General features: G+C 44.7%; 1 protein-coding gene and 1 pseudogene across 9 annotated transcripts; one reads left to right on the forward strand and one right to left on the reverse strand.

Moving 5' to 3' along the window:
• The first annotated feature begins 11,190 nt into the window (after nucleotides 1-11,190).
• Slc43a3 (solute carrier family 43, member 3) lies at nucleotides 11,191-47,023 on the forward strand. 9 transcript variants are annotated; one of them, XM_006234468.5, is made up of 13 exons: nucleotides 11,191-11,310; nucleotides 13,155-13,499; nucleotides 13,832-13,961; nucleotides 16,084-16,130; nucleotides 18,787-18,863; nucleotides 19,051-19,143; nucleotides 22,593-22,732; nucleotides 23,966-24,063; nucleotides 25,915-26,127; nucleotides 26,347-26,466; nucleotides 30,172-30,358; nucleotides 30,920-31,034; nucleotides 32,479-33,347. In XM_006234468.5, the coding sequence occupies exons 2-13, from the start codon at nucleotides 13,319-13,321 to the stop codon at nucleotides 32,575-32,577; spliced, it is 1,500 nt and encodes a 499-aa protein (XP_006234530.2). In that variant the 5' UTR covers nucleotides 11,191-11,310; nucleotides 13,155-13,318; the 3' UTR covers nucleotides 32,578-33,347.
• A 1,956-nt stretch (nucleotides 47,024-48,979) lies between these two features.
• Nucleotides 48,980-50,671, reverse strand: Slc25a39-ps1 (solute carrier family 25 member 39, pseudogene 1; annotated as a pseudogene).
• Nucleotides 50,672-60,948: the final 10,277 nt, after the last annotated feature.

Consider the following 60,948-nt stretch of genomic DNA (forward strand, 5'->3'; position numbering starts at 1 on the left):
GTATGCTGATAAAAAAAATTGGGGCTTGTCTGAGGAAAGACTTCGGTAGCTGAAGGGAGCTATGTGATACGGAATTACACCTTCACCCCTCATTGGCTGCATGATCTTGGTTGACTATCTCTCTGGGCTTCAGCTTTCTCATCTATGAAATGAATTATTCATCATCGCTAACAAGTATCGATTGCTTCCCAGATGCCAGACACAGCTCTAAGCAGTCCACGTGTACTCAGTCATTGAATTCTCTTGCTTCATACTGGAGTGGGTGCTACCATGACTCTCAACTCCCCGGGCATATACACTGCAGACCCATGGTTCAAACATCGACAGTTTGACTTCTGGCACCATCGTCCATCTTCAAGTCTCCGTCATAGGAAATGTGGGGCTAGGAGGGTAATGTGGATTCACAGGCTCCTGACAAAGCAGCAAGACTAATATGGAGGGCAGTCATTTCCTTCTCCTCCTCCTCTCCATCCTCCTCCCTCTCCTCCTCTTCTGTAGGTTGCAATTGGAACTTGCTGTTAGTTTTGCTAAAGTGCAGAAATGAACCCAAACAAACAAGCACTCGAGAAATTCAGCTGGCATCATGACAAAGACATCCAAAAAGTAGGTGCTCCCTAGGATCCAGAAAAATCCAGAGCTGTCCAGAGATGACACCCAGGACGCTCTGACTTAGATATTTTGGTCCTTGGCAGGCAGAGTGCTTTGGAGGCGTGTCAGGCTTCACCCACGTGTCAATCCATCAACTTCCTTTACTGCCTTTGTACTGAATAAAGAACCTCCTGGTATTGATTTTCTTTCCCAAAAGTCTGTCCTTCCTGAAAGAGATTGTGCTGACCAGCCAGCCTCAGAATTCCCAGCTGCTGGGGGCTTTCGTTCCTCAGTATAAATTAATAAATTGCGTTTAGGGTTCATCCATCAGTCTCTTGTGAGTTTGTTTAGAGTGAACTATCTTCTCTATAACTAGTCATAGCAACTCACCATGCAGGGGAGGGGGTAGAAAAGAAATACCTTCGTTGGAGTAAGAGGAATGTTCAAGGAATGCTATGAAAAGTGTAGAGTGGGACTGGAGAGATGGCTCAGCGGTTAAGAGCACTGACTGCTCTTCCAGAGGTCCTGAGTTCAAATCCCAGCAATCACATGGTGGCTCACAACCATCTGTAATGAAGACAGCTACAGTGTACGTCTATATAATAAATAAATAAATCTTTAGAAAAGAAAAGGGTGGGGACAGGGACATTAGAGATGGCTTCCAGAGGGGCTGGAGGGGGATCAACACTGGCAAAGGTGGGTATGAACTTCTGCACAACACTTGAGCACTGTCCCTGAGGCCTGCCTGAGTTAGAGGTACTCAGAATCATTAAAGTTCTTATAATGATTGTGTCCAACATGGGGTGGTGTGGGCATCAGATAATTCCAGATATCTAGAACTGATTTCAGGACTTCTCCTACTCAGGATCTCCAAATCCACAGATGCCTAAGACCTTTCTATACAATTTCATTGTATACATATATGAAATACTCAAAAATAAAGAAAAAAAGAAATGACTAGTAAATTAAAAAAATAGTATAGTATTGACATTTTAACTTTAGCACATTTTCTCTTATACTTGGAATTACTCAATTATTCATGATAGGTGTGTGTGTGTGTGTGTGTGTGTGTGTTTCATGCATGTGATATGAGTGCAATTAATAAATTGCATTTAGGGTTCATCAACACAGGTGTTTGTGGCTGTGCAAATGTAGTGGCCAGTGGAGGGTGTTGGAGTCTCTTCCTCTGACACACTTTATCTCACTGTCTTGAGACTGTGTCTCTCACTGAACTGGTAGGTTACTCTTTTGACAAGGCTGCCTTGCCAGTGAGCTCCCAGGATCCACTGGACTCTGCCCCACCAATGCTAGGTTACAGGCATGTGGCTTTGTACTGGGAATTTGAATCTAGGTTGTTATGATTGAATATCAAACCTTCTTATCCACAGCTCCACCTACCCAGCTCCTAAGCAAGGCACTGGATACAATGGAGATGTTATGCAAATAGTTGCTAATAGTAGCTGGGCACCACAGTGCACACTTGCAATCCCAGAACTCTGGAGCCAGAGGCAGAAGGATTAGCCCATGCTCAGCTTCACAGTGATTTAGGGCCAGCCTGGGCAACATGAGATTCTGACTTAAGACAAAACAAAACACGTAGCACTGATCTATTTGGGGACACAACAATAAAGAAAACAATCCCTACATATTTAGTATAGATGAACTCTCTCATCCCTTACGTCCAGAATATTTGACCCGCAGTTGGTTGGATCTTTGGTTGCTGAATCTCCAGATAGGGTGGACTGTGTCATACAAAGCTCTTAGCCTGAGGCCTGGCTCACAAAGGACACTTAGCAAATGGATGTCATTACTGTTGCCATTATGAATGTTACAAGGGCATTTCCGCAGAGGGCATCTCTGGAAGGAGTTCATTTGGCACTGGGTACATCCTCAGGCCCTAAAGACTGTTCTGTGAGTGGTGACCCTTAGGTTTCAGATGTGCAGTGCAGAATGTTCTTTGTAGTAGAGGGATCCTTCCTTGAGAGCAATCACAGCCCATTCTGTGGTTTAGAAGCTAAGAAGAGCTCCATGCACAATTTGCAAGCGTTCATCAGTTTGTGGTTTTTCTGAGTCACTGTTGGGTCATTTCAGCTTCCAAACAGAGCCGGAAGGGCAGTGCTTAGAGACGATTGTACCTTACCAGAGATCCTTGTTCAGGATGAGCCTTTACACAGAAGAGTAGCATTTCAGCAAGTAGGGCTGAGAGATGCTTGGTTTTTGTTTCTAGGGAAAGAAATGGGGCTCCTCAGGGAGGATGGTCCGTAAGGTCCAGCTGCAGAACTGAGCAGCTCCTGCGTCCCCTGCTTTCTTGTTCCAGGCTTGTCCACAGATTCTTGAGGGTCCTCCCTTGATTTTGCCACAAGCTTGCTTCTAGATTGGGACAAGACAAGGGGAGAGGTAGAAAAGGATGGACAAGCATGCTTAGAGGGTATTTGGAGTCCCACCCTCCAAGTATCCCCAGAAAAGGTAAATATTTAAGCAAGAGTATCCAGGCTTGGTGGGGGCAGAAATAAAGGCAGACCACAGGCTTAAGGCAAAGGAGGTCCAGTAGCAGAAAACAGAAAGAATGTCCTATTTCAGTTAGGTGAAGCAGGTTTGGAGACCCAATAGAAATACTAGGCATTAGGACCTAAGAAAGCTTTGAGCTCTAGTTTCCCTCAGAGCCACACTGAATTAAGGGCCTTGTCTCCTGTGGCCACTCTGAGGTGGCAGCTCTACTCACTGGCTGGCAAGAATGCTAGGTGTCTGGGGTCTCAGAGGGGGTAAAAAAGTGTGTGTGTGTGTGTGTGTGTGTGTGTGTGTGTGTGTGTGTTCCATTCCTGCCCACGTCATAGTTCCTGTAGCCATAATTAGCCTGGTGCCACATGCTTTCCTGTCTCATCTGGGGCCTTATCTTGCAGGGCTTAGCCAGCAAGACTATGGCTTGGTCCCAGTGGGCTCACAGACCCTTTGGGAGAAGGGGGATTGGATGTGACTAAGTCCCAGCTCTGGTCGAGACCCTAAGCAGTAGGTGAGCAGTGGGAATGAGAGGGGTTGAGTGAGAGGTGGAGAGCTAGAGATAAGCAGAGAAAAAAATGGTTGGGAAGGAAGAACCATGTCGGGAGAGAGCCACACATGGAGTCTGAGTAGGAAGGGGAGAGGCAGCCAGGGAGCTCATGGATGAAAGACAAAGGATAGGCAGAATCAGAGGACAGTGTTTACTGGAGCAGTTAATATAATCCCAGAAAGGAATAAGCAGCACTCACCTAACAGACAAGGGCTGCAGAGCTCTGTTGTAGAAAATATTTAATCTCAGTCCAGAGCTTATTCCGCCTTTGGCCATTTAGTTCCTGGATAAAAGACATGCATGACCTTTATATTTATGATAAAACTTTGTTAGCATTAATGCTGGGCAGATATCTACCCTCTATAGAACTAAAATTTATTTCCTATCAATAACCCCTAGTTTCAACTTATTATGTTTCATCTGGGCTACTCTTAACTTCAATTGTCCAACCATCATGGCCATGCTTTCTTGACTCCTAAGCCATGATGTCTTCCTCCTCTCTCCACCTTTTTCTCTCTCTCCTCATGGACTTCTCTCATCCCGAGCCCAGGAACACTAAGCCTCACCTATCTCACCTTGAAAACATTTTATTGTAATGAACTAAATTAATATCTAATATGACCATGAGTTTGACTATCTGACTATTAACTTGTATTGTTTAGTTATCCCAAACAGCTTGTAATGGCGGCTATCAAAGTTTAAAAGAGTTGTATAGGCACAGTGCCTATTTAAGAGTTGAAACATACCTAAATTATGTTGCAACAAAATTATCTTAAATTTTGTATCAATATACAAAGATTTATATAAATGAAGACATTTAATCTGTATCAACATACAACATTCTGTATCAATGTAACAAAATATAACCAAAATATTACATCAAAATATAAAGATCTTTATCAATGTAAGATTGTGGGTATACAATGCTTTAAAGAGTAGACTCAATAGCCCATTCTTATTTGTCTTTATTTCCTATAATATTGTTATATCCCCTCTTTTTTCTTTTCAAGCTCTAAAGGGGAGATGCATTCTCCAGGTCAGCTTCCAGTCACTACTAAGACAAAGTGAGCTTGGTGTACGGACCAGCTCTCCTGCTCTTCTCAGAAATGATAACAGGGAGGGGACTGAACAAGACAGAGGCACAAGTAACAAAGCAACAAAATAACCCTATATGTAAATTTCACACAATCAGCTGGCCATTCATCCTGACTAAAACCAAAACCAGATCTCCTGAGGGGCAGAATCACGAAACAAGGCCCTCTGCTTTTGGCCTCCCTGCTTAGCTCAGGAGGACATGGGAAGTCTCCCTGTCATGTGCTTTCTCTTAGACCTTAAGAAGTCTCCACAAAGAGCTTCTGCTTCCTAACTTTAATGGGACTTTCCAAGAGGTGTGTTCTCTGAAGCAGAACTGAATTTAGTTGCAGACTTACCTCCTAGGAGTGTCTGAAGGCCTCTATCCATTTTGGTATTGGGCATAAAGCAGTCATCATATATGTTCCTAGGCTCAGTGGGAGGCACAGAGCCCAGGAACATCTCCAGGGAGCAACTCCCCTGAAACCTTTCCACTGTCTAAGGCAGTGGAGAGGGAGGCTGGGTCCTGTGTATGTGTGGGTAATCTTTCTGGGATCTCCGAAAATGAAACAACCCATGTAGAACAGAGACCACAACTCTAACTACTATGTTCCATGTTTAGCAGATGTCTCAAAGCTATTCTGACCTAACGCTCATCGAACATTGATGTAATTGTGGTTTCTATGGATTTTGCCTTTTAAAACACTTTACCCCTGAGCTTCAACATGAAGAAACTCTGAGGCATTCGCCTACTCTAGGTCATTCTGGCTAATTTAGTTTATGTTTAGTTTGTATAAACATTACTTATTTTGGTTAATACAACTGGACATGGTCAGGGTTCATCCAGGGTCGGGGGTGGAAATCCCAAATGTGTTGCTAAAGGTGGAAGTGACTCTGGGGGGCAGATAGAGGACTGACACAAATGGAGTCAGGACAAGAAGTCCCCATGGCCCTTTGGCAGACAGTCAATGTATAAATTCTAGCACTTGGTCAGTGGTCAATGACTCAAGTATCACTGATGCCACCCTGTGTCTTCTCAGGGATGGAGAACACCTTGGAGTTCACACAGTGTGCTACAGCCTGGTTCTTAGAGTTACGGGTGTAGATATTGTTCTTTTGTTTGTTTGTTTGTTTGTTTTTGATTGTTTCAAAGATAACCTGTTTTGTTTAACTCTTTTTAAACTCTTTTTTAAAAAATAATTTTATTTATTTACATTCCAAATGTTGCCCCCATTCCCATTGCCTCCTCCCAGAGCTCTTCACCCCATTCCCCTTCCCTTTTGGCTATGAGAGGGTGCTCCCCCATCCATCTACCTTCATCTCACTACCCCCAGCATCCCCCTTCCCTGGGGCATCAAGTCTCTACAGGATTAAGCACATCCTTTCCCACCGAGGCCAGACAAGCCTGTTACATATGTATTGAAGAGTTGAGGTGGGATAGGGGTGGGATGAGGGCAGGGACCAGCCCATGTATGGTCTTTGGTTGGTGGCTTAGCCTCTGGGAGCTCTGAGGGGTCCAGGTTAGTTGACACTATTGTTCTTTCTATGGGGTTGCAATCCCCTTTAGCTCTTTTGTTAATATATATATATATATATATTATATATATATATATTTATATATTTACAGAGAAAGGAGCTTCCCTTGAGTGCCTCTATGAAATCCAGCTGTAAGTCATTTTCTTAATTGATGATCAAGGAGGAAGGGCCCCTTATTGGTTGGACCATCCCTGGGCTGGTAGTTTTGGGTTCTGTAAGAAAGCAAGTTGTGCAAGCCAGAGGAGGCAAGCCAGTAAGTATCGTCCCTGCATGGCCTCTGCATCAGCTCCTGCTTCCTGACCTGCTTGAGTTCCAGTCCTCACTTCCTTTGGTGATGAACAGCTATGTGGAAATGCAAGCTGAATAAACCCTTTCCTCCCCAATTTGTTTCTTGGTCATGATGTTTGTGCAGGAATAGAAACCCTGACTAAGACACCCCTCTAGGACGTTCTGCCTCCTGGCTCATCCCAATTTGAGGGACCTCCGTAACGTGCTCTTCCTGCTTTGAGCCCTACCACCATGAACCAAAGTCTCTCTGACAGACTTGAGCCTTGACACCTCTCCTCTTGTTTCTGTCACAGTGACATGGGAAGTACCTGATAAAGAAAATCAGAGTTGTAAGAGGGACTGGAACTCTAAGAAACCCAAATATGTGGTTCTTGGACTTTTAGAGATGGCTTTCGGGAGGACAGTGTAAGGGAGGGGATGCCACCTAAAGAAGCTCAAGGACGCCATTGGTAGAGCTTACTGTGCAGTCCCGGTGGAGTTCTGAAGGTGATAATGCTGGCAGAAATGCTCAGGAGAAGAGTTATGCTCATGAGTTTTCAGATGGGAACACAGAAGCCATTCATATCATGTTCTGGCAAAGACTCTGGCTATAGGCTGCCTATAATCTAAACTTTTGAGTAAGGATGGATTCAAATGTAAGACACTAATTTATCTGGTGGACAAAATTGCATAACTGCCCAGCATCCAGATTGGGCCATGGTTGTGACTACTTTTACCCGAGTTTACAATGAGATCCAGAGCAAACGGATGTTGAAAACATAGTTTGGTTAGTGAAGGGATGAAGGCCTGTTTACAGCTGCTAAAGAACTCAGAACCATCCAGAAGCTCTATGTTGGGCTGTTTTCTACTGCCTGGAACTCCAGCTAGCGCCTCTGGCTTCTTTGGGCACCTGTACTCTCGTGCATGTATCCACCCACACACCTATGAATGTAATTAAAAGTAAAAAATAAACCTAACGAAAGAAGCTCAGACTGCACCTGAAGAACAGGAAAGGGCCCCGAGGCCCCGCCCATCCAAGGATTGGGAAGCATAAATGCAAACTGTAAGAGAAGGACGTTCAACAAGAGCGTTCCTGGTGTTTAGGGCATCAGGGTGTCCTGCTTGCAGATAACCATCTAGGGAAGTGTTTGTCCGGGCTTAGCTGTGCAGGCATTCAGAGCTCGCTGCAGTCCTGGCCCGAAGGTGCCGGGCTACAGTGTGAGACGTGGCGATGGCCCTAGTTTTGGTCGAGCCCTTTCAGCTTCCTGATGTGCTGAGATGTGTGCCTTGGTCACATGGTCCAGCTGCTTTGAGTACAGCTGGGCCTTCCGTGCCATGAGGGACTGAAACCACAAGCTCAAATAGATATTTCCTCTGTTTAGCTGCATCTGTTGGGTAATCTGTCACAGAGAACAGAAAATGAGTAACAACATGGAAGTGAAGCCAAGGGGAAGGGGAGGGCAGCAGGAGATTCCCACGGTCAGGGGCCGTGGTCCCGGATGCTCCTGCTTCTGTGCCCAAAATCCATGTGGCCGAATGCTGTACACATGATAGCTGTCACTGATGGTAGCCACGGGGGTGGTCTGGTCATGGGACTGGTCCAAGAGCCCCTCCTTCCAGTGCCTCCTTGGGCATCCATTCTGATCCATCTTTCTTTGAAAAGAAGGTGGGAGGCCTCCTCTTTACCCACAGCCCTACTTTTATCAGAACTGCTTTCAAAGCACTACAAGATCCCAAACAGCCTAGCTCTATGGCTCCTTCCCCTTCCTGTCTACTCTGGTTTATGAACCAATTTCCTGTCAGTAGCTCACAGTATAATCAGTTGGATGGTCAACATGGTCCCTTTCCCTGGAGATGGGGCTCCTTAAAGGTGGCTGGCTCACTTATGACACAGGGATCCTTCTCCCTGCCCCCATTTATTTCTTTGTTAGGTTAGGGGCACTTTAGAATTCTTCTAACGTAGCATCTCATTTTTTTTTATTAATTTCTTTTTGATTTTTTCATAATTAAATAATATTTTGTTAACAACAAGATTAGCCAGTGTACTAATTGGGCAATTTTCATACATTATCTGCACCCACACCACAACCTGACTGATTTTATAGATGCAGGGAGTGAAGCTCAGAGAGACAGGTAATTGGCGATCAACAAGCTTCTGATTTTTCCTTTTTCTGGCATTACCTCAAGAGGATAAAATTTTTTCTTTCCATTGAAAAGGAAAAGGGAAATGTTTGCATTTATCTCTTGATTTTTTTGTTTCAAATTAGATTCCCAACTCCCCTTTTGAGACTATAGATGGGAAAGCCAAATATTTGGATTCTCACAAGCCTAGATTTTTGAAGGGCATTGTGATGGTTAATCTCAGCTGTCAACCTGACTACATTTGGAAGTAACTAAAACCCAAGCACCTGGGCAAACCTGTGAGGAATTTTGGTTGGCTTACTGTAGGTGGGAATCCATTTTAAATCGTTAATAAACCTCTTGCTGATATATAGATATGTTAGTTCATTTTATCGGTTCTGTTCCTTGAGAACACTGGCTTGTTTGTATGCTTGGTGTATCAGAAAGCAGAACCCTTTATGAGAAAGGGCTCACATCTTATCCATATGAAAGGAGGTTAAGAAAAGGTTTGTGAATCCTGCCCAGGGTGGAGCACCAGGAGATGGAGGGGGGAGAGTACTATTTGTGGAGATCATTAGAGGGGAGGTGGGGAAGCCTTGGAAGGTAGGGTGGGATGACTGAAGACATGATCTTTGTATTAGGAATAGCATCTATCTATCTATCTATCTATCTATCTATCTATCTATCTATGTATCGATCTATGTATCTATATCTGTGTATGTATGTATCTATCTATGATCCATCTAGCTATGTATCTATGTATTGATCTATGTATCTATATCTGTGTATGTATGTATGTATTATCTATCTGTCTATCTATCTATCTATCTATCTATCTATCTATCTATCTATCTATCTATCTACAGTGTCTTATGTAGCCCAGGTTGGCCTTGAACTTGTTATGTAGCAAAGAAAGATCTTGAACCTCTGGTTCTTCTGTTTCCACCTCTTGAGTGTTGGGACCACAGGTGAGTACCTTCATCCCCAGGGATGGGGTTAGAACCCAGGATTCATGCTGAACGCTAGGCAGATACTCAGCTGAACTATAGCCTTAATCTTTCTACCTCCAGGGACATGATTTGATGCAGTTCATTCAATTTGTCTTATATGACTAGCCATAACAAGTCTATGTGATGTCCATGCCTTTTATCCCTTGAATCTGGGCTAGCTCTCACCAGCTGGGTTTGGAAAACATACAAACACTTAAGCAGTGTTCTCAAATGGGAGCCCTGATGGGCTGATATACTGATGGCACAGAGGTAGGTCAAGCCTTAGTGAGAGAAGAGTATCCGGTTATGGCAGTAGCTAAGGATGGGTAGGGAATGGAATCAACAGGACATGATTGATGGATATGGGCTAAAGACCAAATACCTTCATTCAGGTCCCTGCTCTGGCCTAGGTCTGGCCACTGCTCTTGCAGTGGTTGTCTTGGCTCCAGAATGTTCTTACCATTCCTAGGCTCTGTACTGTCCCATGTTGCTGGTTGAAAGTGTTAGGCTGGGCACTGCCTGACAGAACATTCTCTCACTCTAGCAATTTGATTTATTGCCTCCTGGGCTTGAGAAAAGCATCCTGAGGGAAGGCACTGGAACTCCTGAATTCCAGCACCTGGCACAGAGCTTGGTACTTTTCGTTCATTGAGTCAAGCAATTAACAACAACAACAAACAACAACAGCGACAGCAACAACAATGGCGACAACAACAACAGCGACAACAATGTCGACAACAAAATGGGGTGAAATGAAAGGCGATGAAGAGAGAAAGGTTGGGGATGTTGGTGCTCAAGTCAGACCTTATTATAACTACTTGTTTCTCTGATGTTACAAGAAAATCCTCATTGGCTGATCAGAACAGCACCTGCCTCTGCCTCTGCTAGCTGCAGGAACTGAAGCAAATAGGACTAAGAACAGTGTGAGGTTTGCACTTAACAGTGTCTATAGGCCTGCCATGTTACTAGCGGCAGTGCCTTCTGCAGTCAAGTGGGGTATAGGGTAGGATTCTTACTTGGGAGAGAGGAACTGCTTAAGTCTAGGCTGCTTTATCCTGAGCCGTGCTTTTCTGACTGCTCCTGCTGATTTGCATTCTAAATTCTCTTTATCTTGGCTTTGACCTTTTCTCTTCTTCCTTTGCTCTTTCCGTTTTCCTTATCCACCAGGTCCTCAGGAGAGCAACGCATGAGCCCAGTGCTGAGGCTGGACTTGCATTCATAGCAGTGTCTCTGCGACTTGCAGTAAAACAGAAAATCTTGCTCTGTGCTTCCTTTTGTCTTGAGTTGTTGTATTTTTAGTCTCCCATCCTCACCCTCCTGGGTTTTTTTTTTAATTATTATTTTTTTAATTTTTAAAGAAAGGACATATTTTCTGCAGTGTCCCAATATCTGTTGTTAAGACTGGACAAGTTAAGAGCAGAGGTTTGGGAGTTAGGCAATTTTTGGGCTGTGTGGCATGACCCTGGGCAAAGTCCTTTTAGGATTCTCCACTAATCTCCCTCTCTGGCCCAGAGATATCCACAAACTGGAAATCCCATTTCTTGGCAGTTAGCTCGCAGGTGCGCTTCTCTTTGAGGACAGCTCCCATAACTTTGAACCCATTTTAGTGGGGCAGCTAGTGAGTCTGTCAGACTGAGCCTGCCATGTTTGAAGTCACTGGGGTATAGGATGACAGCACCCTCCCCCTGTGCAGTAAGTCACTTGAGTAGCCTTTTCTGATACTTGGTTTTGGGGGTGATCTGGGCACTTCCTGATGCTGGCCTTCCCACCACCTCTCTGTGAAAAGAGAGCTGAGCCAGAAAGCTGGGCGTGGTGTCGGCTTCTAGTGCATAAGAAGCTCTCTCTCAAAGGAGAGTAGAGAACTGTGGTTCAGGCAAGGAAGACAGCCGCAGCTCATTTGCTCTGGGCTGGAGTGAGCAACACAGCTGGTTAGTCCAGCTATCTCATGCTGATCACAAGCTCCGATGGGCAATTATAAATGTCTTTGATTAATAAAAAATGGGGTGATGAATGAATAGTTAATCAATGCAGTCTGGCAGGAAGCCTCTCTCAGAACCTGGGCCGGGGGTTTCAGCAGGGGTGAGGTGGGGAACAATGAAAAGGGTCCTTAGAGGTGAAAGGCAAGGCAAGATAATTTCTGCTTAGCACTTCTGCCCAGATTCTAGCTCCATGATTTTACTGGAGGTTTTCTTGGCAGCTCTGGGGATAAACTTAGGGTCGGGAGAGAGCTGATGAGAAAGTGGGAAACTGTGTACCATGCCCACTCGAGTGGACAAGGTAAAGCGTTGGAAACAATGTGCGTGCATCCACGTTCAGTTGCCTTTGATCTCTATGACTGGACCACCGCCTGGAACTGTTTTAAAACTAGCTTGGTTAGGGCCATTCAGGCAGGATTACCTAAGGCTTAAAGTCAGTCAAAAGAGAGCAAAAAAACCCTGTTCGAATCCTAGACAGCTGTTGGGATAGGAAGAAAGAAGAGGGTTTTGTTTTTGTTTTTGTTTTTGTTGTTTTAAGAAGGAAGCAATGGAAACCGGGCGGTCCCCAAGCCCTTGCGGGAAGGGGCGAGAAGGAGGCGGCAAGCGGGAGGAGGCAGAGGACTGGGAGGGGCGATGAGAGCGGTGGGTGGGGGTGGGGTGGGGGTGGGGTGGGGGGCGGGAAACCCGGTCGAGGCGCGGGAACCTGCGAGCTTAGAACACGCGGGTAGGACTGGGTAGGACACCGGGCGGGGTCTAGCCGAGTTCTGCTGGGTCGGGCCGGGCAGATCCGGACCGAGCGGCTCTGGGCTGCCGGGTCATAGTGGAAGACGGTGGCTTGGTGGCGGTGGGACTACAGAGACAGCGATCTGGGAGAGAGTGGCCGCGGGCTGGAGCGCGACCTATGGCCTGGTGGAAGTTAGTGAATGTCGGTAGAGGGAGCGGGGGATGGAATTGTGGTCCTAGACAAGGCTCTTGTTGGGATATTTTTCATAGTGACCAAGTAGCTATGCGACCCTGGGGCAAGTTCCCAAAAAAACAAACCTTCAGAATTTCTTTGTTTCACTCTGTTGCACTGAAGAGTTCCAGCTATAGACCGAGCATTCGTGTGTGGTCAGGTGCAAGGTCCCCCAAGGCCTTCAAATGGCTCAGGGTGACTGTCTTTTGGTGGACTGTATTCAGACTTTCAAGTGGGGGGGTGCGGGGGCGGTTCTCTGGGGTTCCTACCTCTGCTTGTGATGTTCCCAAACACTAGGCAGGTATGGCATGTGCTGTCATTGAGGCCTGCCTTATCTTCTTAGCCATGGGTAGTTTCGCAGATGCTGTGAATGAAAGGATGTCTGAACAGTATTTTGGTCGGTGGTGGTGGGGTGGGTGTTGTTTTTGTTTTTCCATGTTTGGGAATGAACTGTGGATAATCTATGGCTAAGCCACATTCCCTGGTCATGTATGAAAGTTTTTACTTCCCAAAGCATCACGGCCTCTCCTGAGGACCCCTTTCCCCTCAGCTGTCTTTTTTCACAAGCTTCCTGTACCAGGCTGCTTCTGCCTTGTTTTCAACAGGATCCAGACAAACCGATCCACGGCATTTCTTGCTCAACCCAGAGACAGTTGGAACAAGAGGGCTCATTGAAGTCGAGTGCTTGCCAAAGGAAATTTCCTACACACCACTACCAGTAGTCTCTGAAGTTCAGGATAGGATTTGTGGACCCACTTCACCTCAGACCATGGCGAGCCAGCTGCCCCTTTACTTGGCCACCTTCTTGACTGGGCTGCTGGAATGCATCGGTTTTGCTGGTGTCCTCTTTGGCTGGACCTCACTGTTGTTTGTGTTCAAAGCAGAAAACTACTTCTTAAAGCCCTGTGAACAGGACTGCGTGCTCGGGGGCAATACAACAGGCCTCCCTGGTAAGGACAAAGCTGCCTTTTTAAAGGAAGCTATGCCTGGTTCCTGGGAGTTGAGAAAGAAAAGGGAGGTCTCCCATCCTTACCCTGCCAGCCTTTCTATGGGGGAGGGACGGACTGTCTGCCCCCTTCCCCTCTGTGTGGAGGCTATCAAGGAAGGAAGTACCTACCAGCTTTTAAAGGACACCAATACATTCTAATACAAGTTGCTAGCTTTCTGGTCAGCAAAGTTGTTCAAGGTAGTGGGGAATCCAGTTTGGGAACTATCCTAAAGGTTGGGGTGATTCTGATTCAGCCTTACATAATCAGGGTTCCTAAGAACTTTTCTTTCCCAGACCTCAAAGCTCAGGATGAGAAGTTCTCCCTCATCTTCACCCTGGCATCCTTCATGAACAACTTTATGACCTTCCCCACTGGCTACATCTTTGACCGCTTCAAGACTGCTGTGGCCCGCCTGTTAGCCATGTAAGTCCAGAGCCCCCAGCCTGGGCAGAAGCTAGGGGAGTGTTTAGGCTGCAGTCTGGCTTGAAGGGAAACCCTGCCCTGGCAGTTGGGTCACAGTCTGTGGACCCTTGGGTAGCTCCACCCTCTTCCCTCATGCTGGGCTTCCCTTCCTTTCCACCTTCCCCTGTAGTTGGTAGTGTCTTATCCTGTTACATACTCAACTTCCTGAGAGGCCAGAGTTTCAAGATTGACAAAATGTACAGTCGGTACTGTCTGTTTTCCTTGTCCCTGGAATCCCCAGTCTCATTTCCGGCAGGGCCCCACATCTAGGTGACTGAAGCTCTGCCTTCATTCTCTCTTGCTTTCCATTTTCTGAGTAGTCCCACCCAATGGTAGAATTTCAGGTTTCTCTGATTACACTGGAGGCTCTTGCAACTTGGGTGTCTCTTGCATGAGTCAGAGACCTCCTGTTCTTTTCCAGGGTTCTGTTGCCTCCTGATTACGATAATGCCCGTGGCCAGGTTCACTGATAAGCAGGGGTCTGCTAAGGCTCGATACAGCCCATAGCGGGAGTATATATGTGGTGAGCTGACAGAAGGATAGGAAAGTAGACAGACGGTAAAGCAAGTCCCTTACATTTAAGCTTTGGGGAGAATAAGCTAGACATAAGCTTGGATGTTGATTTCCATTGTTCCTTCTTCTCCATGCCATGTCCTTTGAGTTTCTGCTTTCTAGTACCACTTTTGCTACATGAAAGCCAGGCAAGTGTCTACTTCTGTGTTGGTGACTATTCTGTTGCTGCGATTATATATATATATATATATATATATATATATATATATATACACATATATATATATATATATGTTATGTTCATATATATATATATGAACAAGGCAACTTACAAAAGGAAACATTTAATCGAGCCTGTGCTTCCCGAGCCTGTGATGGCGTAAGGCAGGTTTGGCCTTCAGGCTGCACATCTGGATCCACAAGCAGGAGCTGAGAGTACAGTAGTGATGACAACACAGCCCCAGTACACACCTCCTCAAACAAGGCCACGCCTCCGAGTCCTCCCCACCAACTGGAAAGCGGTTATAGGAATGTGTGAGCCTGTGGGTGGCATATTCATTCAAATCCCCACAACTTCGAAGCCACACCCCAAGCTGGGAACTCTACGACTTTTGAGTTTGGAATCTAGATCACTGTGATCTAGGCACGTCCAACCCTTCTCACATTGTGACACCAACCTGAACTCTCAACACACACACACACACCTTGATAACTTTTCTTTTTACTGAGTTTATGATTCTCTTAGTTGAAATTCACAGCTATTCTTGGTTGGATGTCAACTAATGCTTTCCTTTTCCAGAAAAGGCTACCAAGGCCAGAGAAAGGCAGCACCTTGTCCAAAGTCCTACGTGGAGGAGAAATTAGAATTCAAGGTTTTCATTTGCAGATTAGGCATCTGGACGAGGTGGTCTTTCCTCAGGGATTGGCCTCAGGACAAGAGGGTCTGTGCAGTTCCTACTGTATTCCTGAGTCTTTTACACACCAATTGAGCTCTTTAGCCAAGATTTCCCAGTTTAGCCTTAGACTCTGGACTCTACTTACTTTCTTGTTACTGAGATAAAATACCAAAAGAAAAGCAACTTAAGGGAGGAAGCCTTCTCAAGGCTCCTGGTTCTGGTCCATCATAGTAGGACATCCCGGCAGCAGGAGCCTGAGGGAGCTGTTCACATTGCATCTGAAGTCACACAGAAGATGGGGTGGGGGTGGGGGTGGGGGAGGTGCTGAGCTCACGTTTTATACAGTCCAGGATCCTCTGCCATCTGAATAGTTCCACTCAAGTCCAGATGAGACTTCCCGTGTCAGTTAATGTAATCAACCCATTGCCCAGGTGATTCTAGTTTCTCATCAAGTTTACCACTAACATTTGCTATCACGCGTCCTAGTTGTGGGGTCAGGACTACCTCTCAGTCTTTCAGGATTTCTTGGATGCTGACCTCTCAGAAGTGGCTGTACCCATGGAGTTCCCTGGCTCACAGTGCTGTCAAATTCTAGCTAGTGTTGGATGTCTGCTGAGCCGACTCCTACTCGGTCCTCATGTTTCTTCTTTTAATTGGATGCTTCTGTATTTCAGATTTTTCTACACCTGCGCCACACTCATCATTGCGTTCACCTCTGCAGGTGAGGGCAGACAGCTGGGAGGGAGGGACAATTGGGGAGGGGATGGATGGGCCAGGTACAGAAGGCAAAGGGCCCATGATAGTTTCATAGAGCCACATTGTCTGTGAAAAATTTATCCTACGGAAGAAAGAACTGTATCTATATAGTATTAAAATGTTCTCCTGTGGTTCTTTTTGTAACATGCATGATAATTTTGAAAATAATCTCTCAGCAGAATCAAAACCAACAGCCCTGTTGCATGCAAAAATTTGCTTCCAGTGATTCCTATAAAAGTCTGGGCATTCCTGACTCGCCTGTTTTTCTTTCTTTTGTTATGTGGGGGTGAAAGCCCAGGGGAGATAAGATGAGAGGAGAGGAGATGTGGGTGAGCAGGGGCTAGTTTAATGACTTACCTAAGGCCATGAATAAATATGAGGGAAGCAGACCTAGAAGCAGGAGGTTAAATTGACCAAGAGGTGACTTGCAACATTCCTCCCCAGGGGAATATTGGGTGGCTTAATTTTAGGGGTTGAGAAATAAGAAAATAGATCTGTTGTGTAATAGCTGTATCAGAGCCAGCTGACTTCATGAAGGAGGTTCCACTTGTGTTCAGCGAACCCAGGGACTTGGTGTTTTGGTCCAAACAAATCTCATGAAGTCATGTTTTTAAGAGTTGAGCAATAAGCCTATTTATTTATTTATTTATTTATTTATTTATTTATTTATTTATCTATCTATTTACATTTGTGAATTTTGAGCAAGAATCCCATTACTTCTTTATATTACTATTTGCTTATGTATATGTGTTGATGTGTGCTCTCTCTCGAGTGTGCCTATAGACTGTGTGGCTTACTTACATCTATGGAGAAGCCAGAAGTCTACCTTAGTCCCCTCAGGTTTCTTGTGGCTTTCAGTCAGCATCTCTTGCTTTGTGTCTAGTTTACTCGCTTTGTGCTGGTTAGGCTAGACTTGCTGGTCACAGATCTTCACGCTTGCAGGGCAAATTCTTTACTGACTAAGCCAACACAACACCCAGCTCTCTTAGTCAATGTCATATTGGTGGGAAGAGACACGTGACCAAGGCGTCTCTTATAAAAGAAAGCGTTTGGGCTGGCTTACTGTTTTAGAGGGTTAGTCCATTATCAGCATGGTGGGAAGAGTGTTGGCACAGGGAGATATCGTGCTGGAGAGATAACTGAAAGTTCTACTACTGGATCCACAGTCAGGAAAGGGTAGGGGGGAGGCCTTAGAAGCTTAGGCTTCTGAAATCTCAAAGCCCACTCCTAAGTGACACACTTCCAACACGGCCACACTACTCCAACAAGGCCATACCTCCTAGTCCCTGTCAAGTAGCACCACTCTCTAATGACCAAGCATTCAAATCTATGGGCCTATGAAGGCCATTCCGCTCCACATCACCACACCTGTTGAGCAAAAGTCCCTCTCCCTCCATAAAACAGGACTTGTTTTGGGAAAAGTATTGACGCTAGGAAGATTTTATTGCGAAGCTGATCTCCAATCTTTAGCTCATTAGGAGAGATGTACATTTGTAAATGACAGAGAGTGAATGGCAAATAGTGTGACTCATCTCTAAAATCATCTCCATAGCTTCTCTAGGCATGGAACAGTAGTTACTGAAGAGGAGATTAAGAGGTTGCCAAGATGTCTTAGTGGTAACTTGCCACCAGGTCTGATGGCCTGAGTTTGATTCCCAGAACCCACATGGTAGAAAAGACCCAACTCCCACAAGTTGTCCTTTGGCCTTCACACATATGCCTTTGCACCCAGACACACAGACATACATACATATACATACATAACACACACACACACACACCACATATCTACACATGCACACACACATATATATATACCACACATACACACGCACATATATATAACGCACATGCACACATATACATACATACCACATACACATATATGTAACATACACACAAATAAAATGCAGGAACAATAGAGGATCTAGAACTGGCCTAATACACCAATAAGCATTGAATTACCTGGTACAAAATTGCTCTTTTTAAGACTACTCTCAGTGATTTAGAGTCATTTGGAGATTATCCGGCACTTAGGAGGCCTGTTGCTTGCATGCCAGTTTTGCTTGCTTGTTTGGCCTTGTTTTGCTTAGAACCTGGAGCACGCTCACTCGTGCAGCATTTCCAATGACGTGCCACAAGGCAGTGCTCACAATCTCACAACCACAGGGAAGGGCCACAGGCATTTCTTTCTCAGTCGTTACAGTGCTCTGGTAAAGCAGGGTAGAGTTTCTCGTTTCTGTTCATCGGGTGAGGAGAGTGAGGCCGATTCAGAGGGTAGCTCATGCTCATGGCGATGCAGTGATTTTGAGGCTGGATTTGGGGACTGACTCCAGATTCCTCTTCTCCCATGGTGATGGAGCAGGCATTTGTGGGCTACTGCAGATCCACAACCACCTTTGGTAAGGAGAAGGGGGCCTCAGGACACATGAGAAGGCATCATTGGAGAGTCTCTTGACCTAAGGCCCTTCAAGGACACCAGCAGGCTGGTGAAGTGGGCTGCAAGTGCTACTGTCTTGGGGCTGATGGGAGCTGGAGCCTTCTGGAGGAGAGAGGACAGCTTCTGGGGCTTTGGGTTCCAATGCAGTCACCACTCATTCCTGTGATTTTTATGGTTCCAGACACTGCCATGTTGCTCTTCCTGGCCATGCCTATGCTTGCAGTGGGAGGAATCCTGTTCCTCATCACCAACCTACAGGTGTGAGCTCCCTTCCCTTATCCCAGGCAGCTGAGGGAGGGCCAGACATAAGGGGGCTTTCCAGAGGGGTTGACCAAGAGCAAAATAGAAGGAATTGGGGTGCAAGAGGGCACACGTGTGGGTGCAGAGAAGGGTAAAATTGTTTCATGAATAACTAAGTCAGCTAAGTTTGTCTTGTCTTCTCCAGATTGGGAATCTCTTTGGCAAACACCGTTCAACCATTATCACCTTCTACAATGGAGCATTTGACTCCTCCTCAGCAGTGTTCCTCATCATTAAAGTAGGAATGCCAGAAGCTGGAGCTGAGGGGATAACCCACTCTGTAAAGTGCCTACTGTGTGAACACAACCACCCGAGTTAGATTCCCAGAATCCGTGTGAAAAGGCTGAGTGTCCGGTGTGAGTTTGTAATCCCAGTGTGGAGTGCTGCAAACAGGCAAATCTCGAGGCCACTCTCTCCTGACAAATGATATTTAAGGCCGTTCTCTGGCCTCCGTACGCTTTCACATACACAATACTAACTTAACATTTATTGAACACTTGAGCCCTTATTAATTCCAATCGCTTGGCCTGTGAACCCTGCATGACTTCTGCCAGTCCTGGAGGTGGGCACATTCCTCAGTGTTAGGGAGATCATGGTGCCTGTCAGAGGTTCTGCCCTGGTAACTGGCATTTGAACCTGCATTAGGCCTGTTTCTCTCTAGAGATGAGCTTGTGACCACTGAGCCCTCTCTTTACACTAAGCCTATACTCTGCTCAGTGGAGGAGGAAGATGACAGCATGACATACTTGGGTCAGGGATATACAGAAATGGGGAACTCTGTAAAATTAGCATTTGCTGACGTGTGTTTCCACCTTGGGGAAGTGGGTAGGAAAGGCTAGCGAGGGCCTTAGAGACTACACAGGGCCTTTCTATCTCTCCCAAGGGCTGGTTGAGAGTATTAGGAGAACAAACTGTTGGCAAGGATATTAGAAGCCCATTAACAACCACTCTGCTAATGGTTTTGTTTTTTTATTAAGTTAATTGTTATTATCATTTAAGACAAGGCCTCTTAAGCTGGCCCAAGACTCACCATGTAGTCCAGTGTGTTCTCAAACTTATGATCGTTCTTCCTTAGCCTTCCGAGTGCTGAGATTACAGATACGTGTCTTGGCGCCTAGCTTCAGTTAAGTTGTTTTTTGAGACAGCATCTGCCTGTGTAGGGCAGGCTGGTATCTTGTAGCCCAGGCTCGCCTCAAACTCTCAATCCCTTTGTCTTAGGCTCTCCAGTGCTGAGGTTAGAGGCAGAGGTCACCATACCTGGCTTGGTTAATGATTTTAGTGTTTAAGTCAGTGCTAACAGTTTTATCTGGTTAGTGCCTTGCCTAACCCACAGGATGATTTCTGGTTGGTCTAAGCTAACAATGGCAAACCCTGTCTCTACTACTGACAGGTAGAGGCAGGCATGTCATATCCTTGCAATGAGATAAAATAGGTGTATGGTGTAGAACTTTAGGGGATGTGTCAACCCTGAAGGAGGGTTTTCAAAAGCAGAGTAGAAGAGAACCTTTAGGTTGGGGGCTAGCTCAGTTGTTAGAATGCCTGTCTCACAAGCACAAAGCCTTGGGTTCAGGTCCCAGCAGTGCACAAGCAAGCTTGGTAACACACCTTTAATCTCAGCACTGGGGAGATGACGGCAGGAAGACCAGAAAGTCAGGGTCATTTTATATTATACAGTGAGCTTGAAACCTACCTGACCTACCCAAGACCTAGTTGCAACACCAAAAGCATTCTTCCCTCCCTGTCTCTGTTCTTCCTCCTTGAAGATTGCAGTGGGAAGGAAGGTGTAATAGGTGACACTGTAGCAACCCCACTTTGATTGTGAGGCAACCAGCTGGAACCCAAGGACTGTCAACAGGAGCAAAGAATGGTTGTCCCTGAATTGTCCAACCTGGAATTCTCTCTGGGCTTTTGTTAGGCTACCCATGGGCTCATGAACCCTTAGTCCCATGAGCACCTCAGCAAGAACTTCTGAGTCTCTGAGGCTCTTCAGACCCTTTGCTGGTAGCCCAAGAGCCATTTTCCAGGTTCCCATCCCCTTACCTGGTAAAGCTTACCTGGATGCATCTCCTTCTTTTTGAAGGGGGAAGGAAGGGGCTGGAGCAGGAGTGGGATTCTTAGTTTATAGGACTTGGTTGCTTCCTGTGTGGTCATCTCGCCTCTCCAGACCTCACTGTCATCCTCTGTAAAAGGAAGAGGTTTGTCTCAACTTGTGGTTTCTAACCTGGAAGTTGAGGAATTTAGAGGTTTCTTTTGTTGTGTGAGTCGCCCTGGAGAACACAAGGGAGGATCCCTCTGTAGCTTCCCACAGATGTGTTTTGTAAGCTGACCTCTTGTCTGAAGAGTTGCCCAAAAGGACTTCTTGCTATTGGGAGGAAATAACATTAAGCAAAAAAGATTTGTGGAGGCCGCACAGGATTGTAAGGGCACGTGACAAGATGGCACCCTGCTGCTTGCTAGGCTCTGGGTGTAGGGACATGAGGATCTGGGAGGGCAGGCAGGAAGCTATGCTGAAACTTTCAGAAATGTGACTTTCAGCTTCTGCTCCTACGCTTTACACATGTGATAAAATACATATAGTCTAAAATTTACTGTCAAACTTTTACAAATTATCTATTGGTGTAGGGTGTGTGTGTGTGTGTGTGTGTGTGTGTGTGTGTGTGTTCGCACGCGCGCACACATGTGCATGTGCCACAGCTTGTCTGTGGAAGTCAGAAGACAGCTAACTCAAGGGAGTCCATCCACCATATGGGTTGTAGGTGTTGAACTTAGATCATCGGGCTTGGCAGCAAGCGACTTCACCCACTGAGCCATTTTGCCAGCCCATAACCATTTTTTTTTTTAATAACTAGTTTTTTTTTTTTAAGATTTATTCATTTATTATATATAAGTACACTGTAGCTGTCTTCAGACACACCAGAAGAGGGCATCAGATCTCTTTACAGATGGCTGTGAGCCACCATGTGGTTGCTGGGAATTGAACTCAGGACCTCTGGAAGAGTAGTCGGGTGCTCTTAACCGCTGAGCCATCTCTCCAGCCCCCCATAACCATTTTTTAAGTGTATAGATTAGGTACATTTGTGATACTGAGCAACCAGCACCATCACCCATCTGGAGAAAATTCCACATTATAACATTGGAACCCTGTATCCATTGAACACACGTTCCTCATTTCTTCTGCCCATTTGCAGCCTCTGGCAATTGCCATGATACTTATCTGAGTTTGAGCATCCTAGGAGTCTCTTGTAAGTAGAAAAAGACAAAAGTTGTCTTTCGGGGGCTGGCTATCTTCATTTGATTCCGTGTTCTCAAGGTTCATCTGTAGCGTGTGTGTGCCATGATATTCTTCCTTTTGTAAAAGCCATGTGTCACTGGAGATACCGCATTTTGCTCATTCATTCATCTGCCCACAGACGCTTTGGTTTCTCTCCACACTTTTTTTTTTTAAAGTTTTATTTATTATATTCTGTAAGCTGTCTTCAGACACACTGAAAGAGGGCACCAGATCCCATCACAGATGGCTGTGAGCCACCATGTGGTTGCTGGGATTTGAACTCAGGACCTCTGGAAGAGCAGTCAGTGCTCTTAACCACTGAGCCGTCTCTGCAGCTCTGTCTGCACTTTTGACTGTGGTCTGAAATGCTCCTGTAAGGACCGTGTTATCCTGATGTATTGTTCTTTTCTCCACAGCTTCTTTATGAGCAGGGAATCAGCCTCAGGCACTCCTTCATCTTCCTGTCTGTCTGCAGTGCCTGGCATGTTGGGCGTACTTTCCTTCTGATGCCTCGGGGACATATCCCCTACCCACTGCCTCCCAACTATAGCTATGGGTAAGCATGATTGGCCAATGTCCCATCTGATCTGAGGTAGGAAAAGGAAAGACTAACCCTGCTATAGGAGAAGAGTGTATTGGTTAGCTAATGCTGCATAACGAGCATGCCAGGCATTTCTTATTTTCCTCCTTTTTTTTTTTTTTTAAAGATTAGCTTATTTTGTTTTTGTGCATGAGTGTTTTGCCTGGGAAAATGCCCATGTATACCGTTGGTGTCCATGGAGGTCAGAGAAGGGTGACAGGTCTCCTAGAGCTAGAGTTACAGATAGGTGTAAGCCACTATGGGTACTGGGAACCAAGCCTGGCTCCTCTGAAAGAGCAGAGAGTCCTCCTAACGGCTGAGCCGTCTCTCCAGCTCCTAAGAACTTATTTCTTACATCTGAGCCAGACTTGGATGATCTTATCACTTCTGCCTCCGATCATCTGATGTGTTAGCAGGGAGCTGGCTGCTCTGCCAGGCCCTCACTTACATTGGGTTTGGAATAGCAGGGATGTCTATGGCACAGGCTTGGGTATGAGCACATAGTGGTTCTGGGGTTCAGAGAGGGGGCAGAAACGCACGCGGTTCTTTGAGGCTTTGACTTGGAATGGATGTGTCACTTGTGTGCTACATCATCTTGGCTGAAGCAGTTCTCATGTCTAGCCTAGATGATGATGCGAAATGGGCAGAGTCCCATTGCCAAGGATTGGAGTCAGAGGAGGTGGGGTGCCATGGTCACACTGGCTGTCAGTTGTAGGGAGCCTAGGGGGCATCCTCATTTGCTGCTCCCTTGCTGTTTGTTGTACCCCATGTGCTCTTTGAGTTCATTCTCGCGGTCTCATTTCCCACTGGTAGCCATGCACTGACGGCCGAGTACTGATAGCCACGCCTTCATTTCTCATCTGTGAAGATGAGGCTCTGAGGGGTAAAGCTGGAGCCACACGGGAACGTCCAGAGCCAAGACTTGTAACAAAGACCTCTTCTCTTTTTCCATATTTCTAGGATACCCCAAACTTGTCTATCAGAATCAATCAGATCATTACAATAGAAAATAAAACGGAAACATGGAGACCTGGCTATTAGCCAATAGACATTCTGATTTAGTTGGCCTAGGTTGCCACTTGGCTGTCAAGGTTGTTCAAAAGTGATTCTGTGTGAAGCACACAGGATCCTCTGCTCTCGCTGTTTTCTGGTCGTGTTCTGGTCAAGCTCATAGTGTGGGACTGAGTGTCAGGGCTTCTGTTTCCACAGCTTGTGCTCCAGGTTCTGTACCAGGAAGGAAGAGAATGAGGCAGCTGAACATGAGACCAAGGAGTTGCAGTCAAGGGAATGTCAGTCACCAAAGGAAGGTGAGTTCCGCTTTACCCACGTCCCCTGCAGACACTGGCAGCCCCATGCCTTGGTGGCTTTTAACCCCAAGAAGTCATCCCAGAGGTTCAGAATGAGGCCAGGCCATGCAAGGAAAGAGCCCAGAAGCATTTCTTCAATCCCCTTACTTGAGAGGTGGCCCAGAAAGGGCAGGGTCTTTGTGTGTTTTCAGTGCCTCTTTTTTTTTTTTTACCTTTTCCACCACATACACAGCTCTCCTCACACTGAAATCTATCTTCCATGGCCCTGATCTCTACACTGTGGTCTCAACCTCTCCTGGGATTCAAGGGCAGCAAGGTTGGCACCCGTGTCTCCATTTCTTTATGTCTCTTGGCTCTGACCTCTTCCCATCCGTACCATCTCCAATCACTTCCTCCTTTCTCTCCTCTGTCTGCTCTGGGTATTTGCTTATGAATATTATAAACCATTGTTAGCTACAGTAGAAAGTAAAAATAGGAGGAGGAGGGAGGGGTTGGAGGGAGACAGGTCATAGGGCAGAAGTAGCAGCTGGGCAGGAGAAAGCAGTTTCCAGAGCAGGGCAGTTAATAGAATTACATTGTATCTGAGAGATTTTTTTTTCTCTATATGAGCAGATTTTAGCTGTTCTTGGCACACACAAAAAAAATGGGCAACAAAGTGAGGTGATGGATATGTTAATTTGCTTTGCTATGGTAACCATTTTACTATCTATATGTACCCGATGACAGCATGTTGTGTGCTTTAAATACACACAATAAAATTTATTTGTTAAAAAAAAAAAGAATAGGGGCCAGGGTTGTAGCTCAGTCAGCAGAGCCCATGCTAGCATATGCAACGGCTTGGGTTCAATCCCAGCACTGTGTACATCGGCATGATGGAAAGGAGATTCCATGTCAACCTTAGCTACACAGTGAGCTCCAGGCCAGCCTGGGCTACATAAAACCCTGTCTCAAACAATAAAAAGAGTAAGAGGGCTGTGGAAGACTCACACAATCAAGAGGAAAGTGAACCAGGCTACAGAATGGTGGAACCAGGCTGTCTCTGAGCATTCCTGTATATTAAACTCTTAGCCAGTACCTAGTTAGGGAGAACGGTTAATTGGTCAACTGCATGAGGAACAGAATATTTAATTCATGGTCCCAATTGGACCAGAGAGAACAAGGGAGTCCTAAGGAAATGAGGGATTCTGGGACCAAAAGAAAGGTAGGGGACACAGAGTAGACTAGAACAGCTGTCCATCTTTTTTTTTTTTTCTGGAGCTGAGGACCGAACCCAGGGCCTTGCGCTTGCTAGGCAAGCGCTCTACCACTGAGCTAAATCCCCAACCCCATAGCTGTCCATCTTAACCTTCACTCTGTCCCAACATTCTCCTCGTTTTTCATTTCGCCATCTTGGCTGAGAACGATCAGAAAAGTACTACAGCAAGAAGTGTCATTGACGGGCTGGAGAGATGGCTCAGTGGTTAAGAGTACTGACTGCTCTTCCAGAGGTCCTGAGTTGAAATCCCACAACCCTCTGTAATGAGATCTGATGCCCTCTTCTGGTGTGTTTATAGAATCAATCAATCAATCAATCAATCAATCAATCAATCTTAAAAAAAGAAGTACCCGAGCAGGCTGTGAGAGACAAGATCAGATTTCAAGATACCCAGGAACAGGAGGAGATCCATCGAAGGTGGAAGGACAAGATGACGAAGCATGGTGGAGGGGATGGGGGAGTTTTAGCTGGCTCATAGAAGACAAGAGTGGAGGACAGTGAGCTTAGGCCTGTGGCTGTCTTGTTAGGGGCCCTGGGCCCATCCAACCCTTCCTCTTTCCGTGTCGTTTATGCCTCGTCCCTCCCTTCCCTATCAGAGAACTCTGGACCAGAGCAGCAGCAGCAGCAGCAGCAGCAGCAGCAGCAGCAGCAGCAGCAGCAGCAGCAGCACTCCTTCCGACGCTGCGTGTTCTCTCACCGATTCATCTTGCATGTGGTGTGGCTGTCCATCATACAGTTGTGGCATTACCTCTTCATTGGTACTCTCAACTCTCTCCTCACCAAGTTGGCTGGTGAGGATAGTGTGAAAGGTATGTGGGCTTCAGAGGAGTCTTTCGGGAAGTCTCAAGTAGGAACCTAAGGCCCTAAGAGACTCACGAATGCTGTGAGCAAAGCTATGGATTCCAGAGCCGTTTTTGAGGGTCTGGGGAGGAGGGCTAGAGAAGGCAAGGGTGGGAGAGTCTTCTCTTGTGAATAGCCTGGAAATTTCTTCTCACCCCACCCCTCTCTATTTTTTGTGCCTTCACAAGTCAGTGCCTACACAAATGCCTTTGCCATCACCCAATTTTTTGGCGTGCTGTGTGCCCCCTGGAACGGCTTACTCATGGACTGCCTTAAACAGAAGTATCAGAAGGAAGCCAAAAGGACAGGTAAGCCTGGGATCGGGGAGCCAGGAGGAGAGATCTTCATAGACTTCCACAGTCGCCCACTCTTTGCCTTTTCCCTTTCTCCCTGACTGGCCCATCTATCCATTCAAGCCTTGGTCATACATTTTGTGTCAGCCATGGTAGCAAACCCATGGGGATTTAACAGTGGAGGAGACAGGTCAGTCTTGTCTTCTTAAGCTGTACTAATCTAGACATAGTAACAGTCCATAAAGTACAGATGGCCTGCTACTGACGGAGTGCTGGAGTCCATGACCAGGCAGAGTCACACCCACACAGCCATTCTGTTTTCCTATTTTCGTTGTTGACAAATCACATGACATAGCCAATGCTTTATTAGATACTGGACTTCCTGTTGGGTGGCTTTGTCCAGCTGATGTGAAATGTTTTAGCTAGTGTACAGAGCCATAATACCCCTAAGTATGTTAAATGCATTTTCAACTTGCTGGTATTTTTGGCTTCCGATGGGGTTTTCTGGATATAGCTCGACTGTGAGTCACAGAGCCTCTGTGAGCATGCAGCTGAAGGGACAGCAGACTGTGGACACCAAGAAGGGCGTATATATTACCTCTTCTGGGTGAGGCAGGGTTGTTGTCAGGGAAGGCTTCTTCACGGAGTGAAAAGACAGAGAAGGGAGGGGAAGAGCCTGGTCGTGTCTGAAGACCACAATGGCATGACAGAGCTGACAAGAGATAGGTATTCAGGAATCTGGATCCTTTCTGTGAGTGATTCAAGCTAATCAAAGGGCAGAGTTTGAGAGAGTTGAGGAGAAAACAGGAGAGAGCATAAGAAGGCTTCAGGCTACTCCCTGTACCTTGGAGTTAGAACGTGCTCCTTGGGTGTGGTTGGCAGAGCAGAAGGATGCTGGGATATTTCACCCTATGTGAGCTGGGACATAAGGGAGAAAAGGAGGGAGCACTGGTTACTGTTTGCTTTGTCTCCGTCCTCCTCTCAGCTCTCTGCACCTGAACCCTGCTTCAGGAGTTTTACACCAAGTTTAGGCTGTGCACTACATGTACGTGTAAATACCTCACCCTTCTCCTTAATAAAAACAGTCTCCGTTCAATCAATATCACCATGAAAATCCCCATTCATTCTTAATATTTTCCAATATGCAACTAACTGCCTTTCACATCTCCCCGGTTGACCTTAGTACATTGTTTCCTGACTGTTTTGTTCAGCATCTCCATACAGTTAATGTGTCCTTTATATCTTCGTTTTTATTATTTGTTTAAGACAGGGTCTCATCTAATTTAGGCTAGCCTTCACGTTACTACATATCCAAGACTGGCCTTGAGTTTACTTTGTAGTTTAGGATGGCCTTGAACTTCTGATTTTTCTGCTGTCACTTCCTAAGTGGTAAGGCTTACTACCATACTCAGCAAACAGACTTTTTCCTCCCTCCTCTTTTCTGGTACCGGGAATAGATACTTGGGTCTCATGCATGCTAAGCAAATTCTTTGCTACTGAGTTATATCCGCAGCCCCAATTCCCTTCCTTCACAGTTTATGTCAGTGAACCTCCTCTTGTTTATTTGTTGAAGAAAGTGGGATATTTTTCCTGTCAGATTTCCCACATTTGGATTTGGCATCTTTTGGGTATTTCATGAATGAGTTCTTTTGATTGGGCATTTCCTGTAAATAGGCAGATTCAAAGCTTGGAGGAACCCCCCCCCCCTTTTTTGGCAAGAGTAAGTAGAAATGGAGTAGCTGTGGCCTCTCTGGTTCCTTCACAGCCCCCTGCTATTCACAGCCTTCCCTGTTACGACACTGAGACGGATCAGTTGCTTTAGAACTTAGTCTGATCCATCCATTAGAAAGCTTCCCACCAGCCTCAGCAGCTAACGATTTTGCAACCACTGTGATCAATTTGAGACCCATGATTTGATTAGGGTGCTATTGTCATCTTTCCTCTGGCTTTTAGCAGCTACAATGCCTCCAGAAGACGCAGCTTTTCGCACTGTTTCTTTACCCTGAAGTAAACGCTTGCCTTCCTCCTCTGCTTAACCATTTCAGGGTGACACAGTAGCTGCACATCCCACCAGAGACAAGTGGCACTACTGTCTTTAGAGTCCAGCGGAGGTTCAATGGTCTTATTTTGTGTCTGAGTTTTTAAAACTTTATGGGTTTTTTTTAAAACAACCTTATTTTCAAGAATTTCATATGTGTATACCACGAGATAGGATCTTATATGATTTTTTTTTTGGAGGGAAGATTGCTTTGTTTGAAAAACATTTAAGTTGTACAGTGTATCTGACGTGGTCCCATTCTGTTCTGCCTTCCTCTTCAGTGCTGGAGATGGGGCTCTGGGCTTCTCATGTGTTCTGCAAATGCTCTTCCTCTTAACTGCAATCTGGCCCTAACTATTTGTGGGATTTTTATTTTTGGCCTGGCTCTCACTATGTATCCCTGGCTGGCCTAGAACTCACTATGACCAGGCTGGCTGTGTTCTGCTTCCTCAGTGCTGAGGTTAAAGGTATATAAGGCATATGCTACTATGTAGGTGGGTGTGTGCCTGCAAAGTTCAAAGGACAACGCATGGGGCTCAGTTTTTTCCTCCTACTGTGTGGACCCCAGCAATGGAAAACAGGTTGTCAGGCTGGTGACAGGCACCGTTTCCTGCTGAGCCATCTCACGGGCCTCGCCATTCTTCTTCAGGCTTCCATTGATCCATCTTTGGCCACCAGAAACTTTACCAGTCTTAAAATGTGGGACTCTCAGACACGACTCAGTTTTGGTCAGTGCCCTTGCCATCTAGTGCAAGAAAGGTTTGGGTCTGTTTAACTGGACATTTCCCTGCACCAAACTTGAAACTGGCCATTTCTCTAACCAGTCTTGGGTCTCTAGTGGAAAACAATATTTAGAGACTTCAGGTTTGGTGTTCTCTCTCTCTTTGTATGCTCATCCTTTTAAAATTAATTTTTAAAGTTCTCATGGCGGGTGGTGGGCTTCTTGGCATTTCTTACTTTCATATACACTGTATATGTATACAATGGCATTGTATGTGTTCAATATCTACCATTCTTATTCATCCCTCCCTCCTGCTGGTCCCCACACTCCCCCGAATAGTCTCCCTTCCTGCCTTTGTGTCATCCTGTCTCATAGGAGCTATTTCTGCACTCCCATGTCATCTTTCTTTTGCTTCAGTGACCCACATGCATACTCACACATGTACACAAGCTGCACACGTACACACGAGTCTTTCTGGACACAGTTCGGTCTCATTTCTTGTTTCTCTCTGTTCCTGACATTTTGAGATTGCTTCTTTGAATTCTGTTGAAAACACTCACAAGTTAAGCAGTTAACATTTCCTCAAAAGCAAAAGTGGGAAACGAGTTCCTCCTTTGCTTCTTGTTTTCCTTTATTTCCTCCTTTCTTTATTGTCTTACTTTAAAATATGGCAATCATCAATGTATAAACCAGTTCTGTATAAACAGTCATCATTATCACCATCATTCCCGATTCTAGGTTACAGGGGACAACAGTGGGTGTGGAGCCTGATGAGAGGCCACTGCATCTCTGAGTTAGGAAGCCATGTGGAACTGAGAAGATTGGACACATTTGATTGACATGTAGGAGGACAGTTATTAACACGGAGGAGTTGGTATTGAGATATGACCTGGTTCTGTTTCCCTAGTTCCTGCTCTCCCTTGGGTGTACTTACAGGCACCTCTCTTTCCTTCTGGACCAGGTTTGTCCTCTGAGGCTGTGGCTCTCTGCTCCATGGTGCCTTCGCTGGCCCTGACGTCTCTCCTGTCCCTGGGCTTTACTCTGTGTGCCTCCATTCCTGTCATAGAGCTCCAGTACGCCACCTTCATCCTGCAAGTGGTCAGCCGCTCCTTTCTGTACGGGTGCAATGCCGCCTTCCTCACACTGGCGTAAGTAAGCTTCAGGGAAAGGAAAGGAAAATGGGCTGGCAAATGAAGAAATTGTGGGGTGAGATGGGCCTGAAGGTGAGGGTACCTTTAGAAGGGCCATGGCTGGGTATGAGTCCAGGTGGGGAGGATGGAGCATTCCCACACCAGAGCCTCTGTCCAGGGGGATTGTCTGGGAAATTCTTATTTCCCTCCACTATCCACTTGTGTTCTCACTCTCCCAGAGTCATCTTTGTGTCCTTGGCACTGCATTCTTGCTTCTTTTGACAGCACCTGCAACAGTCTTTTCCTTAAGACCTTCCTAGACACAGCCTAGGCCTGGGTCCCTTCAGTTCTTACAGGGCCCAGTATAGTATCTTCTCTGTGTCTAGTGCGTAGAAGAACTGAGTAGAGTGGGAGAAGGAAGGGCTTGCACAGGTGGGTGAAGGGCAGGCCTATGACAGGAGAGCTGGCTGATAAATTTTCTTGAACACCAGATTCCCGCTTGGAGCGGGAGTAGTTGTGGGGGGACTGAAGGAGGGTATCTGTAAAACTCACTGAAACCTCTATCTTTCTCTCCTGAAGTTTTCCCTCAGAGCATTTTGGAAAGCTCTTTGGTCTGGTGATGGCCTTGTCGGCTATTGTGTCTCTGTTGCAGTTCCCCCTGTTCAAAGTCTCCCCGGAGAGCAAAGCTGTATATGTGAGTACCTCGCAGGGCCTATTCCTGGCCAAACATGTGTGTGGGCCCTTGACTATAAAGGTTACCCAGGCTGGACCTACTGCATGGGGCCCCAGCAGGGGGCGCCCTAAGATGTCTCAGGAGGCCTGGACGTGTTAGAGGCTTCTGCAGCACAAAAAGGAAATATTCAGGGTTTCACTTCTGAAATTAGCGTCCCAGACAGAAGCCTGGCTCAAGCTGGGGCTTTCTAAGGTCATAGAATTAACCTGGTATCACTTCCCAGAAAGCCTGGGCTTTTCATAGGTCTGGAGAAAAATAGTTTGTGAGAATGGACAAATGTATTACTCCAGAATAAGATGCAAAAATCCTCTCAGAATTTCAAGCAAAAGGGTTCCCTACTTTCAGTTAGTGCAGGCTAACCCTGACTTCTACCTGAGACTAGGGCATATACTACCTTTGTCTGAGGGCAGGAGCTTCATACTTTCATCCCTGGGGCCCATACTCAGTAGATGATAATGGGCCAGCCCTAGTAGGTAGTCAGGGCTCTCCAATTTTGGGGGTAAATTGAGGACCAAAGAGATTAAATGACTTTCAAACTCAGATACTCAGAGTCATGGTGAGTTAAAGCATAGAGGTCTCTGCATTCGGGAGTCAGTGTTCTGGTCCCTGATGAATCTGTTTGTCTCATTAAAAAGAGATCATCAGGATGGAGAGGTGGCTCAGAGGGTAGGGTGCTTGCTGCCAAATCAGGAAACTTCATTTGGATCCCTAGGACCCATGGTGGAAGGAAAGACCCAGAGGTTACAAGTTGTTCTCTGACCTCCGCATGTGTTCCATGACACTTGGAAACACACACACACACACACACACACACACACACACACACACACACACACACCACACACACACACACACACACACACACACACACACACACACACACACAAATGAAGTAATTTTTTAAAAGCTCAAAGTGAAAAGCAAGTATATAAGTCTGTCACTAGAAGGAACAAGGCTATGCTTAAGGCGTCAGGAGCCCTAACTTAACATCTAGATGTAATCTAACAGTTGCTTCCCCAGCTTCTCATAGGTGGTCACTGGTCCCACTAGGCCATTGCTTCCTCAGTCATGGAATGGAATGGGGCTGGCAGGTGGCTTATTAGTAGAGGGCTTGGTAAGCACACACGAGGCTGAGTTCAATTGTGAGCACTGACTAAGTCATGTAGGGTGGTATATGCCTAGAATTCCAGCACTTGGGAGACAGATTAGACTTTCGAGCTCAGCCTGAGCCTGCCTCAAGAAAGAAAGAAAATTATGAAAATAAACCAAAAGTCCTACAGTTACCTTAGTATCTAGGTGGAAAATAGACCAAGTGGGACTTTGTTGAAGGACCAAGTAGTTTCTTCTGTTGGTGATGGGTGCAGCTCAGAGTTGCTGGAGTGGCCCCTCTTTCCTGTTTCCTCAGGTGTCGATGGGGCTTGCCATTTTTCTGACATTGGTCCATCCCTTTCTGGTGTACCGTGAGTGCCGTGTTGAGAAGACAAAACCATCAGTGGACGCCTAGCCCAGAAGCCCTCACTCTCTAGCCTTGAAGATGCCTTTCTTGCTCTTTAGTCGACTTTGATGATGCAGTGTCCACAAAGACTGCCTACCTAGGAGAACTGTCATAGGCAGCCATAGTTTTCCTTAAACAACAGCAGCAGCAGCAGCAGCAGCAGCAGCAGCAGCAACAACAACCACCACCACCACCAGAAACAAAAAACAAGGCATAAAAAGGTCATCCAGGACTTTTGATTACCAAGAAGAGAATTTCAGTGGCCAAGTAGCTAGCCTTCATACCAACCCATAGCAAAGCTCTATGTGAATTCTTAGTTTGGGAGCAGAAAGTTAATCCCTGCACGGGGCCACAGCAGAGCTCCCTGCAAGGGACAGGGAGATATGTCACAGAGTCATGCTATCCCAAAGGACTTAGGAAACAACTAACTGGCTAGCCACAAAGATTTTGGACACCTCTCCATACCCTACGTGTGAGCAGTATCTCCTCTTCAGGAAGAGGGATATTTATTGACTTAGGGCACTTTTTTATATATAATTAGCTTGGGGCTTGAGAGATGGTTTAACTCTTAAGAGCACTGGCTACTCTTCCAGAGGAACTGGGTATGATTTTTTAGCAGCACCCACATAGTGGCTCACAAACTGTAACTGCAGTCCCTCCATAGGCACTACATGCTTGTGCACAGACATATATGCAGACAAAACATCCTTACACATTGCATAAATGACTTCTTTAGGTAATAATTTTATACAATAATAAAGCCTCTATGTTTAAGGCAACTACTGCTTCTACCTCTTTGAATTTGTATGTGCATGTGCTTGCACAAGTGCATGTGTGTGCTCGCAGGGAGGTGTCACCTTTGGGGACTGGGTGCAGGACGGAGGTGGAGGGGAGTAGCATGGCAGCCTGACACAGAATTGGGGCACACAGGTGGGACAAGCTCCTGTCCTGTGGGACAAGTTCATCAGATATGAACTCTCCGAGCCCTTCCCTCTCTACACCCTTCAATCTCAGTCAATACCCTATTTGCCTGATTTGTGGGACTAGTTTTATTCAGATGGTCCATAGATAAATCTCAGTTCTGTCAGCAGCCCCTGATATCTCACCTGCAAGGGGTAGTTTCATTCCTGTCCCCAAAGGTGGGAGTCATGAGTGCCATTTCTTTTTTTTTTTTTCGGAGCTGGGGACTGAACCCAGGGCCTTGCGTTTGCTAGGCAAGCGCTCTACCGCTGAGCTAAATCCCCAACCCCGAGTGCCACTTCTTTATTGACTCAGGACCAGGTGTGAGAAGAGCAAGTAGAGAGATGGAGGTGGGCAAGATGGCAGAGTCCAGAACATTCCGGTTGTTTTAGTCTACCTAGCAAAAGGGGGAAAAGGTAACAGGAAGAGAGAGGGTCAGCTGATAGATTCATTAATCCATACAGTCATTCAGCAACTGTTCTCTGTGCCTTTACAAGGCATCAGGTGCTGCCTTGGGTGCTGGGGATGTAGGTAGGGATGAGTAAATACACAGCTTCTCTTTCTTCTGGTGGGGTGCTAAAAGAATTATTCCAAGGAGTCTAGGTACGTGGGTCTGAAGATAGATACCAGAGTTCAAAGGCATGGATTTGACCTTGTTACTCTTCTTAGAAGCATCTAGAGCAGTGTTCCCAACCTTTCTTAGGCTGTGACCCCTTAATACAGTTCATGTTGTGGTGACCCCCCCAACCTTAAAATTATTTTTGGTACTTTATGATTGTAATTATTCTAAGATTATGGATCATATTATAAATGTCTGATAAGCAGGATATCTGATATGTGTTCCTCAAAAGGGTTGAGACCCACAGGTCGAGAACTACTAATCTAAAGGCTCACAAGACAATTGCTAAGTTTCAGTCTGTCCTTCAAGGCTCCCTGCAGTGTGATCCCTCAATCTTGCCTCCTCCCCTTTCATTCTCAGGGGAGCACAGCCTATTCTGTGGACCAAGGGCCCTGGTCTCTGTCCATGTTTGCTGATTCCTCTGTGTAGGCAGTCAGTTTTCTCTGCTTGGGAACCTACTGTGTTGACATTGCTAGAAATTCTTCCTTAGGCTTTTCAGCAGCATAGAGTCCCAACACTTGGTCACACCTTCCTTGGTGACCAACACCAGACTGCTTGCCTCAGGCAACAAAACTGTGGGTGTGGGAGGCAGTGTCTGAGTTGCTCCTGTTGGAGTGCTTGCTGTGTACAGGCTGTCACTTAAAGGTTATAGAGATTCTTCCTCAGGTTACTGTTGCTGTGATGAAACACTATGATCAAAAGCAAGTTGAGGAGGAAAAGGAAGTTGAAGGGAGGTAGGACAGGAACTCAAATGGAGCAGGAACCTAGAGGCAGGAGTTGATGAAGAGGCTATGGAGGGATGCTGCTTACTGGCTTGCTCATCATGGTTTGCTCGGCCTCCTTATAGAACCAAAGACCACCAACCCAGGGGTGGCACCACCTCCAATAGGTTGGGCTCTCTTCCATCAATCACTAATGAAGAAAATGCCCTTCAGCTGGATCTTGTGGAAGCATTTGAAGTTCCCTTCCTTCAGTTGATTAGCCTGTGTCAAGTCAATGTAAAACTAGTCAGTACATAGATGGCCATTGGATGAATAGATTTTTTTCCCCCTTGTTCCAGCCTCATTGCCAATTGGAAGGAAACAAGAATACCAGGGAGGAAGGATTAGGGTGAAGTGTGATCCACTGGGAATCCCAGCTCTGCCATTTGTCTATATGACCTAAGATGACAACTTCACCCCTACATCTTATGTCCTTCATTATTATGGGAGAAAGAGACTTGTCTCCCTGGGTTGTTGCTAGAGATAGGAATTAGGTCAAATGCATGGCCCATAGAAGCTACTGTGACAAACACAGTTAACATTACAGTCAACATGATAAAGCTCCAAAGACATCTAAGGTCTATCAATGTGAAGTGAGCAAATAAAACATACTCACACCATGGAATATTACTTGGTAATAAAAACCAACAAAATAATAACACATGCCATACATAATGTTGAGGAACTTAAAAGATTATGCTAAGTGAGAAAGCCAATGAGAGAGAACACCATTTACATATTAATTCCTGAATATGCACATATGCAGAATACCTACTAGTAGTTGTCTGTGGACATGGAATTAAAAAAATCATTGGAGTAAAGCTAGGAGTAGTGGTGCACACCTTTAATCTTAGCACTCAAGAGGCAAAGGCAGGTAGATTTCTGTGAGTTCGAAGCCAGCTGGTCTACCAAGTGAGTCCAGGAGAGCCAAGGCTGTTACACAGAAAAACCCTGTCTTGAAAAAACTAACTAACTAACTAACTAACTAACTAACTAACTAACTGTGAGTCCAGGAGAGCCAAGGCTGTTACACAGAAAAACCCTGTCTTGAAAAAACTAACTAACTAACTAACTAACTAACTAACTAACCAACCAACCAACCAACCAACCAAATAAATGTTAGAGCAGTCATGATCATGTGTTCCTTTAATTCTAACCCCAAGAAACAGACAGATCTATGTGAGTTTGATGACAGCTTGGTCTACATAATTCCCGAACAGCCAGGCTAAGCTACATAGAGAGACTCTGTCTCAAAACAACACCAGAAAAATACATCATACATAATAAAAATTGAGGGAGGTGATGGCTCTGAGTTTTATACTTGAAATGGATGTGCTATGGGGATAGTGAATATACACAACAGAGCTTTCATTTTCTTTTTTCTTTTTTTTTTTGCTGTAATTTACACGAGGTTTATTGATAGGAACCAGTGCACTGGGGTCGAGACTCGTATCCCACACAGGGGCACAGGAGTTCAAAGACCAGTAGCTGGGAGAAGGGGTATTTAAAGGAAGAAGCCACAACCCAAGGGGGCAGGGATGGCATCATTGGAAAATCACAAGGAGAAGCTTCCTGTCTCTCAAGATTGCTTAACTTTATGGTATGGTCTGCTAGTTCCTAGGAGTACCTGCTTCTCAAGGTTGTTCTCTAAGATTTTAATCTAACTTTATGGTCTGCTAGTTCCTGGGAGAAGCTTTCTGTTATCTTTATTAGGTCGGGAATCGCATATTTAAGGGCCTTATCTTAAGTCCTTTTATCTAGTTTCTGGGAGAGCAGGCTCAGGAAATGTGACCTTTTACTTACAGGCAGAGAGCAGGGTCTGGAATTTGAGGTATTTAGGGCTTCTTAGGGGTGAGACAGCATTTCTAAACTTCTGACTTTTTGGGCTGCATTTTTTTTTTTTTTATTAACTTGAGTATTTCTTATATACATTTCAAGTGTTATTCCCTTTCCCGGTTTCCGGACAAACATCACCCTCCCCCCTCCCCTTCCTTATGGGTGTTCCCCTCCCAAACCTCCCCCCATTGCCACCCTCCCCGCATAGTCTAGTTCACTGGGGGTTCAGTCTTAGCAGGACCCAGGGCTTCCCCTTCCACTGGTGCTCTTACTAGGATATTCATTGCTACCTATGGGGACAGAGTCCAGGGTCAGTCCATGTATAGTCTTTAGGTAGTGGCTTAGTCCCTGGAAGCTCTGGTTGCTTGACATTGTTGTACTTTTGGGGTCTCGAGCACCTTCAAGCTCTTCCAGTTCTTTCTCTGATTCCTTCAACGGGGGACCTATTCTCAGTTCAGTGGTTTGCTGCTGGCATTTGCCTCTGTATTTGCTGTATTCTGGCTGTGTCTCTCAGGAGCGATCTACATCCGGCTCCTGTCAGTCTGCACTTCTTTGCTTCATCCATCTTGTCTAATTGGGTGGCTGTATATGTATGGGCCACCTGTGGGGCAGGCTCTGAATGGGTGTTCCTTCAGTCTCTGTTTTAATCTTTGCCTCTCCCTTCCCTGCCAAGGGTATTCTTTTTCCTCATTTAAAGAAGGAGTGAAGCATTCACATTTTGATCATCCGTCTTGAGTTTCCTTTGTTCTAGGGATCTAGGGTAATTCAAGCATTTGGGCTAATAGCCACTTATCAATGAGTGCATACCATGTATGTCTTTCTGTGAGTGGGTTAGCTCACTCAGGATGATATTTTCCAGTTCCAACCATTTGCCTACGAATTTCATAAACTCGTTGTTTTTGATAGCTGAGTAATATTCCATTGTGTAGATGTACCACATTTTCTGTATCCATTCCTCTGTTGAAGGGCATCTGGGTTCTTTCCAGTTTCTGGCTATTATAAATAAGGCTGCGATGAACATAGTGGAGCACGTGTCTCTTTTATATGTTGAGGCATCTTTTGGGTATATGCCCAAGAGAGGTATGGCTGGATCCTCAGGCAGTTCAATGTCCAATTTTCTGAGGAACCTCCAGACTGATTTCCAGAATGGTTTTACCAGTCTGCAATCCCACCAACAATGGAGGAGTGTTCCTCTTTCTCCACATCCTCGCCAGCATCTGCTGTCACCTGAGTTTTTGATCTTAGCCATTCTCACTGGTGTGAGGTGAAATCTCAGGGTTGTTTTGATTTGCATTTCCCTTATGACTAAAGATGTTGAACATTTCTTTAGGTGTTTCTCAGCCATTCGGCATTCCTCAGCTGTGAATTCTTTGTTTAGCTCTGAACCCCATTTTTTAATAGGGTTATTTGTTTCCCTGCGGTCTAACTTCTTGAGTTCTTTGTATATTTTGGATATAAGGCCTCTATCTGTTATAGGATTGGTAAAGATCTTTTCCCAATCTGTTGGTTGCCGTTTTGTCCTAACCACAGTGTCCTTTGCCTTACAGAAGCTTTGCAGTTTTATGAGATCCCATTTGTCGATTCTTGATCTTAGAGCATAAGCCATTGGTGTTTTGTTCAGGAAATTTTTTCCAGTGCCCATGTGTTCCAGATGCTTCCCTAGTTTTTCTTCTATTAGTTTGAGTATGTCTGGTTTGATGTGGAGGTCCTTGATCCACTTGGACTTAAGCTTTGTACAGGGTGATAAGCATGGATCGATCTGCATTCTTCTACATGTTGCCCTCCAGTTGAACCAGCACCATTTGCTGAAAATGCTATCTTTTTTCCATTGGATGGTTTTGGCTCCTTTGTCAAAAATCAAGTGACCATAGGTGTGTCGGTTCATTTCTGGGTCTTCAATTCTATTCCATTGGTCTATCTGTCTGTCTCTGTACCAATACCATGCAGTTTTTATCACTATTGCTCTGTAATACTGCTTGAGTTCAGGGATAGTGATTCCCCCTGAAGTCCTCTTATTGTTGAGGATAGCTTTAGCTATCCTGGGTTTTTTGTTATTCCAGATGAATTTGCAAATTGTTCTGTCTAACTCTTTGAAGAATTGGATTGGTATTTTGATGGGGATTGCATTGAATCTGTAGATTGCTTTTGGTAAAATGGCCATTTTTACTATATTAATCCTGCCAATCCATGAGCATGGGAGATCTTTCCATCTTCTGAGGTCTTCTTCAATTTCTTTCCTCAGTGTCTTGAAGTTCTTATTGTACAGATCTTTTACTTGCTTGGTTAAAGTCACACCGAGGTACTTTATATTATTTGGGTCTATTATGAAGGGTGTCGTTTCTCTAATTTCTTTCTCGGCTTGTTTCTCTTTTGTATAGAGGAAGGCAACTGATTTATTTGAGTTAATTTTATACCCAGCCACTTTGCTGAAGTTGTTTATCAGCTTTAGTAGTTCTCTGGTGGAACTTTTGGGATCACTTAAATATACTATCATGTCATCTGCAAATAGTGATATTTTGACTTCTTCTTTTCCGATCTGTATCCCCTTGATCTCCTTTTGTTGTCTGATTGCTCTGGCTAGAACTTCAAGAACTATATTGAATAAGTAGGGAGAGAGTGGGCAGCCTTGTCTAGTCCCTGATTTTAGTGGGATTGCTTCAAGTTTCTCTCCATTTAGTTTAATGTTAGCAACTGGTTTGCTGTATATGGCTTTTACTATGTTTAGGTATGGGCCTTGAATACCTATTCTTTCCAGGACTTTTATCATGAAGGGGTGTTGAATTTTGTCAAATGCTTTCTCAGCATCTAATGAAATGATCATGTGGTTCTGTTCTTTCAGTTTGTTTATATGATGGATCACGTTGATGGTTTTCCTTATATTAAACCATCCCTGCATGCCTGGGATGAAGCCTACTTGATCATGGTGGATGATTGTTTTGATGTGCTCTTGAATTCGGTTTGCCAGAATTTTATTGAGTATTTTTGCGTCGATATTCATAAGGGAAATTGGTCTGAAGTTCTCTTTCTTTGTTGGGTCTTTGTGTGGTTTAGGTATAAGAGTAATTGTGGCTTCATAGAAGGAATTCGGTAGGGCTCCATCTGTTTCAATTTTGTGGAATAGTTTGGATAATATTGGTATGAGGTCTTCTATGAAGGTTTGATAGAATTCTGCACTAAACCTGTCTGGACCTGGGCTCTTTTTGGTTGGGAGACCTTTAATGACTGCTTCTATTTCCTTAGGAGTTATGGGGTTGTTTAACTGGTTTATCTGTTCCTGATTTAACTTCGATACCTGGTATTTGTCTAGGAATTTGTCCATTTCCTGAAGATTTTCAAGTTTTGTTGAATATAGGTTTTTAATAGTAAGATCTGATGATTTTTTGAATTTCCTCTGAATCTGTAGTTATGTCTCCCTTTTCATTTTTGATTTTGTTAATTTGGACGCACTCTCTGTGTCCTCTCGTTAGTCTGGCTAAGGGTTTATCTATCTTGTTGATTTTCTCAAAGAACCAACTTTTGGTTCTGTTGATTCTTTCTATGGTCCTTTTTGTTTCTACTTGGTTGATTTCAGCTCTGAGTTTGATTATTTCCTGCCTTCTACTCCTCCTGGGTGTATTTGCTTCTTTTTGTTCTAGAGCTTTTAGGTGTGCTGTCAAGCTGCTGACATATGCTCTTTCCTGTTTCTTTCTGCAGGCACTCAGCGCTATGAGTTTTCCTCTTAGCACAGCTTTCATTGTGTCCCATAAGTTTGGGTATGTTGTACCTTCATTTTCATTAAATTCTAAAAAGTTTTTAATTTCTTTCTTTATTTCTTCCTTGACCAGGTTATCATTGAGTAGAGCATTGTTCAATTTCCACGTATATGTGGGCATTCTTCCCTTATTGCTATTGAAGACCAGTTTTAGGCCGTGGTGGTCCGATAGCACCCATGGGATTATTTCTATCTTTCTGTACCTGTTGAGGCCCGTTTTTTGACCAATTATATGGTCAATTTTGGAGAAAGTACCATGAGGAGCTGAGAAGAAGGTATATCCTTTTGCTTTAGGATAGAATGTTCTATAAATATCCGTTAAGTCCATTTGGCTCATGACTTCTCTTAGTCTGTCTACATCTCTGTTTAATTTCTGTTTCCATGATCTGTCCATTGATGAGAGTGGGGTGTTGAAATCTCCCACTATTATTGTGTGAGGTGCAATGTGTGTTTTGAGCTTTAGTAAGGTTTCTTTTACATATGTAGGTGCCCTTGTATTTGGGGCATAGATATTTAGGATTGAGACTTCATCTTGGTGGATTTTTCCTTCGATGAATATGAAGTGTCCTTCCTTATCTTTTTTGATGACTTTTAGTTGAAAATTGATTTTATTTGATATTAGAATGGCTACTCCAGCTTGCTTCTTCTGACCATTTGCTTGGAAAATTGTTTTCCAGCCTTTCACTCTGAGGTAATGTCTGTCTTTGTCTCTGAGGTGTGTTTCCTGTAGGCAGCAGAATGCAGGGTCCTCGTTGCGTATCCAGTTTGTTAATCTATGTCTTTTTATTGGGGAGTTGAGGCCATTGATATTGAGAGATATTAAGGAATAGTGATTATTGCTTCCCGTTATATTCATATTTGGAAGTGAGGTTATGTTTGTGTGCTTTCATTCTCTTTGTTTTGTTGCCAAGATGATTAGTTTCTTGCTTCTAGGGTATAGCTTGCCTCCTTATGTTGGGCTTTACCCTTTATTATCCTTTGTAGTGCTGGACTTGTAGAAAGATATTGTGTAAATTTGGTTTTGTCATGGAATATCTTGGTTTCTCCATCTATGTTAATTGAGAGTTTTGCAGGATACAGTAACCTGGGCTGGCATTTGTGTTCTCTTAGGGTCTGTATGACATCTGTCCAGGATCTTCTGGCCTTCATAGTTTCTGGCGAAAAGTCTGGTGTGATTCTGATAGGTCTGCCTTTATATGTTACTTGACCTTTTTCCCTTACTGCTTTTAATATTCTTTCTTTATTTTGTGCGTTTGGTGTTTTGACAATTATGTGACGGGAGGTGTTTCTTTTCTGGTCCAATCTATTTGGAGTTCTGTAGGCTTCTTGTATGCCTATGGGTATCTCTTTTTTTAGGTTAGGGAAGTTTTCTTCTATGATTTTGTTGAAGATATTTACTGGTCCTTTGAGCTGGGAGTCTTCACTCTCTTCTATACCTATTATCCTTAGGTTTGATCTTCTCATTGAGTCCTGGATTTCCTGTTTTTTGGACCAGTAGCTTTTTCCGCTTTACATTATCTTTGACAGTTGAGTCAATGATTTCTATGGAATCTTCTGCTCCCGAGATTCTCTCTTCCATCTCTTGAATTCTGTTGGTGAAGCTTGTATCTACAGCTCCTTGTCTTTTCTTTTGATTTTCTATGTCCAGGGTTGTTTCCATGTGTTCTTTCTTGATTGCTTCTATTTCCATTTTTAATTCCTTCAACTGTTTGATTGTGTTTTCCTGGAATTCTTTCAGGGATTTTTGCGATTCCTCTCTGTAGGCTTCTACTTGTTCTCTAAGGGAGTTCTTTATGTCTTTCTTGAAGTCCTCCAGCATCATGATCAAATATGATTTTGAAACTAGGTCTTGCTTTTCTGGTGTGTTTGGATATTCCGTGTTTGCTTTGGTGGGAGAATTGGGCTCCGATGATGCCATGTAGTCTTGGTTTCTGTTGCTTGGGTTCCTGTGCTTGCCTCTCGCCATCAGATTATCTCTAGTGTTACTTTGTTCTGCTATTTCTGACAGTGGCTAGACTGTCCTATAACCTGTGTGTCAGGAGTGCTGTAGACCTGTTTTCCTGTTTTCTTTCAGCCAGTTATGGGGACAGAGTGTTCTGCTTTCGGGCGTGTAGTTTTTCCTCTCTACAGGTCTTCAGCTGTTCCTGTGGGCCTGTGTCTTGAGTTCACCAGGCAGGTTTCTTGCAGGGGAAAAATTGGTCCTACCTGTGGTTCCAAGGCTCAAGTTTGCTCATGGGGTACTGCCTAAGTCCTCTCCGCTGTGGCAGCAACCGGGAAAATCTGTGCCGCTCCTTCCGGGAGCCTCTGTGCACCAGGGTTTCAGATGACGTTTGGTGTTTTCCTCTGGCGCCTGGATGTGCACAGAGTGCAGTCTCTTCTGGTTTCCCAGGTGTGTCCGCCTCTCTGAAGGTTCAGCTCTCCCTCCCACGGGATTTGGGTGCAGAGAACTGTTTATCCGGTCTGTTTCCTTCAGGTTCCGGCAGTGTCTCAGGCGCAGGGGTCCTGCCGCTCCCGGGCCCTCCCCTACGGGAACCCAGAGGCCTTATACAGTTGCCTCTTGGGCCAGGGATGTGGGCAGGGGTGGGCAGTGTTGGTGGTCTCCTCCGCTCTGCAGCCTCAGGAGTGCCCACCTGATCAGGCGGTGAGGTCTCTCTCCCACGGGGTTTGGGAGCAGAGAGCTGCTGCGGTCCGGGATCCGCCGGTGTGGGACTTCCGGTAAACACAGGAAGTGCCCGGTCCTAGAGGAATTTTGCCTCTGTGTGTCCTGAGTTCACCAGGCAGGTTTCTTGCAGGGGAAAAGTTGGTCCTACCTGCAGTTCCAAGGCTCAAGTTTGCTCGTGGGGTACTGCCTAAGTCCTCTCCGCTGTGGCAGCAACCGGGAAGATCTGCGCCGCTCTTTCCAGGAGCCTCCGTGCACCAGGGTTCCAGATGGCGTTTGGTGTTTTCCTCTGGCGCCTGGATGTGCACAGAGTGCAGTCTCTTCTGGTTTCCCAGGCGTGTTCGCCTCTCTGAAGGTTCAGCTCTCCCTCCTACGGGATTTGGGTGCAGAGAACTGTTTATCCGGTCTGTTTCCTTCAGGTTCCGGCAGTCCATTTTCTTTTTTCAAAAGAAAAAAAATGCTTGGAAATTCTAAGAAATGCAAGGAACACTCCTGTTCTCAGAGTTAGAGGTGATTCCTGGGAAGCTAAGCAAGAAAGTGAGAGCAGACTTCTTCCCCTGGGACTCTAAGTAGAGAAGTCTCCCTCCCTGAGCTACTAGAAGGGACCTCCTGCTGTTTCACTGCAGGAAGCCAACAGTGCAGGGTTCAGTAGGTTTGAGCTGACTTACAGCCTCACTGCACTTTCAGTGCAATTCTGGACTTCAGCCACCAGCCTCTGGCTGAGACCAGAGGCAACTGTCTTCACTATGCACCATGATGGGCCTCCACTGGGGCGTAGAACCATTCACAGAAGCTTAGCAATTGGTTTAGGGATTGTATGGTGCTCTCCCTAGGCCTGTTTGGGCAGAGAAGTATATGTAACCAGCCCTATTTTATAAGTCAAAACCAGTGTTTTAAGCGAGCTTATCAATGTTTATAAGCTTATGAAAGATTTTATAAGATGTCATCAAATAGTCACCAAACCCATGACTTTAAACAGCTGTTGATGCTGTCACATGGTTATGATTTCCCTTATATTCACCCATGCCGTTATTGGGTGTTATTCTTTCACATATTCTTGGGATGTTGTGCCTCTCTTTCTGCTGTCAGCACAGGGGTCCCAGACCACCTGGAGTCATAGAACAGACTGAGCAAGCGGACTAGAGAGTGTGAGTAACAGTAGAAGTCAGAAAGTGGCCAGATGTTGTCAAGTCTCATAGCAAAAGTGTCACAAAGGGAGTTTCCAGAGAGTGACCCATAGAGACAAAAAGTTCCCAAATAAAAGGACCAAAAATAAAATGGAAACTTTCTGGCACTCAGAGCCTAGTGACTTGTAATAACATCCAAGCAACCAGAGCCTGGCTCCTAATGAAACCTGGTCCCTCACCTCAAATGGTCTCTGAGTAGGACAGGTATGAAATTTACTTTGTAGTTAGATAGAAGGCTGCCTCTTGAATTGTATTCTTTTTTCAAAAATTTACTTATTTATTTTATGTATGTGAATATACCATAGCTGTCCTCAGACACACCAGAAAAGGGCATTGGATCACATTACAGATGGTTGTGAGCCACCATGTGGTTGCTGAGAATTGAACTCAGAACCCCTGGAAGAGCAGTCAGTGCTCTTAACTACTGAACCATCTCCCCAGCCCTTGAATTCTATTCTTAACTACTATCAAAGAGCTCTATTTTCCTCTCAGAGGAACCTCTCTCTGTCTCTCTCCATCTGTCTCTCTCTCTCTCTCTGTCTCTGTCTCTGTCTCTCTGTCTCTCTCTGTCTCTCTCTGTCTCTCTCTCACACACACACACACACACACACACACAGAGAGAGAGAGAGAGAGAGAGAGAGAGAGAGAGAGAGAGAGAGAGAGAGAGAATGTGGATGATAAGAATGCTCAGTGGGTAAAGGCATTTGATGACTGGGGTTTGATTCTTGGGGGATCCACGTGGTAGGAAGAGGGAAGGGACTGTTGTAAGTTGACCTATGACCTCTACAGTTTCATGCCCCACACATACACAAACAATCAAACAAACAAACGGTTTAAGCTTTTATTTCACTTCTGGTCTGGTGCATGCTTTTACCGTGCTGCCTCAGGCTCATGGTTCCTGTCATGACCTGATGCGCATCCCTTAATCCCCATCGATCATCTGATGCTAATTTATTCAGCTGAAGGTACTGCACGTCAATTCCCAGTTCAGACAGCACTCTTCCCCAGATTCAGTGCTTTGAGTAAGGACCCCTGTGGTTTTGTTTTGAAGCCCCCTTCTCAGGAGACAGTAAGAACCCCTCCCTCTAACATTCTTTGCTATGGCATTTCTGTCCACTTCAAAGGCTGTTCCTGTGTTTTGTTGACCAAATAAAGAGCTCACAGATGGGGCCTCTTTGCTTCTGGGTGTACATGCAGCCTGTGTGGCTTCCCACAGTGGGGCCCACTCACCAGCATGGTCTTAAAGTCCAGGACTACGACCGCCTATACCAGATGCTACTCCAGGGGCTTTAAGTTTTCCTTTTCTGACCCCAAACATTTGTTCATGTCTCCCTTAACAGTTTGTTGCCTGGGTCTGATGTGTGTGGGAGAAAGACTCTGGTTGTTGTAGGTTCCAGTGGGGGGCACAAACCAAGTTCACACTCCCCAGGTGTAGGGGACACAGGAATGAGAGAAATTTGGGGAATTAAAGACTCAACTTGTCTTAGGAATCTTGGAGTTCTTGGGCTGCAGTGCATGGTGGCCTCCATTTCCTCATTGTGGAGTGGAGGACAAGGAGCTGAGGCTTCCTAGCCTCCTGCTGGTGCTGCCCTCCACAGCCTTCCTCAGTGAAGAATCCTCGCACTGAGACCCAGGGAGAGTGAGCAAGTGGGGAAGATTGTTTTTTAGCAGGGAGGTCTGCACTCACGAGTCTCAGTCTCCTGTTTCTCTTCCTTCCCTCTGTTCCACTGCATCATTAATTCTGCAAAGCTTCCTCAGGAAGGTCTGGGGATGAGAGCCTCCCTGTAATAGGCACCTCTCCTAGACACTTACCCACAGTTCAGCCTGCTTCACCTAGATGCCTTACAACATTTCCGTGTAACTACCCATGAAGTTAACTTTACTAGGTAAAAGAGTACTGGTGCCCTGTGCACACACCCCAGAGAAGGATTCGGTAAGAATTGGCAGGCTGAAACCTGCCAAGATCACATTAGTTCTCCTTTTCCTCCCTGCTATCTAGTTAGCTCATGCCCAGGTGCAAGTCTTCTAATTTAAATCTTCCCCACTATTCCTGACGTCCTTGCTCTGACCTAACTTTAAAATTACATGTTTATTTATTTATTGTGGGGGGAGGGGAGGGGGTGTTACAATGTGCACATGAGATAAGGTCTGGAGGTAGGTTCTCTCCTTCCATTTGTAGGCTCTCTCTTTCCACCATGTGGGGATCAAACTTGAACTGCCAGGCTTGGCACCAGGTGCCAAAACCCACGGTGTCGTGTGCCCACCCTTCGCATTTGCTTTAGTCCTAGCGTTTGTTTTCGCTGTAACATAGAGATGAAGCTTCACAGAGAACATCCAGCACTTCAGACAGGACCTGGCACAGGGTACCCAGACCGCCTGCCTGGCCACAGGTGTGCCGAGCACGGCTCCAGATGCTCTTGCGGATCTGTGGTGACAAGGGGAAGAGCAGAGGGAAGACACTGCAGTCCTGCTGCAGTCTGGAAAGCCACCGCCTTAGGATGGGATGGAAAAGCACACTGCAAGCCTTAGCTCAGGTTTGTTTCTGCCTAATGAAGTCAAGCGAGCTCTTCTTTACTGCCTGTGATGGGAAAACTTCAAACGCAAAAGGAAACAACATTGTCAATTTCTCATTATCCAAAACCTTAAGCCAAAGTCAATGAAAAATATAAATCTTCATATTCATTTTTGTGTATGTGTCATGTTTGTTTCTCCAGCAGTCAATGTGGGAAATCCAAATGCACAGAAATGCCAGTGCTTGGGGGAGGGCTCTTGATTTCCCTGGAGCCCAGGGGGTGGAGAGAAGAGAGCTGTTCTCACGTCCTCAGGTCAGGTGTCCTTGAGAGTTAGACAGCCATCTGGTTTGGTTTTTTTTTTTTTTTCTTTCTTTTTTCTTTTTTTGCTTAATAATGGAGGTTATCATTGCCTACTCAGTGAGGAATGAGAATCAGTGGGGCTTCCTATGAATATGCTGGCCCTGCCACACAGTAGGTCTATAATTAACGACACATCATTTTTCATCAAGGATGCAAAATATCACCTTACAAGTCTGTGCTCCATTTAAGCGTGACATGGCTTTACTTATTCTTCTGAATAAGTTCTACCCATAGCTATTTCCTGCAGGTCCTTTGCCTTCTGGCTCCGACTTCTCCATCTTTCCCTATCTGTTACTTACTCTGAGTTTATCACAGTCGCAGAAACATTCATAGCTCTGAGCTCGAGGCTGTCAAGAGCAGAATTACAATTCCAAATGCACATCAGTCGGACTCTCAGCGGAAGCCACTGACCTGATCCACAAGGTGATAGACTTGTAGGTAAAAGACACTCAGGTAGGATGAGAATGATGGCACCGGATTGTAACCCTAGCACAAAAGAGCTGAAGGGAGAAGGGTCACAAGTTCGAGGTCATCTTCAGCTACACAGTGCAGCATACACTGCCAAAACCAACAAGCAAAGCAGCCCTTAAAGGACTCCTTCTGAGTGACAGTTGAGCTAGAATTCTTTCCTAAGTTCTGCCATTTGCAAGCAGGTTGAATGGGTATCTCAACTTCAACCTTTGGCCTCACTTTCTTCATTCCTGAAATGGGGCCGCTGTGTCAGATTGCTAGTGGTCTGGCAACAGTTCTAGCCCTTACACTACTCCATTCTCAGTTACACCTACTCAGCCTACTCACTGAGTGGTGAGGATCAGTGGAGATACCCATGAATGTGCTTGACCCCGGCACACAGTATGTCTGTAGTTAATGTCACCATGTTTGTTTCTACAGCAGTCCCAGGAGGTAGTCATCTGTAATTCACAGATGGACAGAAGGTGACCAGGAGGCAAGGACACTGCTGGTGTGGTCTAGGTTGTGAGTAGCAGCACCTCGAATATTAAAATCACATTTTTAGGGCTTCATATAGGCTGCCCCGACCTCACATTAAAGAGTTGAAACGAGTGCTTTTGCTGTTCACTGATGAGTTTGAGCTCTAGACTAAAAGTCAGTTCTTACACTGGGGTGCGAGCCTTGCTCTCTTTGTGACTTAGAGATAACAATGTTCTTTCCCTCTTGGAGTTGCTGTGAGTATTGGATAAGAGTCACAATGGCGCACTGAAAATACTTCCTCAGTAGTAGTTGCTGTCGTCATCGTTAAAATTCCTACCTAAAATTTGAGAGAGGTCTGCCTAACTCTAGCTGTGCCAGACTTAGATGAGAAATGTTTCTCAGAATGGATTTACTTAGTGGGTGTGATGGTCAAGCTTCATTGTCACCTGGACCAGAGTTCAGAACGCCATGGGAATAGACCTCTGTGCTTGACTGTAATTGTGTGTCCAGAGTCTCATATGGATGTGAAGGACATTGTCCCATGGACTCAGGTCCTGTCCTGAATTAAAGGACAAAGTGGACAGAACATCAGCAGTCACCTTTCTACTCCCTGACCGTGGGGGTGATGTCATCAGCTACCTCTCAAGCTCCTGTTGTTACACTTTTCCGCCATGATGGGTGTATCTCCATGATGGGTATATCCATTCAAATCATAAGCCCAAATGAATCTCAAGTTGCTTCTTGTTGTGCGTTTGGTCACAGACATATGGAAATACAGAAAATTGGTGCTGAGAATTCAGGCTGTCAGTGTGATAAGCCCGACCACGTGGTTCTTGGGCCCTTAGCATTCTTTTTTTAAGATTTATTTATTTTATGTATATAAATACAATGTAGCTGTCTTCAGACTCACAGAAGAGGGCATCAGATCCCATTATAGATGGTTGGTGGGAATTGAACTCAGGACCTCTGGAAGAGCAGTCAGTGCTCTTAACCACCGAGTCATCTCTCCAGCCCCTGGAATTCTTTTTTTTTTTTCACAGAAGATCATTGTCTTTAGACAAGGAACAAATGGCTGGAAATACTGCCTGTCTCAAGCTTTCGGTTCCTCGGGGCCAAGCTATAATAAACATAAGGGAATACAAAGCAGGGCAATCGTCAGATTTGGTCTTGAACTTGGAGGTGGGAGAGTGGCAATCCTGGGAAGGGAAACAGCAGGAATCCAAATGAGGACAGCCTGGGTGACTGGGCTGGGAGGGAAGGCACTTGGCTCAGTCTCCTGTTTCCACCCAGGCAAGAGCCAGTTGCTCCTCAACCTTCAGTGGCCCAGAGGCTGCTCCTGGTTGAGCCTCTGGAAGAAGCTTTTGCCAAACTCATAAGTGCGCAGGAGGACGCAGCCTTGATGATCCTGGAGAGGAAACCTGCAGAGAGTCCCCTGGTGCCAGATTCAGCCTGGATTCTCTGAAGCTGGATTCTCGTAGCATCCATTGCTCCCAGTGACATTTGTCGCTGTGTCTTCACCACATTGAAGTGTAGGATAAGGGTGGCAGCCACCATTCCTGAAGTGCCACCAGCTACAAAGCTGACGCCCACAGATGTCTGGTCTTTCGGTCTTGGCCCATTCAGGGGTCTCTTCACCAGCTCATAGTTGAACCAGTCTGAGCTGAGAAGGGCTGGCTGTGAGACCCCAGGCCAGACACAGTGAGCGCCAGCCACCCTGAGCCACCGCAGCTTGAACACAGGTAGACAGTTCGAAGTATGACACATGCTGAGCCTGCAGCTTGGTCCTTATAAACTCCAAGGGGCTGACAACTGTCACATTGCCCATTCGGGTGAGTGCACCAGCCACTGTGGGTGCATAGAGGTCAGAGGTCAAGGACGACCACATAGGAAGGCCTTGAGTTGGTCATAAGCAGTGAAGTAGATGGCAGTAACTGGCACAGTCATCACCAGGGTGGCTAGGAGGCCGCTCCACAGGGTCCTGATGCCCTCATGCCTCACAACCTTCACGAAGGCATCCAAGGTGACAGTGAACCGTGTAGGATCCTGATACCAGGTGGCGCAGCGAGTACCATTTGGGCACAGGTCCAGGGGCTCCAGGACACCAGTGTAGTATAGGAGGCACTTCCCTGGGGATTGTGGAGGGGAGGGTGATTTGGTGTAGGAGAGACTTCAGAATCTGGAGGGAGCTGTCAAGTTGCTGGCTACTGAGGGTCTCTGAGACTGAAGTGGACCTCCCTCTTCATGACATCCCTGGATGTGACGACAGCCCCAGCTCCTGAGGTCACCATTTGTTGAAAGGGGCGAATGCCCCCAGGATCCTGGTCATCCATCTTGGAGTTTCAGTCCTGGCTCTGGGTCGGTCCTTGCAGGCCTAGAGCAGCTCCGTGGCTGGTGCAGGGTCCGCGCATGACTGCTTCTCACAGCGGCCGCCTGGGAGAGCCCCCTGGAATTCTTTATAGAGGACTGTGGAAGGATTTTGAGCTAGAGATCCCTAGAATGCTAACTAAGCAAAGGTATTCTGACGGGAGTCTAGAGGGCCAGGATGCTGAGAGAACATGTGGACCTGGGGACCTGGCTCATAAGCTTCCTCAGGGGAATAGGATACATGTGCTGAAGGTGAGCTCAGTCTGAGACGCATTGAACTTACAAGGAAAAACATACATTGAGGCACGCTTTGGTGGTTCTCTGGATGAGTCTGCTGATCTCAGCAGGTGTGGGCTGCAGACAACCACTGGAGAAGAACCGATATATATATATATATATTGAATATATATTATGTATGAATATATATATATTTATGTATGTACACACACACACACACACACACACACACATATATATATATATATATTCATTACCTTGAGTCATAGCATAAATAGACTTAACCACAGAGAGTGTGTGGCATTGGAGAGGAGAGGGCCAAGGAACTACATGGCTTCCAACATTTAGCTTTGCAGAAGAGAAGCCTGTCTTTAGAAACTCAACGAGAATGGCTACACACGTTTCTAACGATGAAGACATTAAGAAAGAGGAAGTGCCATGTACCACAGAAACCAAGGAGGGTAGGAACTGAAAATGGTCTGTTGAATTTGGCAATTGAGCTAACAGTTAGGGTCTTGGCAAGAGGGACCGATGGAGAGGACAGAAAAGTTATCATATGGCTCCTATTTTATCACTACCAGGTCCCATTCAGGTCTCCTTCTACCGTGTAGAGTCCAGGGATATCTACCTTGGGTCATTAGGTTTGGTGGCAGGTGGCCACCTGAGCCACGTAGCCTGGCCTCGTGTCCTTTAAGCTCTCCTCTGCCTGCCTTGCCCCACCTGTCAGACATTCAGAGCCCAGGCTAATTGCCAGTTCTTAAAGAGGCTCCTTCTGCCACCTTTGGCTGCTGTAGGGCTTTTGTGGTACTGGAAGTTGGGGCTGTCAGTTGAGATATGTTGTGTGCTTCTAAGTACTCGCCGGTGCAGTGCAATGGTTTATTAGTAGGGTTATTCCCTGTGCCACGTTTATTTGTTAAATTAAACCTCCCAGAGGGCAGAGACCTTTTCTAAGTAGCTGATGAATGGATGGGTGAGTTGGTGAATGAGTGATTCAGAGCACAGAGTCAGGCCTACCATTGTTTCTATGATAGGGTAAGCTCAGGAAACATTTGTGAAATCAAAATGAATGGCCCTGTACTCTGACCCAAATTCAACTGGACTTCCTCCAGAGTATATAGTTCAATTGGTTAATTAATTCAGCACATCATTGAAAACTTTGCATGATTTATGGCAGAGTTGCAGGTAGCAAATATGACAGACAGGGCATCTGGTGTAATGAAGCTTATGTAACTTTATTTTTCTCAATGCCTGCTTTTAATAATGGTTCTTAAATGCTTTAAAAACCCCTCTAGCCTACCACCCACCAGAAGTAGTGGGAAAGAAAGGATACGGAGAAAGTGGACCTGTTTAGAAAAGTTCTTTGGAACAACTGTCTGTGTTGTCTGGAAATGTGTGTCTGTGTGTCAGTCCCGTCTGTTGTCTGTGAACCCTGTTCAGCTCACAGGTCAGCAGCAGCAGTTCGATCCATGAACAAACATTTCATGGATGCACCAGCAGTCCAGTTTGGTAGAGTCGGGGTAGCAAGCACAAATCAGTAACAAAGGCACTACCTAGCAGAGACAGCCAGGCCTCAGCCTCAGCACAGTGAGCAGAAGAGACCAGCAGGAATGCCAGGGGACATTCTCAGCTGTGCCTCTCTCAGCAAAGTGAAGATCAGCGAAGATGCAAGACCAAGCATTGTACAGCTAGCTGGTCCACAGAAGCAGCAAGAATCCCTGGCACACCACCAGAAGTTTTGGTGTGATTTTTCTCTATGGAGTCCTGAGAAATGCAGCTCAACTATGCAATGTAAGGTGGGCTAATACATGGATGTTGTTAGCAAAGAATCCTTCATCATGTGTCCTTTCATGTGCTTGCTTTAGCAGAATATCCTTTCACCTGTGTGCACTTCAGTGAAGTATTTCCTCATGAGCCTGCCTTAGCCTTTCACCTGTGCACACTTCAGGAAAACACTCCTTCACATGGTTGCCCCCGTAAACCACCATCCAGACAACTGACTTTCCAAAGAACCCTTAAGTTTCCACTTCAAGCTTATTTCTTTTTAGGGGTAAGGACTGATGAGTAGCAAATGGGCAAGACAGACACTTTCTTGCTTAACACCAAGGGAAACAATGATGTGGACTCAGACTACTCCTGCCACTGCCAAAGTCTCCGCTAAGGAAGGAAGTCCATGTGCTCAGATCTCATTGTGTGAATACCAACAATATGAAAGATCAAGCCAGTATCTTCTCTCCAGAACTTACCGGTCCTGTAGAAATTCTTGGCAATGAGAATGACCTAGAAGAGCTCCAGGTGGGGTTGGGGATTTAGCTCAGTGGTAGAGTGCTTGCCTAGCAGTCGCAAGGCCCTGGGTTCGATCCCCAGCTCCGAAAAATAGAAAAGGGGGAAAAAAAAAAAGAGCTCCAGGTGACAGAATTAAAAAAAAAAAAAGTCCATACGCTTGCTTCACAAAAAGACTCAGGCATTTAAAGAAGAGACAAAGAAATTGCTCAATGAAATTAGGGAGAATAAATACCTGAGTGATGTCCAAGAAAACAGAAGCATAAGACTGGTGAATGTGCTGAAGAGTCCGGGGCTTGAGGATGGAATTCAATCAGGAGATAGCAACATTTAGGGGACTCCAGCTGAATGAAGATGGAATGGAAAAGCCCAATAACTTAACTAGAGAACTCAAGTGAAAGCCTTGCAGGTACACTGACCCCAGCAGAATATAGGACAGTAGGTCTCAAAGACAAAGTAAAGGACCTAGGCCAAGTGAACAAGGAAAATGAATTAAAAAAAAAAAGGCGCAGGAGAAGAACACACAGGAATCATAGTATACCATAAAAAATCAAACATTTAAATTTTAGCCATAGATGAATAGAAGAATGATATAGACCAACTCTTCCCATGATCATAGAAGAAAACTCCCCAAAGTAAGAAAGCATACACCCAAACAGATACAGAAAGCACCCAAAACACCACATAGACAAGACCAGGAAAGGAATTCCCCACAGTTAAAACACTAAGTATACACAGCAAAGAAGGTATTGGAAGTTGCAAGAGAAAACCCAGAAGTTACATGTAAAGGAAAAGCTGTAGTAATAACTGCTGACTTGGAGACATTGAAAGCCAGAAGAGCCTGGAGCAAAGCAGTCCAAGTCTGAGAAGACTACAGTGGCCAATTTAGAACAGTATGACTAATAAAATAAAAAAAACTATCCTTCCACATTTAAGGAGGGAAAATTTTTTCCACAACACAGCCTAGAAACTTTTATATACAATAAAACAAACCTAAACAAAATGCAGGAAGCATTGTGTTGGGCTGAAGAGAGGAATGAGATATCAGCAACTGTGGCAAGAAATATGAAGCCATGATTATTAAAATACAAAATACCACCGAGAACACAAAAACCACCCCAAATCAATGAGAAAATGACAGCAATGAGCACACATGCCAATAATAATTTTAAAGGTTGCTGGTGCGGGTGGCACACACCTTTAATCCCAGCACTTGGAAGACAGAAGCAGGCAGATCCCCGAGTTTGAGGTTAGCCTGGTCATCACAGAGAAACCATGTTTCAAAAAACAAAACAAACAAACAAACAAATAATAATTTTAAATATCGATGGCCCCAATTTTACAATAAAAGACACAGACTGACTGACTGGATCAATAAACAAAATCCCCCTCTGTTGCCTCCAACAAGCATATTTTAGATGGGCAATGTCTCAGAATAAAGTGATGGGTGAGAGTAGTCCACTCAAATGAGATTAGGAAGCAAGCAGGTGTTGGTATTCTATTTTCTATCAAAGCAGACTTCAAACTAAAACTAAACAGAAGACAGAAAGAGAGACACTTCATTCTAAGTAAGGGACAGTTAACCAAGACAACATCACATTACTCTTAAATACATATACACCAAACTCTGGGGCACCCATTTTTATTAAAGATTATTACTGGATTTAAATACACAGATTCATACCAATCCATTAATAATAAGTGATTAAATACCCTCCTTTTTTCCCCAGCAGACAGGCCATCAGAACAACAAACAAACAAACAAAACCAAAAAACAAACAAACAACAAAAAACAAGCAAAACCAGGGATGCATCAGGATTAATTGACATTATACATCAAACGGATTTAACGGATATGTACAGAATATTCTACTCAAATTCCAAAGAATACACGTTCCACTCAGCAGTACATGGAAGTTTTTCTAAAATAGACCAGAGACTGGAACACAAAACAAATATTTTTAAATTAAAAAATAAAATGTTGCAGAGACAGACAGATAGACCAGTGGAATAGAATTGAAGACCCAGAAATGAACCCACACACCTATGGTCACTTAATTTTTGACAAAACCATCAAATGGAAAAAAGATAGCATTTTCAGCAAATGGTGCTGGTTCAACTGGAGGTCAACATGTAGAAGAATGCAGATCGATCCATGCTTATCACCCTGTACAAAGCTTAAGTCCAAGAAGATCAAGGACCACCACATCAAACCAGATACACTCAAACTAATAGAAGAAAAAGTGAGGAAGCATCTCGAACACATGGGCACTGGAGAAAATTTCCTGAACAAAACACCAATGGCTTATGCTCTAAGATCAAGAATCGACAAATGGGATCTCATAAAACTGCAAAGCTTCTGTAAGGCAAAGGACACTGTTGTTAGAACAAAACGGCAACCAACAGATTAGGAAAAGATCTTTACCGATCCTACAACTGATAGAGGGCTTATATCCAAAATATACAAAGAACTCACGAAGTTAGACTGCAGGGAGACAAATAACCCTATTAAAAATGGGGTTCAGGGGGGTTGGGGATTTAGCTCAGTGGTAGAGCGCTTGCCTAGGAAGCGCAAGGCCCTGGGTTCGGTCCCCAGCTCCGAAAAAAAAAGAACCAAAAAAAAATGGGGTTCAGGGCTGGAGAGATGGCTCAGTGGTTAAGAGCACTGACTGCTCTTCCAGAGGTCCTGAGTTCAATTCCCAGCAACCACATGGTGGCTCACAACCATCTGTAATGAGATCTGATGCCCTCTTCTGGTGTGTCTGAAGACAGCTACAGTGTACTTAGAAATAATAAATAAATAAATAAATAAATAAATAAATAAATAAATAAATCTAAAAAAAATGGGGTTCAGAGCTAAACAAAGAATTCACAGCTGAGGAATGCCAAATGGCTGAGAAACACCTAAAAAAATGTTCAACATCTTTAGTCGTAAGGGAAATGCAAATCAAAACAACCCTGAGATTTCACCTCACACCAGTGAGAATGGTTAAGATCAAAAACTCAGGTGACAGCAGATGCTGGCGAGGATGTGGAGAAAGAGGAACACTCCTCCATTGTTGGTGGGATTGCAGACTGGTACAACCATTCTGGAAATCAGTCTGGAGGTTCCTCAAAAAACTGGCCATTGAACTACCTGAGGACCCAGCTATACCTCTCTTGGGCTATACCCAAAAGATGCCCCAACATATAACAAAGACACGTGATCCACTATGTTCATAGCAGCCTTATTTGTAATAGCCAGAAGCTGGAAAGAACTCAGATGCCCTTCAACAGAGGAATGGATACAGAAAATGTGGTACATCTACACAATGGAATATTACTCAGCTATCAAAAACAATGATTTTATGAAATTCATCGGCAAATGGATGGAACTGGAAAATATCATCCTGAGTGAGGTAACCCAATCACAGAAAAACACACATGGTATGCACTCATTGATAAGTGGCTATTAGCCCAAATATTCGAATTACCCTAGATCCACAGAACACATGAAACTCAAGAAGGATGACCAAAATGTGAAAGCTTCACTCTTTCTTTAAAAGGGGAACAAGAATACCCTTGGGAGGGAATAGGGAGGCAAAGTTTAAAACAGAGGCAGAAGGAACACCCATTTAGAGGCTGCCCCACATGTGGCCCATACATATACAGCCCCCAAACTAGATCAGATGGATGAAGCAAAGAAGTGCAGGCTGACAGGAACCGGATGTAGATCTCTCCTGAGAGACACAGCCAGAATACAGCAAATACAGAGGCAAATGCCATCATTAAACCACTGAACTGAGAACGGGACCCCCGTTGAAGGAATCAGAGAAAGGACTGAAAGAGCTTGAAGGGGCTTGAGACCCCATATGAACAACAATGCCAAGCAACCAGAGCTTCCAGGGACTAAGTCACTACCCAAAGACTAGACATGGACTGACCCTGGGCTCCAACCTCATAGGTAGCAATGAATAGCCTAGTAAGAGCACTAGTGGAAGGGGAAGCCCTTGGTCCTGCCAAGACTGAACCCCCAGTGAACGTGATTGTTGGGGGGAGGGCGGTAATGGGGGGAGGATGGGGAGGGGAACACCCATATAGAAAGGGAGGGGGTGGGGTTGAGGGATGTTGACCCAGAAACTGGGAAAGGGAATAACAATTGAAATGTAAATAAGAAATACCCAAGTTAATAAAGATGGAGGAAAAAAAATAAAATGTTTCCTTGTAATCTATATGACCACAATGAATAAAAACTTGAAATTGACAACAAATAACTCCACCCCGCCCCCCCCCAGTAAACATGCAAACCAGAGGAGATCAAACAACTTATTATTGAATGATGAATGGGTCAAATAAGAAATCAAGAGAGAAATAAAGAAACTTTTTTGAAGCTAAATAAAAATGAAAGTACAACACAGCAGAAAACCTCTGGGACACACTGAAAGCAATCCTCAAGGGGGATTTATGGCATTAAGTGCTTCCATTAAAATCAGAAAGAGTGTAATAAATGGTTTAGTGATGAAACTCGAAGAGTTAGAAAAGCAAGAATAAACCAAATCTATACTCAGTGGAGGGCAAGAAATAATAAGAATTAGAACAGAAATCAACAAATTGGAAAAAGAAAACAATACAAAGAATCAGCAGGTCTAACACTCTTCGAGAAGATAACCAAAATTAAGAGACTCTTGTCCCAACTAACTCTAAGAAAGAAAGAGGGGCCCCAAATTACCAGAATCAGAAATAAATGGGGAAATAGAACAGACACCAAAGAAATAATGAATCATAAGGAGTTATTAAAAACCCTTCACTCTGTTAAGATTGAAAACTTACAAGAAATGGATGAATTTCTAGATTCCACCAAACCACCAAAATTAAACCCAGAAACCAACAACCTAAATAGACCTAGGACAAATGATGAAATTAAAATAATAATAAAAATGTCTTCTAGCTAACAAAGGTTCAGGATCAGATGCATTCACAGCAGATTTCTACCAGACATCTAAAGAAGATCTATAATCTGTCCTTCATAATGTATTACAAAGAAAGAGGAGTGCCCTCAAACTCCTTTTACCAATCATGTAAAGACACACACACACACACACACACACACACACACACACACACACAGACAGAGAGAGAGACAGAGAGAGAACAACATGTCAGTGTTTCAGATGATTGTAGACTCAATAATACTCAATAAAATACTTCCAAACAGAATACAGATAGACATAAAAAGATTATACATGGTGACCAAGTTGGCTTTACCCTTGAAATGCAGGGCTAGTTCAACACACGCAATTAATAAATATAAGAAAGCACATAAACGATCTTAAAGACAAAAATCGCATGGTCATCTCAATAGATGTACACAAAATCCAATATGCCTAGAGAATGTAGGGCTAGATAAAACATACCTTTAAACAATAAGAGGTATATACAAGAAACCCACAGCCAACATCATTTTAAATGGAGAAAAGCTTGAAGCATCCCATTGAAGTCAGGGATGAGTCAGGTATGTCCACTTTTTCCATTCCTTTTCAATATTGTGCTAGAAATATCAGCTGGAGCAATACGGCAAAAGAGGAAATTTAAAGAATACAAATAAAGAGTAATTCAAACTATCACTTGTAGATGATATGTTCCCAAAAATCTACCAGAAAACTTTTAGAAAAGATAAATAAATTCAGTAATGTGGCAGGGTACAGAATCAACCACACAAATCAATAGCTTTTCCACACACCACCAACAAACAGACAAAGGAGGAGGTTATGGAAGTACTCTCATTCATAATAGCCTTAAAATATCTAGAAATAATCAAAATCAAGGATGTGAAGAACCTCTATGATGGAAACTTTAAAGCTTTGAAGAAAGAAATAGACACTAGAAAATGGAAATGACTTCCCATGCTTGTGGGTTGGTAGAATTAGGATTGTGAAAAAAAGGACCATTCTACAAAAAGCCAGTTACAGATTCATTGAAATCCCAATCAAAATCCCCATCTCAGTCTTAACAGAAATGGAAAAAACAAAAAACAAAAACAAAAACAAAAACAAACCAAGCAAACAAACAAAAATCTATCCTAAGATTCATGTGGAATAATAAAAGACCCTGATAGCCAGAACAATCCTGAGCAAAAGGAACAGTACAATTCCAGTTCTTAAGATTTATTGCAGAGTCATACCAATATGGTACTTGCACAAAAACAGACATTTAGACCAATGGAACAAAATTGAAGACTCAAAGACAAATACTTGTAACTGCAGCCACTTAATATTTGATAAAGATGGGGTTGGGGATTTAGCTCAGTGGTAGGCAAGCGCAAGGCCCTGGATTCGGTCCTTAGCTCCGGAAAAAAAAATATTTGACAAAGATGCTAAAAACATACACTGGAGAAAGGGACACTCTTCAACAAATGGTATTGGGAAGAATGAAATTAGTCCTGTTAAAAATTACCTGCAAATTCATCAAATACCTACATGTGAAACATGAAACACTGAAACTAGAAGAAAACATTGATGGTGCCCTACATGACATAGGTATAGGAGAGGACTTTCTGCATAGGACTCAATTTGCCCAAGAATTAAGGCTAAAAATCAACAAGTGGGAATTCATGAAAGCAAAAATCGTTTTCACATTAATGAAACAATCAACTAGGTGAAGAGGAAGCCTACAGAACGAGAGAGAATCTTTGTCAGCTATACATCTGACAGAGTATTATTATCCAGAATACATAAAGAACTCAAAATATAAAGAATCAAAACAAAATGAGCCATTTAAAAAAATGGGCCTGAAACCTAAATAGAGATTAATAAAAAGTGGCAAAGAAATATGTCAAAAAATGCTCACCATTCCTAGCAATGAGGAAAAGGCAAATCAAAACAACTTTGAGATTTCATCTTACCCCTGTCAGAGTTGCAAAGATCAATAGAACAACTAAAAACAAATGCTACAGGAGATTTGGGGGAAAGGAAGACCTCATTCACTGTTGGCAAGATTGCAAAGTGGAGCAGCCACAATGGAAATCAGTGTGGAAATTTTTCAAAAGGCTGAAAAGAAATCTTCTGTATGGCCCAGCTCTAGCCCTCCCTGGCACGGGCTCAAAGGACTCAACAACCTACTCCTCAGACACTAGCTCAGCCATGTTCCCTACAGCTCTATTCACAATAGCTGAGGAATGGAAACGACCCAACTGTCCTACAACTGAAAAATGGATAATATAAAGGTAGTACGTACATAGTAGGGAACACTATTATACAGTTGTAAGGAAATCGAAATTATGAACTTTGCAAGCAAATGAATGGAAGCAGAAAAGATCTTATTGAGTGAGGTAAGTCAGATCCAGAAAGACAAATGTTGCATGATCTCTTTCAGTGGAGGCTCCTACCTCCAAATCTTCAGAATTGAGTTCATAGTGTTGTAGTAACTACAAAACCCAGGAAAACCAGAATCATTGCCAGGATATGGGGTTAGGGACAAAAGAGGGGAATAGTAGGGTATAATGGGAAAGGGGAGAGGAGGAAAGGTTCGTACAGAAGAAGAAAGGAAAGGGGTAAAATAACAATAAGGATGTCTGGAAAAGCCACAAGGATTTATACTACTAACTAGTTAACTAAAAGCACACCTATAATACACACACACACACACACACACACACACACACACACCACACCACACCACACCATACACACACACACCATACCATACCACATACCACACACACACACACACCACACACACACACCATACCACACCACACACCACACACACACACCACACCACATACCACACCACATACCACACACACACACACACACACACACACACACACACACACACACACACACCACATACCCCCCCCACACACAGTTTTTTTTTAAATCTTTATTAAATTGGGTATTTCTTATATACATTTCAAATGTTATTCCCTTTCCTGTTTTCCAGGCC

This window comes from Rattus norvegicus, chromosome 3 (assembly GCF_036323735.1).
Source record: "Rattus norvegicus strain BN/NHsdMcwi chromosome 3, GRCr8, whole genome shotgun sequence".
NCBI lineage: Eukaryota > Metazoa > Chordata > Mammalia > Rodentia > Muridae > Rattus > Rattus norvegicus.

What these genes read in the sequence shown, in the direction of transcription:
- Slc43a3 (XM_006234468.5), top strand. Translation starts at nt 13,319, where the DNA reads ATGGCGAGCCAGCTGCCCCTTTACTTGGCCACCTTCTTGACTGGGCTG. An exon ending in GTGGCCCGCCTGTTAGCCAT is followed by an intron (nt 13,962 to 16,083) that starts GTAAGTCCAGAG and finishes TCTGTATTTCAG; the next exon opens with ATTTTTCTACACCTGCGCCA. An exon ending in TCCTCATCACCAACCTACAG is followed by an intron (nt 18,864 to 19,050) that starts GTGTGAGCTCCC and finishes TGTCTTCTCCAG; the next exon opens with ATTGGGAATCTCTTTGGCAA.